At 44.6% G+C, this 71573-nt stretch overlaps 2 protein-coding genes and 1 non-coding gene across 4 annotated transcripts; 2 read left to right on the forward strand and 1 right to left on the reverse strand.

Moving 5' to 3' along the window:
• The first annotated feature begins 8593 nt into the window (after positions 1-8593).
• On the forward strand, positions 8594-13044 carry ASIP (agouti signaling protein). Of its 2 annotated transcripts, XM_004454805.4 has the most exons (3): positions 8594-8753; positions 10174-10235; positions 12186-13044. In XM_004454805.4, exons 1-3 carry the CDS (start codon positions 8594-8596, stop codon positions 12360-12362), a joined length of 399 nt encoding a protein of 132 aa, XP_004454862.1. In that variant the 3' UTR covers positions 12363-13044. The 2 variants fall into 2 exon arrangements, 1 of the variants encoding a protein (XP_004454862.1); XR_001118411.4 differs by lacking the exons at positions 8594-8753; positions 10174-10235 and adding an exon at positions 11775-11999 and having other exon boundaries at positions 12186-12321.
• An 884-nt stretch (positions 13045-13928) lies between these two features.
• On the forward strand, positions 13929-14034 carry LOC111763279 (U6 spliceosomal RNA). Its single transcript, XR_002796171.1, has one exon. It is a non-coding gene; the product is annotated as a U6 spliceosomal RNA (small nuclear RNA).
• Positions 14035-24439: 10405 nt separating this feature from the next.
• On the reverse strand, positions 24440-43830 carry AHCY (adenosylhomocysteinase). The gene is made up of 10 exons (XM_058286946.2): positions 43588-43830; positions 37718-37908; positions 33403-33478; positions 31756-31905; positions 30722-30834; positions 30122-30329; positions 29944-30031; positions 29728-29845; positions 28627-28821; positions 24440-25312 (listed from the first exon to the last, which is right to left on the reverse strand). Exons 1-10 carry the CDS (start codon positions 43613-43615, stop codon positions 25181-25183), a joined length of 1299 nt encoding a protein of 432 aa, XP_058142929.1. The 5' UTR covers positions 43616-43830; the 3' UTR covers positions 24440-25180.
• Positions 43831-71573: the final 27743 nt, after the last annotated feature.

A 71573-nucleotide genomic window follows, 5' to 3' on the forward strand; every position in this document is an offset into this window, starting at 1 on the left:
AGTCTTGAGAGAGAAATGTATAGCCCTAAATGCCTATATTAAAAAAGAAGAAAGAGCTAAATGCAAAGATTTAATTGAACAACTAGAGAAACTAGAAGAAAGAGGAGGAAAAAAAAAAAAGCAAACCATTCCCAAAGCAAGCAGAAGGAAAAAAATAATAAAGATTAGAGCAGAAATAAATGAAGTTGAGAATAAAAGAAAAAGAAAACCAACAAAACCAAAAGCTATTTCTTTGAGAGGATCAATAAAATTGACAAACCTCTAGCTAGACTAAGAAAGAAAAAAAGAGAGAAGAACCAAATAAATACAATCAGAAATGAAAAGGAAAAAGTTACAACTGACTCCACAGAAATAAAAGAATCTTAAGAGGATATTATGAGAAACTGTATGCCAACAAACTAGACAACCTAGATGAAATGGACAAATTCCTAGACATGCACAACCAACCTACATTGATGCTACAAAAAATACAAGAATTTAACAAACCAATACATTTAAGGATATTGAATCCATCATCAAAAATCTCCCAGCAAGAAAAGCCCAGGACCAGATGACTTCATAGGTGAATTCTACCAAACATTTCAAAAAGAATTAACATCAATCCTGTTTAAACTCTTCCAAAATATTGAAGAGGAAGGGAAATGACCCAACACATTTTATGAAGCCAAAATCCCAAAATTTGGTATTTGGTAACCCTAATACCAAAGCCAGATAAAGATAGTACAAGAAAAGAAAATTGCAGATCAATCTCTCTAAAGAGCATAGATGCAAAAATTCTCAACAAAATACTTGCAAATTAAATCCAACAGCATGTCAAAAGACTTATACATCATGACCAACTGGGACTTATTCCGGTATGCAAGGCTGGTTCAACATAAGAAAAATCAATCCACGTAAGACACCACATTAACAAATTGAAGGAAAAAACCCAAGATCATCTCAATTGGCGCAGAAAAGTCATTCAACAAAATCCAGCATCCTTTTTTGATAAAAATACTTCAAAAGATAAGAAAAGAAGGAAAATTCCTCAATATGATAAAAATCATTTATGAAAAACCCACAGTCAATGTCATACTCAATGGGAAAAGGTGGAAAGCTTTCCCTCTAAGATCCAGAACAAGACAAGGATGCCTAATGTCACCGTTATTATTCAATATTGTACTAGAAATTCTAGCTAGGGCAATGAGACAAGAAAAAAAGTTAAAGGCATCCAAATAGGAAAAGAGGAAGTAAAACTCTCACTGTTTGTGGATGACATGATCCTGTACTTAGAAAATCTGTAAGTATCCACAACAAAGCTACTTGAGCTAATGAATGAGTTCAGCAAAGTGGTAGGATACAAGATCAACACACAAAAATCAGTAATGTTTTTGTACAGTAGCACTAAACAATCTGAGGAGAAGATCAGGGGGGAAATTCCATTTTCAATAGCAACAAAAAGACTCAAATACCTAGGAATTAATTTAACCAAAGAAGTGCAGTACCTATATGCAGAAAACTACAAAACAATGCTAAAAGAAATTTTAAAAAAGACCTAAACAAATGGAAAAACATTCCATGTTCATGGATTGGAAGATAAATATCATGAAGATATCCATCTTACCCAACCTGATTTATAGATTCAATGCAATACCAATCAAAATCCCAACAGTTTACTTTACAGAAATAGAAAAGGCAATTACCAAAATCATTTGGAAGTGAAAGTGCACTCAAATAGCCAAAAGTATTCTAAAAATGAAAAGTGATGAGGGAGAAATTTCACTGCCTGACCTTGAAACATATTACAAAGCTATGGTGGTCAAAACAGCATGGTACTGGCATAAAGATAGACACATCTATCAGTGAAATAGACTTGAGAACCCAGAAATAAACCCTCACCTATACAGTCAACTGTTGTTTGACAAACTTACCAAGTTAATGTTAACAGAACAAAATAGTCTCTTCAATAAACTGTGCTGGGACAACTGGATATCTATAACCAAAAGAATGAAAGAGGACCCTTATCTCACTCCCTATACAAGAATCAACTCAAAATGGACCAAAGACCTAAATATAAAAGCCAGGACCACAAAACTAGTAGAAGAAAATGTAGGGAAACATCTTCAATACCTTGTAGTAGGTGGTGGTTTCTTGGACCTTACATTCAAAGCACATGCAACAAAAGAAAAACTAGATAAATGGGACCTGCTTAAAATTAAACACTTTTGCACCTCACAAGACTTTGTTAAATGGGTAAAAAGGCAGCCAATTCATTAGTAGAAAATATTTGAAAATCATATATCTGATAAGAGTTTAATATCTAGTATATATAAAGAGATGTTACAACTCAACAATAAAAAGACAAATGACCCAATTTAAAAATGGGCAAAGACTTGAATAGACATTTGTCCAAAGAAGAAATACAAATGGCAAAAAACAACAACGACAACAACAACACATATGAAGAAATGTTTAACATCACTAATAATTAGGGAAATGCAAATCAAAACTACAGTGAGATATCATTTCATACCTATCAGATATGGAGAGATAGGAATAATTATTCACTTTTGGTGGGAATGCAGAACGGACAGCCACTGTGGAGGACTGTTTGGCAGTTCCTAAAGAAGTTGAATATAGACTTGCCATGTGACCTGGCAATACCACTACTGGGTATATATCCAGAAGAACTGAGAGCAGTGACACAAACAGACATCTGCACACAAATTATTCACAATTGCCAAAAGTTGGAAATAACCCAGGTGTCCATCAACAGATGAATGAATAAACAAACTGTGGTCTATTCACTTGAAGGAATATTATACACCTGTAAGAAGAAATGAAGTCATAAAGATACGACAACACAGATTAACGTGGAAGACATTATGTTGCACAAAGCAAGCCAGACATCAAAGGACAAATACTGTATGATTGCAATACTATGAATCAAATATATTTTGTAACATATTGTATAATTTTTAAAAAATTTATGTGTATCCCATACATTTAATTGAGAATGTATGTTTTTATTCAACTGTGCTTTCTTTTTAGTTTTTAATTGTCTATATTTTCTATTACTAAATGTACAAAATAGAGTTAAAAAAATTAATTCCACTGAGACTCCACCCTTCCCAGAATCAGTCCAATTTTATAGTTCCACCACATCATGTAGGTTCCAGGAAATTTTATTTTACGTTTATTCCATAAGAGCTGTTTGTACAACAAAGAAGCACTCTTTCTTTCTTTCTTTCTTTCTTTTTCTTTCTTTCTTTCTTTCTTTCTTTCTTTCTTTCTTTCTTTCTTTCTTTCTTTCTTTCTTTCTTTCTTTCTTTCTTTCTTTCTTTCTTTCTTTTCTTCTTTTTCTTTCTTTTCTTTCTTTTCTTCCTTCCTTTCTTCCTCTCTCTTTTTCTCACTTTCTCTCCCTCCTTCCCTCTCTCCCTTCCTTCCTTCCTATTTATTTTATTTTATTTTATTAAATCCTGGGGTTCTCTGCATCCTGAGCTAGCCTTTGGATGTTACCTGGTGAGATCTCCTCCTCTGCTTGCTGTGAAGGGGATAAAATGTATGTTTGACTTGCTGGCTGCTCTGATGGTGACGTGATCTTCTTCCTTCCTTGTCAGGTGTTCAGAGCAAGTGATGAACCTGGACTTTGGCCACCCCAAGAATGTCCAGCCCCACAGATATTGTCACCTGCCTTATAGGTTACAAGCTGTCCCACTGCCTTTAGATTTGTGATCTTTCCTTTCCTTGTGTGTTTGTCTCTCTGAATCTCCATTTATATCAGACCCAGCAAGAGGGCAGAGATCTTCAAACTGTCACTGTGGGTTTCAGACAAGTTTGGTCTAGTGGCTTCATTATGTTTCCAGTGTCCTCTTTTACCACCTGTCCAATCTGCTTTCCATTGTGTCAGCTTTTCACCCTAAGGCTGACTTCCCTTATGGTTATAAGATAGCCGCCAGCACTAACCAGGACTGTGGACTTTTTATGACACCTCCAGTAGGGAAAAGAGCATCTCCCTGAAAAATCAGGAAAAGTCCTTGGCTTCCTCTGGTTAGACCATCGTCAATCATATGCCTATGCCTGAATCAACAATGGGGAGAATGGGATAAGCTCATTATCATCAGTAAATCAAGGCCCCATCCTGAAGCTGGGATCATGTCACTGTCACCCAAAATATATAGCTGGAAATGCAGGATCCTCTTAGAAAGGGGAAGATCATAGTTGATGCTAAGAAGACAACTAACAATGTTCTTTACAGAAACCCAAGTGGCTAACAATCATTGTGTCAGGTTCTGATACATAGAAAGGATTAAGACATGGCTTCTCTCTTTCCTCTTCTTCTTTTAATTATCTTTTTTTTAAAGATACATAAATAACACAAAATGTTACAATAAAAAAGATAAGAGGTTCCCATATACCACACTCCCCACACTCCCCACTCCTCCCATATCGACTTCTTTCATTAGTGTGGTACATTCAATGCTTTTGATGAGTATATTTTGGAGCACTGCTCTACAGCAAGGATTATAGTTTATGTTGTAGTTTACACTCTCTCCCAGTCCATTCAGTGGGTTATGGCAGGATATATAACGTCCTGCATCTGTCCCTGTAATATCATTCAGGCCAACACCAAGTCCCAAAAATGCCCCAATATCATACCTCTTTTTCCCTCTCCCGGCCTTCCACAACTCCCACAGCCACGGTCTCCATATCAATGATATAATTTCTTCCATTGCTAGAGTCACAATAATTCTGTATTGAATACCAGTAAGTCCACTCTAATCCATATCTTATACCTCCATCCTGTGGACCCTGGGATGGTGATGTCTACTCCACCTCAAAATCGAGAGGTGCCTTAGATCCCACATGGCTGATGGATGGAATTCTCCTGCTTGCAGCTGTAGATTCTCTTGGTTCCCTGGTGTGGTGGTTGACCATCATCACCTCCCTGTTCGCTGACCTGAGTAAGTCCAATGAACCGGAGAGTATGTTTTGCAAGTCTGCTGAGGCTCAGGGCCCAGCTGGCACATAGACAGTCCAGAGATTCAAGTCTCCTGACCTATTACAGTGATGAAAGGCAAAACATTTAAAAAATTTATGATATTTTTCATTTTTTAATGCCCCAATTTATTTTTTAATTTATTTTAGTTTTTCTAATCTTTAAACTTATCATTACTATTTCGTTTTCCTATTAATTGAATTTGGCAATATATTAGACTTCAATTTTGAAGAAGTTTTGGATCACAGAGGGGTTCAATCATGGTAGGGGAGGAGCACTGATGTGGGGTGTCATTGACAGGGGATGCATGGGTGGGAGGGAGTTCTCCAGGGCATGCATATAGGGCATATAGATATGTTTGGATATTTGTTGGGTATAGACATAGAGGGTAGAGTATCACACGACAACTGAGGGAGTGCTGAGTTCCCATTCTAAAAAAACTCTGTCACACTCCCCAATGGTGCAGCAACAACCGCCCAAATACAAGGGCAAAGACCAGACAAGAAGGATGGGCCAATGATGGCCCCTTGATACTAATGACTATGCTTATGAGCCTGTGTGCTTGAAATTTCAACTCGGCCTAGAGCTATAGGGTACCTAAGAGTTACCTCCTGAGAACCTCCATGTTGCTCAAATGTGGCCACTGTCTAAGCCAAACTCAGCATGTAGATGCATCATCTTCCCCCCAGCATGGAACATAACTCCCAGGGATGAGCCTCCCTGGCACCAAGGGAGTACTGCCAAACACCAGCTCGTGATGCACTAGAAAAAAAATCTTGAATAAAAGGTGGAAATAGTTTAAGACAAATGAGTTTATATGGCTAAGAGACCAAAACAAGTCAGGAGGTCATCAGATGAGTCATGCTATGCACATCTCAGGAGGATCTCAGAGACAGTCAAAGTAGATACAAACTCAGGTGGTAATTCTCCTGAGGACTATGGAGACACCTAGGCCATATGGTCACGACAGATGGCTCTGGTGTTCGGTATCTTGCCAGTGGGCCCTACTTGGGAATTTGTGCTACTGAGTGTGATGGAGTCAGACTCAGATGTGACCTCTCTATGCATGCCTCTTTTGTCGCTTTTACTGAACCTGTGGTTGGCACTGGGGTTGGTGTATGGCTTCTCTCTTTTTATATCAAGTGGGAGAGACAAACACATAAAAAGGTGCTAAGCCCTTTGACAGAGGACAGTGAAGAAACAAGGAAGAAGAAGAGACACAGCAAGTGCTAACAATGAGGGGGTGGGGAGAAATAAATAAAATAAATCTTTCAAAAAAAGTTCTGAGAAGCAGAGAATGGCATAAACAGCAATACCTCAGTCCCCAGACTTTTCTGATACAGGTTTGTTTGGTTCAACTATAACCAACAGAAGCTAGGCGCTCCAGACATCAAACTGCACTGAGATGGGAAACCTTAGGACCTGAGGAGATGCTTTAAATTCCTCCCACCACACAACAAAGACATGGACTACCTGAAAAACCTCTCTATTGCCACTTTCTGTTTTATATATTGGGATTTTTCAAGTCAGGGTTTATTTGAAGAAAGAGTTTTCTAGCTAAATGTATGCAAACCGCTGACCCAGTCCACCCTCATTTTATCAAGAATGCAATTGGAGTTCAGAAAAAAAGAATGGGTTTGCCCAAAGTCATGCATCTTACTAATGCCTGAATCAAGACAAGAACTCCCAGTCCAGTGCTCATTTCAGTGATTCACTACCAGGCTTTTTTTTTTTTTAATGTTTTTCATATAAAATGACCTCATGGAGTCTTTTTTTTTTCCTCCCCACCCACTTGTTGTTTGCACTTGTTGCGTCTTTCTTCTCTGTTTCTTTAGGCAGCACCAGGGACTGAACCCAGGACCTCCAATGTGGGAGGGAGGCACCTAATTGCTTGAGATACCTCCATTCCCTGCTTTGTTGTGTTTCTCATTATGTTCTTCCTCCTGTCTCTTATTGCCTCACCTTGTTGTGTCAATTTACCACACCTGCCCTTCACGCCAGCTCGCTGACTTCTTTAGGGGGCGCTGGGAAACAAACCAGGGACTTCCCATGTGGTAGGTGGAAACTCAATTGTATGAGTCATATCTGTTTCCCACTGGTGGCCAGTCTATGATAGACAAATTCCCAAATGATGGAAAGATCTAAAGAAATAAGCTTTAGGGCTGAGAAGAACAGAGGATGGACTTCAGAAGGAAGGGACTGTCCCTTCCAGCTTCAGGAAGCTTAGAATGAGGGTGGGGGCAGGTTGTTAGAGTTGCCTCTTCCTGGAATGAAGATGACATGCAGAAATTTTTCTCCCAACCAAGCTGAGGGCTGGGAGGAGCAGGCTAGACATTGGCCAGACTGCAGTAAGGGGAAACCAGGGATGGGCAGGACCAACATAAGCAGACGTTTTTCCCTCTTCTCGCCTGCTGTACCTTATGGCGAAGGTGGAAGCAGAGTATTCTAGTTATTAAGAACATTGGAAAAGCAGCCTCATTCTTTTCCAAACCAGACAGAATAGGGACATGGTGGGTAAGGGGTAGGTGTGAGAAGATGAAGGTGTGGCTATAGCTCTGAACCATAATTGAGTCAAACCCAGGCATTCAAGGAAAGAAATCAGCTCTGGGATCTGGATCCAGTAAGCAATAAATAAATAAATTAATTAATTAAATCCAATTATCCTACTTTAGCAGGTCTGTCCTCCGGACACAAACCATACCTGCCATTCATTCTCTCTGGGCCTGGAAATAGAGCATGCGAGATGACTTACTGGGATTGTCTAAAGGATCTATCCTTCTCATTGAGTCTTATTAACTTATTAGACTAATTCTCTGTACCTTAGTAACCTCTGCCACATTGAAAAGCCATCTGAAGCCACTACTTGAGGCTTCTCACCAATTCTGCCCATGCCTAGGGACTCCTGGGCCCACCGACTTTTAAAAAACTAAAGTCACTATCCACCCTCTGGATGGCAGAGACTAATGTAGGTGTATTCCTTTTTGTTTTTCTTCAATCTTCCTTCTTTCCTTGTCTTTTTTTTTTTTTTTTTTAAAGATTTATTTATTTATTTAATTCCCCCCCTCCCCTGGTTGTCTGTTCTTGGTCTCTATTTGCTGTGTCTTGTTTCTTTGTCCGCTTCTGTTGTCGTCAGCGGCACGGGAAGTGTGGGTGGCGCCATTCCTGGGCAGGCTGCTCTTTCTTTTCACGCTGGGCGGCTTTCCTCACGGGCGCACTCCTTGCGTGGGGGAGCCCCACGCGGGGGACACCCTTGCGTGGCACGGCACTCCTTGCGCGCATCAGCGCTGCTCATGGCCAGCTCCACACGGGTCAAGGAGGCCCGGGGTTTGAACCACGGACCTCCCATATGGTAGACGGACGCCCTAACCACTGGGCCAAAGTCCGTTTCCCTCTTTCCTTGTCTTTTTCTTCTTCCCACCTCACCTTTTCTCTCTTCTCCTTCATTAATTTCCCTTTACTAGCCTTGCTAGTCCTTTAGCTCTGGTGGGATGCTTGTTGATTGGGGTCAGAGCACCAGCTCAAAGAAACACAAGGAAAGCAGGAGAGCACCTCCTCTTGCCACTACCCGGGCCCACCTGCCTGACTGCCTTCCCTGTTCCACTCAGGCCGCCCAGAATGGATGTCACCCGCCTGCTCCTGGCCAGCCTACTGCTCTCCCTGTGCTTCCTTGCTGCCTGCAGCCACCTGGCACCCGAGGATGAGTCCAGAGATGATAGGAGCCTGAGGAGCAACTCCTCCATGAACCTGCTGGATTTCCCTTCTATCTCTATCGTGGGTAAGTAGCCAGCCCTGGGGCACAGCCCATGGGAAGGGGCTGCAAGATATGAAACCTGCTCCCCAGTCTGATACCGGGACCCACCGTCATGGGGTCAGGGTTTCCTCTTACTCCATGTCGTAATCCTGAGGGAATCAAATGTCCCTTGGCTCCTTTGTTTTGGAGAAGCCGCCAATCTAATATGCAGATTAGTCTGTTAGAGGCTCTGAGAAAACCTGAAGTCAAGACACTTCATGCACTTGGTTTAACTTAACCATTTTGGAATCTTATTGGCTAACAACCCCTGTGGATAGTAACAGACTTTAGGAAATACTGCAGAATATCACCAAATCTGGATGAGTCAGTCTTGTCATGCCAGGGTTGAGAATAAATGCTCGGGAGAAATTATTAGTGGCATTAGAGCCTGGCATTGGAAATCTTCTGGTTTGATCTCACCTGGTACTAGGAATAATAGCACACATTCTATGTGCTAGGCACTGTGCTTATTATTTATTTCATTTATTCTTTATTTACTCTTGAAGTGCTCCTGTGAGGTGAGTATTATTTTTAATTCATATTTCATAGTTGAGGAAATTGAGGCTTAGGAAAGTTAAGCAACATAAAATCACAGTTCTTAAGTGGCAGAGTGGAATTCAAAACTAGATGCTTAACTCCAAAACGTAAGCTCAAAACTAAAATCCCTTACGGCCTTGCTTCTCACTAGGAAAAGGGGATATTCTAGACATTTCCAGGGAAGCAAGGGCAGGGAAAGGGGGTATCCACATTCATCAACGACTTTGATGTGCCAGACTTCGCTTTATGAACATGCCTTGTATACCCTCAAGACAACCCCGTAAGGTAGGTACTACCATCCCCTTTATGCAGAGGAGAACGCAGAGTCTCAAGGAGGTTAAGTATGTTGTTACCCAAGGGTACCCAAGCTGTTATATGTGGCAGATTCAAATCAGGTCTGCCTGCCTTCAAAACACTTGAAAATGGAAGTAGAAATACAGGAAACTCAGGTCCATTCATGTTCTAAACACTGAGTCCATTTTTAGGGTATCATAATGCTCTTTCCCCTGCCAGACTGGAGTCTAAAGAACGAACTTCTGGGGTGGCTCTGAGTGACCCAGAGCCAGCTAGCTCAAGGGACCAGGCCCCTCATAGATGCCAGGCCCCTCATAGACAGATCTCAGGGCCTCCTTGCACTTCCCACTTGTCTTCCCTCGGGGGCCACTTAGCTCTCAGTCCCTGGCTCCAGGTCAACAGTCAGGCTAAGAACCTGCTGGCCTGAGTCCCAAGATGTGATTCATCCAGCCAACTCTCTTCCCTTCTCCCTTTCTCCTTGGACTTCCCAGAGCCCGCACCCTATCTCCCACTGTGCTGCAGCACAGGACCCCTAGAAACATCTTGCTTTGCTCCTTCTGTCTTCTCTTTGAAGCAGTGAACAAGAAATCCGAAAGGATCAGCAGAAAAGAAGCCGAAAAGAAGAAATCTTCCAAGGTAGGCCTAGGAGTTTTCATTGTCGGGGTGAAAAGGGGAGGATCCCAAGATTTTTCAGGCCTACATTAGCAACAGAAAGCTGAAAGTTACCTAACGGGTTCCTGTTCTAGAGTCCTGAGCCAGACCCTCAAAGAAGCACAAGGCGCTGAGGCTCACTGAGCAAAATAGTTTAGCTGCTAAAAAGTATCTTCCTATACTTCACTATTTCTTGTTCTTCTGGATTAATACAATGTTTCCCAAACCTCAGTCATTTCAGAAACACTTTCACAACTTTTGCCATGTCTGCGTTTCACCTATTTTTTGGAATAGTTTTATTTAAAATTGTATGTAACTATGATCTAGTATCTAATTTTGGAATTCATAAACAATATCAAACTGCTACAGACACACTGGCAACAAATTCAAGGAGAATGAAAAAAGAAGCTTTTTCACTCTGAGTCAGCCACACAATATTCATATGCCACCTAAAATCATACCACCATGGTACATGCTCCCACAATTTGGAAAATCCTGGATTAAGGCATTGCTGAAATGCACACATTAGTCCTGTTTTAGTGGGCTTCAGTTTACCAGATGTACTGTAACCAGAGCAGTTAGCACTGGGCTGGGTATTGGGAGGTGGGATCTGGCAATGTGACACCTTGATAAAGTCCCTGCTCCCTCCTGGACCTGTTGCTCTAGTGAATTAGCAGATCAGATGACTGACAATATAAGAATATATAATTGGCACATATATATTACATGCTATACACAGTGAACAAAAGAAAGATATTCCTACTCTTGTGGAATTTACATCCCTATGGGGGAACAGGTGAACAAGTAGAAGATGAATTCAGACAATGATAACCACTGAGAAGGAGTTAAAGCATGGTGATGAGATAGCAAAAGGACGTGGTCAGGGGAAAGCCTCTAAGGAAGCAGCACATAGGCTGGAAAACTCAGGAGAATCTAGAGCAGCAATATCCAAAAGAAAAATAACATGAACTACATATAATTAACAATTTTTCTAGTAGCCACATTTTAAGAAGAAACAGAGGCAATTAATTTTAATAATATATTTTATTTAACCCAATATAGCAAAATATTCTCATTTCAACATATAACCAATATAAAAATGTATTAATGAGATTTTTTTACATTTTTTTTTTACTGACTTTGAACTCTGGTGTGTATTTTACACTTATATCCCAGCAATTCTGACGCTAAATTTTCAGCGAGGTATAAACAGTAAAGTTACCTTTAACAGGAAAAAAAATATTTTATACTGCTTGAGGTCTCGCTTTCTAAATTAAAATTAAAACTAAAATGAAACAAAACTTGAAATTTCAGCTCCTCAGTTGCTTTAGGCATTTCAAGTATTCAGTAGACAGACGGCTAGCGACTACCTGTTTTGGAGACTGTCCCCAGAAGGGGGCGCAGCAAGCTCGAAGGCCGCGGCACTCGTTGGCTGTTTTCCATGCACAGAAAGGCAGCCAATGGGGCAGTGTGGGAGAGACACGTGGCAAGGTGGGCAGGGACCAAATAAAGTTTAGGTGTCATTCGGAGGTGAAAAGGAACCAGTGGGGCGGGGTGTCTTTGAGCAGGGGTGGGTGCAACCATAGGTCGGAGGGGTGCTTTCGAGGATGGATGTGAGGCCCGGGAGACGGTGGCCCGGCCCAGGGAAAGGGCGGTGGAGGATGGTGTGGACTTCGATCTACTGTGAAGGCAGAGCCTAGTTAATAGTTGTAGGACTGGGTAGGTGCCCCAGCGCGAGGCAGGAGCCAGGTAAGTTTTGAGGGAGGGGGTGGGCATGACTGTGGGGGCAGGCAAGGACCCGCTGGCGCGCCCTCTGGGCCTGAGTCGAGAGGGCGCGGCAGCCGGGAGGGGTGTCCGGCCCGGGGTCTGCGTAGCCTGCGGAGCTCCCAGTCGGTGGTGGGGACGGCTCCGACAGTCCTGGCCTCTCCCCCGCAGAAAAAGGCTCCGGTGAAGAAGGCGGCGCCGCCCCCGTCGCCGCCGCCCGGGCCCTGCGTGGCCACCCGCCGCAGCTGCAGGCCGCCGGCGCCCGCCTGCTGCGACCCGTGCGCCTCGTGCCAGTGCCGCCTCTTTGGCAGCGCCTGCTCCTGCCGCGTGCTCAGCCCCCACTGCTGAGTGCACCTGGGGCCCCGCGGGTGCTTCCGGGGTGGGGGCGGCTGCCTGCGCGCGGGCGCGGGCTGGGATGCGGGAGGAGCTGTCCGGAGGCGGGACCTCAAGGAGAGGGCTTGGGCTCACATCTAAATACACGCAGTCTGTTCGAAGGTCTGTGGCTGTTTCTTCAAAGGACCCCAAAGGTCCCTGCGCCGCGTGAAATCCCGCGAACGGTGGCTGCGCTCGCTGTCGCCACTTCCCCGCATCCAGCCGCCGGGGACGCTGCTCCCTCCTTTTGAAGCTGGGAACACCCGAGGTTGCCTCCAAAACCAGAGTGCAGACCAGCTGAGCAAAAGAGCCCATGAAGGAACCTTTCGGTCTTTCACTTTGATGCCCCTTCTAAGAAGTCCTACCCCCGACGGAAAAAAAGTTTAAAAAAAAAGGAAGAAAGAAACGTTCCAAGTCCACACGCAGTCTCTTTGGGCCTGCGCTCTGAGGATAAAGGCTAAGGTGGTGGGTTAGAGGGGGCTCAGCCGTGGGTCTCTACAGCCAGGAGGGTCTGGGCGGAGGAGACTAATGCCTTAGTCTCTCCCAAAGGTGTCACTGTGCTCACTCCTCTCTCCCCCAGAGATTCACAGAGGTGCTGAGGCCTGGGAGGAGTTCCTCCCACTCCAGGCTAAGTCAACACTGACTGTCCGTCCCTGGCTCTTTTAAAACTCTGATAGCCTGAAGTTTGGGCCTTCAACAGGAAGTGAGGACTCAGGGGTCCTTCCTCACCTCCAGCCCAGCTCTGCCAGTCAGCACTGAGGCAGTGGTCCTGGGCTTGGTGTGCGTAGGCATCTGCCTTTGTATGTAGATTATGACGAATCTGTCACCAAAAATGTCCCAAGCAGTTGCCTGACATTCTACCTTTAGAGATGCTCTGAATCTGTGGGAAGCTGAGGTGCAGAATTATATCTTTGGAAGGATTTTGGGAGCGGGATCACCTGATGTTCTGCTTTGGAGAGTGAGAAGGAAGAGCTGGGAGCAGGGTCTGTGAAGAAGGGCCAGAAAGGACGGGAGGTCACAGGGAAACACCAAGTGCCTTTAGGGGGAAGGGCTCCAAATGACCTCATCTACTTCCCCCACTTGGCTGGGAGATCCCTGCTAGTAGGGAGAAAAGCTAAGATGCCACCTGTTGGTGACACCAACACTGTCCAATCACTGTCCAGTCAAGAGGGAGGAAACAGCACAGGTGGTACCAGAAGAGAATCTAAAAGGCCTGTGCACAGGAGAGAGTCTAGAGAGAGGCTACAAGGCAGAAGAATGTGGAGCAGTTACCTCAGCCCCGGTAACCCGGACCTCTGTTCCTTAGGGGTGAGGACAAAGGGGCTTTGGGATCAGCACAGGTGAGTCCGCCTCCCCTGACCCACTTGCCCACGAGGCAACCTTTCCTCTTTCAAATCCCTTTAAACTCCCTCCTTTCCAAGCACATTTTCCCAAATGGAGACCCAGCTTGTACCTGTAGTAACACTGTCAGTGTGGAATAAAGGGGCCAAGCACAGGACTGGATAGAGTGGGAACCATAAAAGAGTACTAGAAGAGAAGATGGTAATCACTTCGGCAGCACATATACCTACCTGGAGCAATACAGAGACGATTAGCATGGCCTCTGCCCAAGGGTGACAGGCAAATCCGTGAAATGTTCCATATTTTAATTTTTCTGTAAATTTAAAACTTCTCTGAAAATAAAAAATATATACTCAGTCCCCCCCCAAAAAAAGATGAGAAAATGGCTATCGACACAATTTTGCACACTAGGCAAGTCCCTGTGTTACTCTGAGCTGCTTCCATTTACTTGTTTATAAAACGCAAAATAATCATTCATGCTATTCTTGTTATAAATACAAGATAGTGTTGCTTCTCTGTGCCTTAGCACAATTAGAAAAATACATACACAGAGAGAGAGAGAGAAACTGCCAGTTGTTTATTTTCTGCCATTTAGGCTGAAAGCCCATAGGGCAAGAACCTTTTGTTCCTTGTACCACAGCTGCTGCTGAGTAAATATTATCAGTAAAGAGAATATTGGGAACATATTGCAACCACCGTTCCCATGTTTTCCAGACACTGCTCACCAAACAAGCACTATTTGGCTCCTGAGGGATACAAAACCTAGTGACAACGCTACCCGGTTGCTGGGTACAGACAACCGAATGGAAGAACAACTCATTCATTCAGCAAATATGTATTGAGCACTACTATGTGCCAGCCATTGTGCTGGGTACTAGAAATACTGTGGTGAACAAGTCCAACATGGCTCCCCTCCTGATGAAGCTTATAGTCCAGTGGGCCATGACCTTGGTCTTTGTTAGAGGCTAGAGTCATTGTTAGCTAACAATATGTGGTCTACGCCCTTGGACTCTCAGTCCTTGCTTCTGTTGACTCAAATCTCTGGCTAGGTATTTACCCGTCCAAGATCCCCTTCAGCTTGAAGATCCTGAAATTTCTCTACCTTCTCATCCCAAACTCCAGGATATTTAGAGCATGGTTCTGGGTCTCTGCAAAATTCTGCCCAAGTGACCAGAATTGAAATTCACATTTATGGCTCAAAGTTATGTTTCCATTCTTATGAAGATCTGGACATCCCCCACACACACACTTCCACCACCATTATTCATTTCTTTCTCTCCCTCTCTCTTTTTGTCACACAGGGAATGGGGTGAACTCTGTCTCAGAAAGACTTGTCCTACTTTTTTACACCACAACCAATAAACCTTTCCATATGTGAAATGAGAAATAAGCCAGCAAGTCTCCCTACTTCCCACAGTGGCTAATGATTCAGGATCAAGTCTTTCAATAGGGCATGGCCTTAAACTAATCAGAATTTTTTGGATGTGTGAAAAACAACTCTGACTAGCAAAAAAAAAAAAAAAAAAAAAGTGGTGGTGGTGTATGTCTACTAGAGAGATCTGGAAACACCACAGAATCACAGGAAGGGCTACACAATAGGTATTAAAAAAGAGAGGACCTGCAGGTTACCAGAGGAGTCAGGTCACAGAAGCCGATAATCACTAGTCACTATTAGGCCATGGGACTAAATAGCTCCCAACACCTCAGTCCCTGCTTTAGGCCCTTCAAATTTCAAATTCCCAAAGAATTTGAATGACCTCACTTGGTACCCGGGAAAGGGTGTGCCATCTTGACTGACAATTCCACAAAGTCTGTTGGTAATGTAGGAGGGGTAATTCTCCAAGAGAAAATCAAGGAACTGTTACCAGAAGAAGGGATACAGTTTACAGTTGCCAAAGGGGGCCAAAATCCATAGCCAGCCACTATGAGAGGGCTGGACACTAGTTTTACTCTTAGGTTCCTTCCAGCCCTGGAAATTCTGCAAGAGAATCTGAGTCAATTATTTTTAACCCTTTTCCTCAGCTGAAATTTTAAGGGGTGACCTCATTACATAATGCATGATAAAGCAGTTTTAAATTAGTATAATTTTATGATATGCATAAAAATTTAAAATCAAGGATTAAATTGTTATAGCTCCCTCTATCAGCCTCTGCAACCAGTTTAATTAGTTTTTTTAGTTGGTTTTTTTTTTTTAATTTTGTTAGGTTTGTTTCTTCTTTACAAGTTTTTTTTTGTCTTTTATTTTGGTTTTACAGTACTGAGAAAGGCCTAACTCACAAAGAGAAGTTGTTCCAGAAAGGTTTTAACAGCTTGTCCTGTGACCTCAGAACAGTCTTCTAGTAAGCAGAAACAGCAAGGGGTTTATTTCAAAATTTGGTCCAGATGGTGTCCAATGTGTTAAAATGATTGGTGTGTAGCACATTTAATGTTCATGTTTTTTTATTACACCCTTGTAAAGGCTTCAATGTTTTTAAAACAATTTAAGGCCTGTAGTTCCACAGAAGGGAATATACTTCAAAAACCACTACCCTAAGGGGTAGCAGTTCTCAGGATCTCAAACCCCTCTTCTTGGATTATGGCCCATAGGTCAACTGGATGGCTATCATTAGCACCTTGTTCTAATTATGCCATCTGTTTGAACAATCAGAGCTCTACCATCACCACTTGCTGTGCGGAAATTAGCCATCATACGATATAAGCTTTTATTTTATTTTATTTTATTTTTTAAAGATTTATCTTTATTTATTTCTCTCCCCTTCCCCCTCCCCCCCCCCCCCCCCCCCGCCCATTGTCTACTCTCTTGTGTCCATTCACTGTGTGTTCTTCTGTGTCCGCTTACATTCTCGGCAGAACTGGGAATCTGTGTCTCTTTTTGTTGTGTCATCTTGCTGCATCAGCTCTCCGTGTGTGCTACGCCACTACTGAGCGGGCTGTACATTTTTCACATAGAGTGGCTCTCCTTGCGGGGCACACTTCTTTAGCGTGGGGCTCCCCTACACAGGGGACACCCCTGTGTGGCAGGGCACTCCTTGCACACATCAGCATTGCACGTGGACCAGCTTACCGCACGGGTCAGGAGGTCCTGTGTTTGAACCCTGGACCTCCTATATGGTAGGTGGATGCTCTATCAGCTGATCCACATCCGCTTCCCATAAGCTTTTAAAAATTTATTTCCAAGGACCTGATTTCCATGCTGAAGGGGACATGATAGGTGAAGAAAAGAATTTGGAATTGAATTAGCCAAACTATCTGTAGTAAATTTCAGATTAGTCGAGTAGTCTTGTTGCCCTTGAAGGGTGCCTGAGGTTATTTCCTATCTGATGCCAGGGTCTCCAAGGGCTGCTGCTCACAGCCTGAGGCCTGTGTAACCTGTAATTATCATAATATCATACCAACAGTGACTATTGAGCAGTTACTTCATGGCAGGCAAGATACATAGGCTACCTCATTTGCTTCTCACAACAAACCCTTGAAGTAAGTATTATAAATAAGGGAACCTGGGATCAAAGAGGCTAAGAAAAGCCTAGAGCTTACTTCTCAGTGCTGGGCTTTGGATCCAGCCCTTCCCACTTCAAAGCCCGTGCCGTTGACCAGTAGACCACTGAAAACCAGGCATGGAGGACTGTCTTCCTAGAGTCAACACCTTCTAAGACTTGGCCCAAGAGGTGCCCCCAGCGGAGGATTCACTTTTGACTCCATGCCCACTAATGGAAGACCTTATCAATGCCACTCCCCAGGAAGAAAACTTTCCAGCAAAGCTCCTGAAGGGTGGAGGCTGCTCCTTCTTCTCTTGGCTCAGGACTTGTTCAAGAGGTCACAAGGGCATGGATTACGGTCAGGAGGTCCAAATTCCTGTCCCTGACTTGCTGTGTGACTTTAGGCATGTCCCCCCTCCCCCCTCATCTGAACAAGGAAAGGACTGGATTAGCCCTATATTCAGGGTTTATTCCCATTCTTTTATTTTTCCTACAACTTGGTGCCATCTCTGTCTTCTCCATCACAGCAGGACTTTTGAAATTGCCAGACAGCAACCAATTCAAACTGGCCCAAGCAAAAAAGGATTTTTGTTGTTGTTGTTGTTCATATCACTAAAAGTCCAAAGGGTAGATCTAACTAGTATCAAACATGGCTGGAGTCAGGAACTCCAATGATGTCACTCTCCGTCTCTCAACTGTGTTGGCTTTATTCTCAGGCAGGCCTCCATTCATGGGGACAAAGAAGTCGCTCCAGACTCACATTCCTGCCAACCTGGCAACTTCATTGAAAAGGGTTTCTTTGCTCCATTTTCAGGACAGGTGGGTTTCCTTTACAGCCAGAACCTGCCATGCAATTAAACAGGGGGAAATTCTACAATACTTGGTATCTTCCAGCATCACCTGGGAACTTGTTAGAAATGCAAATTCTCACACATACCCAGACCTACTGAATCAGAAACTCTGGGGTTGGGGCCCAGCAATCTGGTTTAACAAGTTCTCCAGGTGATTGTGATACTCAAGCTTAAGAACCAATTAAAGTAAGCACATGTGGCTGAGGCCATTGCAGTCCCACCTACCATATGGGAGGTCTAGGGTTCAATTCTTGGGGCCTGCTGGTGAAGGCAAGCTGGCTTACATGGCAAGCTGACCCGAGCAGAGAGTTGGCCCAAGTGGAGTGCTGGCTCGCACGGGAGTGCTGGTGCATGCAGCAAGCTGGCCTGAGCAGAGCGGAGAGCTGGCACAGCAAGATGATGCAACAAAAGACACAGGAGAGACAATAAGAGACACAGCAGACCAGGGAGCTGAGGTGCTGCAAGAGATTGAGCACCTCTCTCCCACTCAAGTGGGACCAGAGTCGGTTCCCAGTACCACCTAAAGAGAAGACAAGCAGACACAGAATGGACAGCAAATGGACACAGAGAGCAGACGACAAGGAGAGGAGGGGAGATAAACAAATCTTACAAAAAGAAAACCACTGTTAAGAAACAGACTTTAGTGGGGATACATACAAGTCAGCCGTTATTAGGAAGAGCAGACACAGGTCCCCACGGAGACATGCGGAGGCAGGGTGTTCTGTAGGACATTGTGTGAATGTTCCAGGGAAGGCACCCCACCTGTTTCTCTCCCTTGTAATAGGGCAAGTATGTGAACAGGTAGTGGGGTTAATCAAACTATTAGAGTGCCAAGCAGTATGAATTTAGGTACTATTTATTGGAGACCTTTTGAACCCTTGGTGGGTTGTAACTGCTCCAGCCAGGGAGAACAAGCCACTGGGAGGAATCTAAGTCCAAGTGCAGCTCCCACTGGGTCTAGGCAGTCTAGTGTAAGCTCCTCGGGTCACTGGACAATTCTGTATATTGCACCATACCAAATATCTAGTAAAAGCCCTAGATTGAGCCTGGACCAACTTGACCACATCCTTGAGCCAGTTTGGGGAGTGGGGGTAGAGGAGGCAGGGGATGGAATAAGCTGATTAATTGGGCCTGGATCACACAAGCACTGCGGGCTGACCTGTAGGTAACTTTCCTAGACTTGTTCTCCGAGGCAGTCTTGTGAGGGTCTCAGGGATGAGATACCATGCTCCTGAGTTTTCCTCAGACCCTCAGAGTTGACCCCTGCCTGTTACCTCCTGCAGTTCTCATTTGCATAAACAGGCCCCCATGCCTTCCTCCTGGCTTTGTCTATGATACCTTCAAACTCTTTGAGGCCCCATTACTTCTGTCCATGATCTCAAGGCCTCTAGTCTAGCAGAAATCTCCCACCACAGCCTGCCACATGGAAGTGGGTGGCCATGGGGGCTTGGAGTTGACTTGGAGCAACTGGCAGAACATCTCCAAAGAGGAAAGGAAAAGTCTGGAATAACAGAAACCAGAATTCACAGGAAAGAACATCTGGAAAGGTATTTCTCGGAAGGAGGAAGCAGGACACCCGGATCTGCCACTGCTTTGCAAGGTGACTTGGATAAGTCACTTAAGTTCCCTGGGCCTTCATTTTCTCCTATACAAATGCTGGATTCTGGGAAGCAGATGTGGCTCAAGTGATAGAGCTTCCGCCTACCATATGGGAGGACCTGGGTTCAATCCCTGGGGCCTCCTGGTGAAAAAGAAGAGAAAGTGTGCCCACACAGCAAGCCAGTGCCCGTGTGAGTGCCTGCGTGGTGGGCCAGTGCCTGCACGAGTGCCCACATGGTGAGCCAGTGTCCCGCACAAGTGAGTCACGCAGCAAGATGATGATACATCAAAAAAGAGACAAGGGGAGAGAGTCAAGGTGGAGCACAGCAGAAACCAGGAACTGAGGTGGCACAACTGGCAGGGAGCCTCTCTCCCCATCAGAGGTCTCCAGGATCAAATCCCAGTGAATCCTAGAGAAAATGAGAAGGGAAGACAACACAGACAGCAAAAACAGCAAGGTGGGAGGAGGGGAGGGGGGAGGAATAAATCTTAAAAAAAAAAAAAAAATGCTGGATTCTGCTCCATAGATGCTCTAACTCATAAGTCCTTACTAAGATCCTGTGATTTTTTTAAGTATTCTAAGTTCTCTGCCTACAAAATGTTTCCTTTCCATCCTCTAGTACCTGACATAGCCTTAATACTGACATAAAACTCTTTGTTACTTCATTCGAAACTTCAAAACCACCACCTTAGTACTTTTCCCTCCCTACCCAGTCATATGGTGACAAATGCCCATTCACTGCTCCACCCCCTCCCACCATGACAGCCACCACCAGGGCTTATCCTCTCCTTTTTCTAGAAAAAATTCCAGCCAGTACCAGGCCAGATACTGCAGGGCTTTTGACAATTCCTTCTTTTGCTATGAAGGTTTGATGTGGGGGGCTCAGGCACAAGGACTGGAGGGGAGCAGAAGACATCATCTTTCATTGTGGATACCTGGCCAGGGGCACATATGTCACAGACAAGCAAATCTGAGATCTGAGATAACTTTGAGAACAGATGTGAAAGGAAGAAGTGGGTTTTTGTTGTTTTTTTTTTTTAAAGAAAATGTTTTGAGAACTGGAGGACATCTTCGAAGATGAAAGGAAAAGGCTGAGAATAAGAGAAAACAGAATTCCTGGAGGAACAGGGACTACATGTAATCTCACAGGCAAGAACATCTGGAAAAGTATTTCCTGGGTCTGGAAGAACAGTTTAAAGGGAAGGGAGACATGCTTACACAGGAGCAAGGGCCCCTGGGAGGGAAGGGCACGGCTGCTGTGCAACCTAAGACATTTAACGTCTCTGGCTCAGATGGAATTGCAGCCTCCCCTCCTTTCTGCTGAGAAGTCATTGTCTCAAAGGCCGCCATGGCGGAAGAACGGAGGAGGCGCTGTGAGCAGCCCTCTCTTGTGGCAGCCTTGCCCCAAAAGGACCTGGGTTACTGTTCCAGACCTGTTGGTCCAAGCATTGAGGACTTTGAAACCAGGCTCCCACCCCACCCCACCCTCCTACATCTGAGTCTGTAGTGTGGACGGTGGTTGGAGTTTGGTCTGACAGTCCTACCTAGGACAAAAGCCAGCGTACATGGCCCCTGCCCTTCTCAAGGCCTGTTTCTTCATCTATAAAATGAGAAATTAAGTCTCTACAAGACTGTCCTAAGGAATAAATAACATCATGCTAACTTAGCACAATGCCTGGGCACACAGCAGCTGTACAAGAAATGGCAAAGATATGGTACTAGATCTTGGTCTTTTTTGTTTTGTTTTTTTACATTTTATTTTTATTTCTCACCATCCCATCGTTTGCACTTGCTGTATGCTGTGTCTTTAGAAGGCACCAGGAACTGAACCCAGGACCTCTGATGAGGGAGGGAGGTGCCCAATTGCTTGAGCCACCTCCATTCCCTGCTTTATTGACTCTCATTATGTTTTTCCTTCTTGTGTCTTTTGTTGTGTTATCTTCTTGTGCCTGCCCATTGAGTCAGCTCACTGTCTTGCTCGTTTTTCTTTAGGAGACAGCAGGAACCTCTGCTCCCTGCTTTGTTGTGTCTTTTTTTTTTTTTAAGATTTAATTATTTATTTATCCCCCCCCCCCCCCCCCCCCCCCCCCCGCCTCCCCCGGCTGTCTGTTCTCTGTGTCTATTTGCTGCATCTTGTTTCTGCGTCAGCACGGGAAGTGTGGGCGGCACCATTCCTGGGCAGGCTGCACTTTCTTTGCACTGGGCGGCTCTCCTTACGGGTGCACTCCTTGTACGTGGGGGTCCCCTGCCCGGGGGACACCCCTGCGTGGGGCGGCACTCCTTGCGCACATCAGCACTGTGCATGGGCCAGCTCCACACGGGTCAAGGAGGCCCGGGGTTTGAACTGCGGACCTCCCATGTGGTAGACGGACGCCCTAACCACTGGGCCAAGTCCGTTCCCCTCATTATGTTTTTCTTCTTGTTGCACCATCTTGTTGTGTCACCTTGTGGCTCCTACCCATCATACCAGCTCACTGTCTTTTTTAGGAGGCACCAGAACCAAACATAGGCCTCCCATGTGGTAGGTGGGAGCTCAGTTGCCTGAGCCACATCCACTTCCTAATTTTGGTCTGTTTTGACCCAGTGGTGTGTCACGATCAACTAAAAAGTGGTTCCCATGTCATTTGTTACTAATAATAGTTGAAGTTCTAACATTTGTAAAATATATACATGTAACTTATATAACTTCAACTATAAGCACACAGGAAAAAAAAAAGGGGAATTAATTGTCCAAGGGCAGGACATCCCAGGGAACACCTAAAGCTGAATGAGCATGGGGAAGATCTGTTGATCCTCCAGTTTTCAGCCTGTTATCTCTTTCTCAGACCTTAGGCCACTGAGTATGACAAGGATTTCACTGACACTGTGTCTTGAGACCTAAATGTGAGCCTCTAGAGACAGTGTACTTAAAAAGTAGTAATTAAAGCAAATGCCATCCTTATATCAAGCAGATACATAGGTACTCGAATAGAAGAGGTAGAGATACAACCAGGGGAGTGCCGAGCACAAGGCTAAGGACTTAAGCCTGGGAAAGATGATCTCTAAGGAAGGGTCTACCTCATCTCCAGCACCTTGTGCTCACTTATTTATTCAACTCACAAGTAGAGGAAATGAACAGAAGGAAGGAATACTAAAGGGAGTCCCCAGCTGCAGCAAGCTACCTTCCACAGTGGGACAGCTCTGTCAAAACACAGCTTAAGTGGAGCAGTCTTCATATAATCATTCTCCATTTGTCTCACATGAGAGCGTGACCTTGGACTCAGACCAGAGTTGGAATCCAAGTGTCACCATTACTATGTGACTTTGGGTCAGCCCGGTTGGCCTCTCTGGGCCTGTTTACTTACTATCACTTCACGTCAGAGGCTGAGAATACAATAATGAACAAGCCACAGTCATGGAATGTACTGTCAAGTGGAGACATTCCAGGAGTCTGTACTGCTCAAGGATTAAACCCAAAGGCCTCGCCCTGGCGTTCGAGGCCTCTCTTTCTTGTCACGTAGGCCACCTTTCCAACCCTCTGTTCTCGTGGCTCCTCTACACCACAGCTAAATAACTCTTCCCCACCTCCACCCCTTTCACTCATACACTCGTTTAAATCGTTCCTGTGGCCTGGAACGTCCCTGCCGTCAGTTTATCCAGTAAAAACCTTCAGGTCTTTCAAAACCCAGTTCAAGTGCCACCTCTTCCCTATGCCTTTTTCCCACTGCTGCCAGGCACTGGACTTTGAAGCTGGGAAGAGAAAGGGAAATCCGAAGAAATGGCAAAGCTATTCGTAGGCTTGCCTTCTCCTCAGATCTCAAACATCCCAGCCTTCCCCATCAGGCCTACTGTTCAGTGGATGGCCTTTAGGATGGTCTTCAGCGACCCTTCCCAGGTGGGTTCTTGACTTTCCCTGACTCCTAAGACCAGAACAAGGGCTTAGTAAACGCCCATTTGGGTGGGATGTTGGAGGGAGCCCAACGTCCCATGCACCTTCCTGTGATTCAAATCATGGTGAAGCTGCTTACAAAAACTGTTAACCTTAACCTCTATGAGTCTCCATCCTCATTTATTTAAACTAGGATAACATTATTAAGATTGTTTTAAGAATCGATTGAAGTCAATCAATTACAGAATCCTAGTGCCTGGCAAGTAGGTGCTCAATAAACAACAGCCCTCCGGAATTTTTCCTTTTAAAGTAATGAAACTGTTCTAAAATTTTTTTGTGGTGATGAATGCATAACACTGTGATTATATTAAAAGCCATTGGTTGTAAAAAAAACCAAAAAACCAAGGAACACTGTGTTAATCCAGAGAAAAGTAGAAAGGGGGAGAAAAAATATGTAAGTAGGCCACAAAAAATAACGTAGAGGGAAAAAATATAAATAGCAATTATGACAAATAAAAATGGGTTTAAATCACCTAGAAAATGACAGGCTCAGATTAGATTAAAAAACAGTTTGGGGAGCGGGGGTAGCTCAGTGGTTGAGTGCCTACTTCATGTGTACAAGGCCCAAGGTTGTACACATGGACCTTGTACAATTCCCATTACCTCCTTAAGAACAAAACAAAGACAACAACAACAACAAAAACCAGTTCTTACAATAGATGAAGCTGAAGGAAAGAGTTCCCTCTTCACTTTACCCATCCTCCCAAGTCCTAGGGGTTATCTGCAGCCCGTAAAATACACACTGCAGACAACCCCTTCTGGACCAATCTCCTTGCTGTTTATCAGCACGTGACTATAACTCCTTGCTCATACCATACACTGATGGTAGTGAATTAACTATATAATAAAGGCTCAAATTTCTTTTAGGCACCAAAATTTTTATTTACCCACCTTCCTGTTCTCTTTTAACACATTATAAAACAAATTAATTTCTTTTTGACCCAGTGTTGTGATAGGAACCATCATGTCACAAAATAGTGGCAATCCTATGCCTGTCTTTTACATTTTTCTGGCCCCTGTCAACCTCTGGCTGTCACTTCTCTTATCCCCTTAACAATCTATTCTAACCACTGTAAAATGGGGGTTCAAAGTACCATCCTCATTGTTCTGAGGTTTAAGAGAACGCCCAGTGCTAAAGTACTTTCTTAGGAACATTCAAACTCCTACAATTCCTTGCTGCCCTTTAAGACTGCTTTTACTTATCTGTCATGGGCTGAAGGACCAGTAAGCCAAGCACATGGGTATAAAGTCCAAAAGGCTGGGTGAAGACCTAGATGGGAAAGTGACCATCTGCTGCTGACTTCGAGCATAAGGATTGACTAAACAAGCAGCTCCAAGACTCCTGAGCTCATGGTTTCCTGTAGGGTCTCCGTTGTGCCTCTATTGTGACCAGAACTTGAAGATGTCTCAATATACTTGCCACACTTGAAACAGTATGAGGGATACAGCAGAGGCCAAAGACTGAGTGACCAGCCCCAGGGAGTCAATGGGGGGCGACAATGACCAACCAATTACAAAGGTGGTGCCATTTGTTCTTGGATGGAGAGGTAGGTACTGGACAGGAACACCAGCTGGAAGGCAGAGGGCAGGCCTGGCTCTCAGTAGCGGTAGTGATCAGGCTTGAAGGGGCCATCACGGGACATGCCCAGGTACTGGGCTTGCTTCTCAGTCAGCTTGGTCAGCTTCACATTCAGCTTGCCCAGATGGGCTTCAGCTACTGCCTCATCCAGCTGGGGAAAAACACAGGAAGGCCTGAGGTCAGTGCTATGCTTTGAGACCTCTTACCCGCCTGCTGCCACCGAAAGAGGCAAACTGTCTACTGGTGTATGGGACATATGCATTACTCATATTACCTCCTTCTTTCCTCACAGCCAGCATGAAGTTGATGTATTACTTTTGGCAGCCCAGCTCCCTTTTCTTGAGGGGGAACCAAGTCATATTTCCTTTCTAAGTGGTCCTGGTGAGGCCATCAGTTATATCCCTTCCCAGTCCCCTAACAGACCCAAGTGGCTAACTAAAATACTTCTCTGGAATTTTTCTATGGACAGGTAGAGAAAGCGAAACTCTAATTCCATTGAAATTCTTAAACAGAGAGCGTATCAGTCTCAGCTCACCAGTGGCAAGTCTATCTGATAAGTGAAGTAAATGAAGAGGAAATAGAGCTCTGATGAGAGTGAATCCCTGGATCCAGGGTCTGAGTCTTAGCTATCTCCAATACAGAGCCAAAAATTCCTTTTTGATTAAACCAGTTGTGGTTATTTTAAAGTTATCCCACAAATTCTTGATAATTCTTCCTTCAAGAGGTAAAGCTTACTTCCCTTCCCCTTGAGTGACCCACTTCTACTGAACAGAATAAAGCAGAAGTGATGGTGTGCCACCCTGGAGATGAGGTCAAAAAAGGCACTGCAGTCTTTCTCTCCCATGGATCTCTTTCTCTGGAGAATAACCACCCATTTAAGCTGTTCTCAAATTCCTGGCCCACAGAAACTAAAATAATAATTTTTTTATTGTTTTAACTACTAAGTTTTGGAGTTAAATTGCTATATATCAATTTACTGTTTACAGAACGAATATATTATTCTGAACAGGGTTTCTCTACTTACCACCAAAAGGATCCTAACTAATAAAAAGAGTTATCATCCTCTTCATGATTTTTGTGTAAACTTACATCTTACCACCCCCTTTTACAAATGAGGATATCAAGGCATAAAAGCTGGAATGACTTGCCCAAAGTCATACAGCTAATAAGTGAAAGAGCTGGGATTCAAACCCAGAACCCTCTGCCTCCAAAGCCCCAGAACTTGGTCCTAATCATCCTAACCTATGGTCTCCAGGGCAGCTTTGAAAAGACTGAGTGGATACCTAGAAGGACAGAGGCTAGGGTCAGATAAGGCAAATCTCTAACTCTGACAGGGCTGAAATGCATAAAAGGGGCTGAAAAGGGCAAATAGTTGCATTTAGAGAAGGGTCAGTCATAAGTGTGGCTCTTGCTTTCTCAGCTTCTAGCTCTGAGTAGATCTCTTCCTGCCCTTATGGTCCCAATTCCCATCCCACGAAGGCATGGTAACATTTGACCACAGGCCAGCTTTGACATTCCCATCTGGTTTCACATCCACTGTCTCATAAGATCCTCACAAACACTCCTGAGAGGTAGATAGGGCAGGGTTATTCTTGTATTTAATAGATGAAGAACTGGAGCCCAGATAAGGGAGTTCTGTGCTCAAAGGACAGCAAAGACAAGAGCAGAGTCCAGCCCTGAGTCCATATCAGTTCTGGTGGTAGAATGAAGCCCTCTAAAACCCTTCCAAATCATCCCTTCTCCTGGCCCAGCCTAGCCCAGACTAGAATGACCTTCCTTCTCCCTGTACCCAACCCTAGAAGGCAGTGTGTCATAGTGGTTAACAATATGGACTGACAGAGCTGGGTTCCACTCTTTTCCGAGTACTTGACAACTGTAAAAAGAAGTCAATCTCTGAACCTTAGTTTCCTCATTTGTAGATAGATATAGATCAGTGATATGCGAGGTGCGTGGTGTGAGTACGTACTTTAATAAATGGTGGCTGCTCTCTGTGTCATCGCTGTTCACCAAGGCACCTAATCCTTTGCCCACACACGGCCTATGAAGTATGAGGCAGACGATGTCCTATCCCTGACTCATGCCTTGGCAGTAATGAGGGAAGGAGATAAGGATGGCACCAGGTGCTAGGACAGGAGGCAAGATCTTTGCCTCTTTTGCTTCCAACTCTGGCCTCACTTTAAATGTCAACCTTGCTCAACATCTTACCAAATTCAGCCATATTTCCCCCAACTGGGATTAGATGGAGATCAGTGGGGAATCTTTCTTACCCCACAACAAGCCTGAGGACCTAGCAGGCTGCACAGAACAGAGTAGCCCTTGAGGCCCTTATGGGCAAAGCATTTAGTCTGGTAAGACAGGGTCTCAAGGAGACTTGGGGGAAAGGAGTTGGCTGGGCCTGGGGGCAGATACTTCAGGTCTTGAATAGATACCTCAGGTCTCTCCCTACTTCTACCTCAATTGGCAGAACCAGCCTGAAAAGAGTGGAAGGGATGGTATGGGGACCCATACCATCTCAAACCTCTTCAGCAGCCAAAGGTTAGAGGAGAAAAAGCTACTCTCACCATTTAACTGATACAGAAACTGAGGCCTAGAAGGGCAAGTGGCAAAGTCAAGTTCATCAGTGACACTTGCAAAAAGAATCAGAACTTAAGTGTAACAATTCTGACACCTTAGGTGGGCAGGCTACATGAGTTGTTAGGATGAGCACTAGATTTGATGTCTGAGCACCGAATCATTATGGTTACCCTAACCCTCATACCCATGTGTCAGGTGCCATACTCAGTGGTTACCTGCATCATCTCATTCCAAGGCCACAAATCTGCAGCCTGTGGTCTACATTCAGCTTACAGATATGTCTTGTTTGACCCACTCAATGATTCTTAAAAACTGTAATGAGTTGCCTATATTTAAAAATTGAAAAAGTTACAAAGATCTTGAAATCTGGCTTCTTTTGAAAGGTTAAAGGCCAGTAGGCTTGCATTCCAGGGCAATGACAACTGAATGGCAGCCACCCCGTTTAGGTGAAACATGTCCTTTTCAGTTCATCAGTTCCCAACCAACTCACTTCACTCATTTACCTGCCCAATCCCCATGAGCCTGTGATCTATGATCTAAAGAAATCCTCTATCCTTAAGGGAGGAACAATTACCTTCCTTTTACAGATGAGGAAAAGGAGGCACAGGGAAGTTACATAGCCTCCAAGTGGTGAAGCTGAGATTCAAACCTGGATGTCTTACTCCAAAGCCCATGTTCTTCCCACCACCTAGCCTTGCCACTCTGGGCGTGCTCCAGGGTAGTCATTCCCCACTTGGGGTCTCAGTGTCCTCCTCTGTCAAATGGGGGGGATGATTCCTGCCCTGAAGGACCCTGTGAAGATATCTAAGAGGGTAGACAGACAAGTATTTTGTAAATTCTAATGAGCCCTGTGTAGGAAGTCCTTGGCCTGGGGAGGAGGTGGGAACTCACCTTCTTGGGCAGGAAGTGGACCCCAACAGGGTACTTGTCTGGGTGGGTCCATAACTCAATCTGTGCCAGCACCTGGTTGGTGAAAGAGTTGCTCATCACGAAGCTAGGATGGCCCATGGCACAACCCAGGTTGACCAGCCTGCCCTCAGCCAGTAGGATGATGCGGCGACCATTCTTCAGCCAATAGCGGTCTACCTACAAATGGGCAGAAGAGCGGTGAGGCCTGCCAGGGAACTGCTCCCATCATCTACACCCTACCAACTTGCCTAGCATGCCTCCCTGCCCCCAACTGTGACCACAAGAGGCCGGAACTGCCCCAAACAACCTTTGGGCACACACAATCAACTGCCAAAATGGGAACGCCTTGGCCTCCCTCCCAGAGATTCTAATTTAATTGGTCTGGTATGATTCTGCCAAAGTTGAGAACCCCTGGCTTACTGGAAGAACAAGAAGTGACAATCACCAGCCTCAATTCCCCAATTCTCCATCTCCTCCAGCTGCCTTAACAGGCAGAATTAAGCTTTTCTCCCCCTCCACATCCCTTCACTTGTAATCCTTCACCCCTCAGTGCCTCCCACACATTTCCTCAAAAGCCTAGATTTCCAGGCTACTCCAAGAGGCCTATTATAGGTCTAAAGAGGTCTTTGATGCCCATCAAGCATTCACTCAGTCATTCACACATTCAATAACCATTCACGGACACGCATCAGAACCAGGCTCCTTTCAGGGATACGTTAACCTAGCCTCTACCCTCATGGTTCAAAAGGGGAGGCAAAGATTAAAGGGACATCCTCTAAAAGCCTCCCTGCCTCTTCCTCCCCACCCATTGTTTTCATTTACCACACAGTACCAAGGTTGCTCTTTCTAAAACAGCAACCTTATCGTGTGCATCTCACCTGCCTAAAACCTTCAGGGACTTCTGCTGCCCTCAGGATAAAGTCCAACAATTCGAGCCTGGCTCTGATACCAGGCCCTCCTTCTCCTCACCCCACTGCCCAGCTTGCAAAAGTCTCATCTGCCCTCCAGGGTGTGCAGCCCAAGAGCATATCCCTCTTTGGCCCTCCATCTGCCCATTCGGCTGGCAGGGCTAGAGTTTCTCACCTGGGGCTTGATGTTCACCTTCTCCACAGCATGCTCATTGAGCCACTTGACATCAATCTCCACATCAAAGTGTCCGATGTTACACACTACGGCATCATCTTTCATCTGCTCAAAGTGCCTACGAGGAAGCCCAAGCCCATGGGTGACCAGCAAGAACAAAGAGCAGACCAATCCTGTCCCCTCCCTTGCTCCCCAGGACCCCCACCTGGCACCTACCGGCCAAGGATGATGTCAATACAGCCTGTGGTGGTAACAAAGATATTGCCCTCCTGGCAGGCCTCATCCATGGTGGTCACCTCATAGCCTGTACAGAGATGGTGGCGGTGGTTACTGGAGGTGGCCTAGCTCCCCCTTTGGCCCCAATCGCTGGTAGCCAACCCTCACCCTATCATACCCTCCATGGCGGCCTGAAGCGCGTTGATGGGGTCAATCTCAGTGATGATGACACGGGCCCCAAAACCCCTGAGGGCCTGGGCACAGCCCTTGCCCACATCGCCATAACCGGCTACCACCGCCACTTTGCCTGCAATCATCACATCTGTGGCCCGCTTGATGCCATCTATGAGGGACTCCCGGCAGCCATAGAGGTTGTCAAACTTGCTCTGAAAGGAGAGGTCAAGAGGATAATGGGAACAGGCAAGGCCCTGGGGCCAGGTCCACTTGAGCCAAGGAGTCTTCCACAGGGCCCAGGAGCTGCAGATCCATTCTCAGCATCTCAGCCTAGTGGACCCTGGTCCGAGCCCCGACCTGTCCCTTCTGTGACTCTTCCCCAACAGTAATTCTCCCCTCAAGCTCCTCACCTTAATCAGCTACAAGACCTTTTCCCTAGCCTCTCTTCTGGGTCAAAGGCCTTCGGAGCAAGCCAGCCCTGTGGTCATTTTGTATGTCTTCCCCAACTACTTTCCCCCCTCAAATGAGGGTTTCATGTCCCCAGCCTGCAGCCTTCCCAGGAGCCTTTCTTCAGGGGCCTACTCCTGAGCTGTGCTGGGCTCACCTTGGTGACAGAGTCATTGACATTGATGGCAGGCACCTTCAGGATCCCGTTGGCCATCATCTTGTAGAGGTTGTGGACCCCAGTCGTGGTCTCTTCAGAGATACCTCGGATGCCTGATCAAGAGGGAAGGAGATGAAGCTCACTCAGGCTAGGAGGGGCTGCCTGAGGGAAGGGGAGGCCTCTGGGATGAGGCCTTGAGAGCCTTAGAGAGATCACATATGGACTCACCCAAATTGCTCTTTTTTTGCTGCTGAATACCACTCCGTCTCCTGGGTCCCCATCTCCGTGACACAGTCCACCCATCACCCAGACAGCATGAGGGCAGAGTCATCCCTGATATCCCCAATAGTGAATCAATCACTGGCCTTAACAATTCTACCATTCCCATGGCCAAAGCTCTATGGCTGCTTCCATCGTCTCTCACCTGGTCTACCTGCCACAATCCATCCTCCACACAGCAGCCTTTTCTTTTTTTCCTAGCAGCCATTTTTAACATGGAAATTTTTCAGAGAAATCTTTTTAAAAACTCCAATTACTTCCCCTTGTTCTTAGGATAAAGCCAAACTCTTTTCTCTATTAAGTCCTCACACAATCTGGCCTTCACTAAAGCTCCAACCTCATCCTGTAATACTCCCCTGCTCCCTTCATTCACAGCTGCCATGCTGGCCTCCTTTCAGTTTTCTCAAGAGAATCCTTTCCTGCCCCAGGACTTTTGTACTCGGCTCCCTTCCTGCTCCACTCCCTCACCCACCTCTCCTTCTACAAAGCTGGCTCCTTCTGAGCTGTTTGACCAGGCCCTGTCCTTGCCCTTGGGCTGTCATCTCATCCAGGTCTGCCCCAGCTGTTCTAGCCCCATACCATTAGAAGCCAGGAGGCCAGGTTCCAGCACACTTGCAGGCACCTGCCATTCTCCCATCCTCCATGGAATCTCCTGCTTGAGGAACTGGGAATCCTGCCAGGTCTGCTGCCTTCATGTGGGTGAGCAGGCCCCATCCGGGCTGCCAGCCCCCAGCCTGTCTGCCCACCCTGCTCACCTGACAGAAGCTGTGGGTACTTGGTGTGGATGAGGTTAGTGAGGTCACCGCCATCATCCAGAATCATGTTGAGGGGCCCGTCCTTGAAGTACAGAGTCTGCTCGATGCACCACAGGTACTCCTCGTCTGTTTCACCCTTCCATGCGTACACTGGTGGGCGAGTGGCACATTAAGGCCTGGCCCTGCCCACTAGCTCCTTCCAGGAAGCCACGGGCAGAGCCAATACTATCTCCTCCCTAATTCCCATCCGCAGCATCTCCAGCCCCTCTGTGGACTCAGCAGTGATAAGAACACAACTCCACAACTTGGAGCCAGAGAGACCTGAGTTCAAAGCCTGGCTCTGTTACTCATGCCAACTGTGGGATCTTGGGCAAAGCACTTCACTTCCCTCAGCCTCAGTTTCCTCATCTGTAAATAGGGTTCACAATACTATGGTTTAAGTAAAATGGAGGCCAAGTAGAGAGCATCAGATAAGGGTATCTGGAAAGAATTATTTCCTTTTCACCTCTTTCTGCCAGGGCCCCAGGGACTGTATCATCAACCACAGTGACCAGGGCACTTACCCATCATGTCTATTGCCAGGATGGGGATGCTGTAGGCAGAGGGACCATGCTAGGCAGGACCTATGAGTCCGGATCCAGGACTTAAGGGCCCAGTGCCTCTGTGGTGGGTGGTCCTAGGCAAAATCTGGCCAAAAAATTACTAATAGCTATTATGATGGAGCACTTCCCTGTGACAGACATCACAGTAAGTGCTTCATTCCCTAACTCATTCTTCCTCAAAGAAACCCTGTGAGGCAGGCATTATCATCATCATCGTTTATAGATGCCCAGAGAGGAGCTAAGAGTTGCCTGGGTCACTCAGCATGGTATTCCAGAGTGGATACCAGGAGCCAGGGCTGCTGACCTCCAGCCCAGGCTCCTCCCATCACATGGTATGACTGGGACACAGGTGTGGGGCTCCCATGAGCTGTCTATGGGAAAAGGATGCCAGCCAAGCAGGGCCAGCTGCCCTTCCCCCACCTGAGCCAGACAATGGTCCTGAGAGCTAGGCTTTGGAGCCCACCAAGGCTGGGGGAGATCCTGTTCAGCCCTGGTCAGTCTCTTGAGGTGTCTTCACCCCTCTCCCTTCAACCTTCACCTGTGGCTGGTTAGTAGGAATCTGAAAAATCCTATAAACTATTCCCCTCCCCAAACCCAGGCAGACATGTATCCATTTCTCCAGCAGCTTGGGAGGATGTCCTTCCTTTTTAGTGGTTCCACTGACTCCCCCAGGGCTCCAGACCTTTGGCAATGGATCTGTGGCATTTTTTTTTCTGCCCAAATCTCTCCCAGATTTTTCTGGAAACAGACCCATATCCTTCCTTTAAGGAAATCCCCCTCCCCTCTACATCATGTGGTTCCCAAACAAAAGATCCCATCCTTCCTGGTCACATGAATTGAGTTGGGCCAATAAACAAATTCCATAGGACTTTAAATGACAGTGGGACAAAGCAATTCTTCCTTTTGGGTCACTAGGCTGCGATTTTGTGGCCATGACTCCTCTCCCCACCATAGGGGAATCTGTTGCCATGAGTCAGTGAAGCAAACAGGGAGAAGCAGAGCTCCTTCATGCATCCCTACGTCCCTGGCAGCAAGCAGGACTCACCTGGAATGCCAGCCTTGGCAATGGCCGCTGCAGCATGGTCTTGGGTAGAGAAGATGTTACAGCTGGACCACTGTACCTGGAAGAGCCAGCAAGATGGAGCTGCTGGTCACCGATGGCTCAGAAGCACTAGGGCAGCTGAGAAGAAATCAGGAAAGCCCTGGAGACATTTGAGATCTAGGCCCAGCCAGCTCTCAACCATAGGCTGGTGACCTGGGTGAGTGGATGGGAGCCAGAGCAGTAATAAGTTCTGACTTAAGTTTCAAAACACCACTCTGGAGAGCAGATGTGGCTCAAGCAGTTTGGTGCCCGCCTCCCATATGGGAGCTCCTGGGTTTGGTTCCCCGTGCCTCCTAAAGAAGACACACAACGAGTAGACAACAAGCAAGGGAGGGTTGAGGGAGGGAGCAGGTGAACACTGGGAATTGGCAAGTACGTGGTCAAAACTACAATGTTGAGAAAGCTCTTTTGGCTTTGACAAGGAAGGGTAACTGGTTTAGGGTGTTGGTTGGTGGGGCATTTGGGACAGGGTGCACCAGGGACAATCTTCTAGAGAATGTGTGAGTGAACATTTTGTCATAGTGTTGTATCAGTGCAGGGAGACCCACATAATGAGTGGAAAGGAGTTGGACTCACATCCTGGGGAGGCCCGATATGTTCTCAGAGGGGAGGGTGTCTCTCAAGAGCATGGGTGGGTCCTAATAGGGAGGGACAGATTAGTGTGTCAAGCCCTCAGTGTTGTTGCAAGTATCTATGAATCTTGTCCTTCAAGGAGTGGAGCCTGGTAGTCGCCATGGGTCCTGAGGGGAGGAGGAGGGAGGAATTGAATAGATGGAAGAGGGGGTATTTAGGGGGCAATGGAAGTGCTCTGCATGATCTTGCAATGATGGATACAGGCCACGTTAAATTTCATCAAAAATTTATAAAAGTGTATGGTCTAAAATGTAAAGCATAGTGTAAACCATGATTTACATTGACCATGGTTAGTAGCTATGTTTCAATATTTGCTCATCAGTTATAACAAATGTACCATCGACATGTAAAAAGGTTATTAATAGGGAAGGGGGAAAAGGGGGAGGATGGTGGGTATATGGGAGTCCCCTATATTCTGTATGTGACCTTATGGTGACCTAAAATTTCTTTGAAGACAAACTAAAAAAAGTAAGACGCTGGGGAAGAAATGGAAGAAAACGCCACTGGACAAGACAACAGATATTACAGTGATAGAAGGCAAAATGTCAAAAAAAAATTTTTTTTTTAATATCCCACTTTTTTAACTTTACTTTAGTTTTTGTTTTCCTAAATTATTATGTATTTTATTTCTTATTTTTTAACTTATCATTATTATTTCATTTTCCTATTAATTGTATTTGGCAATATTCTTGGCTTCATTTTTGAAGAAGTTTTGGATCACAGAAGGGTTACAACTATGGCAGGGGAGGATCTTGGTGTAAGGTGTCAGTGATGGGGGATACATGGAAGTTCACCTGGGCAAACATATAATAAGGTATATAAATATGTTTAAATAGTCATGGGGCATTGCCACAGTGGGTGGAGATTCACACAACAACAGAAAGAATATTGGATTCCCATCCTGGGGAGCTCTGTTCCATTTTCCAATGGAACAGCAACAATCCCTCAAGTACAGGGACAATGACTAGTGAAGAAGGATGGTCCAGTGATGGGCCCTTGATATTGACAACTATGTTTAGGAGCCTTTGCTCTTGAAATTGCAACTTAGCATAGCATTGTAGGGTGCCTAAGAGTTACCTCCTGAGAGCCTCCATAAGGCCTTTCTCTAAGCCAAACTCAGCATATAAATACATTACCTTCCCCCCAGTGTGGGACATGACTCCCAGGGATGATACTCCCTGGCACCAATGGGTTACTACCAAGCACTGGCTGGTGATGCAACTGGAAAAAAGACCTTGAATAAAAGGGGCAAAAGGTAAAGACAAATGAGTTCATATGGCTAAGAGACTTCAAAGTAAGTCAGGAGGTCATCAGAGAGGTAACACTTATGCCTGTCTCAGCAGGATCTCATAGACAGCCAAAGTAGATACTACCCCAAATAGTGGGGCTCCTGAGGGCTCCAGAAACACCCAGGTCCTAAAGTCATGACAGATAGCTCCAGAGTTTGGTACCTTGCCAGTGTTCCCTACTTTGGAGTTTGGAGTACTTTGGAGTGCTCCCAAGTGTGACAGAGTTGGACTCAAATGTGACTTCTCTACACATGCCTCTTCTGTCCCTTTTATTTGAACCTATAGTTGGTGCTGCAGTTGGTAGGTTCCTAAGTCCAAGAGTCTTGAATCTCTGGGCTGACCATGTGCCAGCTGGGCTGACCATGTGCCAGCTGCGCCCTGAATCTCAGCGGAGATGCAACACCTACTCTCCAGTTCATTGGACTCACCCAGGAGAACTAACAAGAAGGTGAGGATGGACAACCACCACACCAAGGAACTGAGAGGGTCTACAACTGCAAGCAAGAGAGTCCCATCCATTAGCCATATGGGATCGAAGCCCCCTCTCAATTAGAGGTGGAGTGGGCATCACCATCCCAGAATCTTAAGGACTAGGGAATAAAATATGCCCTAGTGGATTTACTGGTATTCTACTATAGACTTCTTGTGATTCTAGCAATGGAAGAAATTATATCATTGATATGGAGACAGTGACCACTGGAGGTACTGAAGTCAGGGAAAGGGAAAAAAAGGTGTAATATGGGGTATTTTCAGGACTTGGAATGTCCTGAATGACACTGAAATGATAGATACAGGCCATTATATAACCTGCCATAACACAGAATTGAGTGGGAGAGAGTGCAAACTATAACGCATGCTTAGTGGCAATGTTCCAAAATGTGTTCATCAATTGCAAGGAATGTACCACACTAATGAAAGATGTTAATGTGGGGAAAAGTGGGATGTGTGGGGTATGGGGCATATGGGAATCCCGTATATTTTTTTATGTAACATTTTATGTAATCTAAGTTATCTTTTAAAAATAAATTAGAAGCATATTTTTAAAAAGCAGCAACAACAACAAAGAGCAAGACAATGAGCAGACAATGTGCAAAAACAAAAACCAAGCAGGGAGTGGATGTGGCTCAAGCAGTTAAGCACCTGCCTCCCACATGGGAGGTCCTGGGTTAGGTTTCTAGTGCCTCCTAAAGGAAAAAGAAAAAAACAACAACGAGCAGACAACAAGTGCAAACAATGAGCAAAAACAAAGAGCCAAACAGATGAGGGAGTCATCTTAGGGTGGGGGGCAGGGGACATCACTCTCGTGCCATGTGGAGCAAAAACCATAGAGAGGAAAGGGTAGAAGCAGGAGAAGTAAAGCTATCCCCAAGGTTCCAGATGAGAAATGTGGCCATAGCAGTGTAGATGATGAGAAGCTGCCAAATTCCTGGTATATTATGAAGGTGGAACTTAAAGAATTTGCTATGGAATTAGTTGAGGGTTAAGAGAGAAACAAGGGTCAAAGATGACTTTCAGGTTCTTGAACTGAGAGAACCTGGAAGGTTGGAGTTTCCATTTAATGATGCAGGAAAGACTGAAGGAAGAGGAGGGGGTAAGGAAATCATAAGTTTGTTTGCACATGTTCATTTAAGATGTCCAAGTGAAGATGACAGAGTGACAAATAGATATACACATCTAGAGTTCTGGGCAGAGCTGCAGGCTAGTATATACATTTGGGAGTCATCACCATGACTACTATAAAGTATTATAAAGGATAGAATTAGCCTACCAAGAGAATGAATATTGAAAAGAAAGTCCAAGGACTGAGGCTGGAGTACTCTGTTGTTTCTGGTCGCCCCCCACCATGCTCCCTCTACCGCTCCTTGAGGATCTCTCTTGACTCCCTGAGGCTTGGAAAAGCTGTCAGTCATTGGTACACATGACCCAGACTGAATCAACCAGAACACCCCACCCTCTGGCAACCATGATGGGTCTAGGGCAGGCACATGATACAAGAGAGCCAAGGTAAGCCAGTCCTTAGATGGCTTAATGGGACAAGGGGGTTGACTTTCTCCTCCTGGGCCTCCTCAGTCAGGAGGATGTGAACTAGGGCCAGTCAGAAGCCATCTTTCCTGTTAGAGAGAAAACCTTTTTTCAGACAGTCACCACAAAGGGTGGCAGTCTTGAGAGATGGAGAAAAAACCCAAGTAACAAGACTGGAGTCCCTGCATCCAGCTGGGCCCAAGGTCACCACCACGCTTGAACTTCTTTCCATTCTCTCACAGTCTTCTACCCTGGCTGAACCTAGTGGAGGCAAGAGACTCGCCTGGAGTATGTCACACAACTGTGGGCCTCACCTCAGCACCCAGGGCGACAAGGGTCTCAATGAGCACGGCTGTCTCCACAGTCATGTGCAGGCAGCCAGCGATGCGGGCACCCTTCAGCGGCTTGGAGGCCGAGTACATCTCTCGCATGTGCATCAGGCCCGGCATCTCGTTCTCCGCAATGTCCAGGGCCTTGCGTCCCCAAGAAGCCAGGCTGATGTCAGCTGCAGGGCAAGATGGATGGGAGTTCTGTGAGCAGCTTCATCCCACTACCAGGAAGCACTGTCACTTTGAGCACCCTGACCCTTTGTGGACTCAAAACACAAGGGCTAAGCAGCCTGGTCACTGCATTCTTTCACTCATTCAACAAGTATTTATGGAGCCGGGGCCCTGGTGTTAGAGCAATCAAAAACGACAAGGCCCCTGCCTAACTGCACCTCACAGCATGAGGGAAAACATATCTAATCAAATTACCACACAGGTACATGAACATTACAGCCCAGACAAGTGTTCCTTTGAAAAAGGGCTATCAGATTGTACCTCCTATAACCCTTTTTGCTAACACCTACTAATCACCAGGTCACTCTTCCTTGTTCCCCAAAGGTTGTAGCTCCTGGCTCTCCATCTTCCTCTTACTCATCCTCAAGTCATCACTCTTGAGGATGTCAACACTCAGAGATGCTATCACACTCTAGACAACCCAGTTCCTTGACCTCTCTAAAGATGTGAAAATGCTTCTTTCCCACTCTTGATATTTCTTTCCACAGAAGGAACTCAATAGTGTAAGACTTTGGTCTCGCTGACCCAGGGACAGTGGAGTGATTTGTCTGACTATAATCTTGGGAGGAACATGCTAAGCTCAGCAACTTCTTCTTTGCAAGCAAGTGCCCACCTACCTGCAGGAAATGGGTATTCTCTGCTCTTCCACAGAGAGGCCTGCCCAGGCCAGCGCTTGCCTGTAACTAATGGTTAATACCGAATTTGAGGGTTATTTGGCTTTCACACTAATCTACCTCCTCTGGCTTAGATGTTACTAGTAATAAAGGTTATATTTGGGCCTCTGACACTCCAAATGTCTCAAATTTGTTCAATTCTCAGGCAGGAACAAAGGATACTTTGATGGGCTCTCTCACTATTGCAACATTCTTCTCTCCAATGATATTGACCTCCTCTCTCCCCTACCACAGTAGCCCACTCCTAAGATAATTCCTTAAGTCAGGGTTTGCAGACTTCTCTGAGGATAGGAGTCACCTGGCATGCTTGGAAATCTTCCCTGGAAAATCTGTTTTAATCAGTCTGGGATAGGGCCTAGAGCTCCTGGTGATTTTGATCTTTAGGGAAGTTTAGATCCTGCCAGTTTCCCAAGGGGGAAAGGGGAGGGAGAGAGGAGTCTCTGTAGAGAATTTTAAAAGGATATTAAAACTGATTAAGCCGGTTTGCTTTCTACTATCACCATGCACCTAAACCATTTCAGAAATGAAATACTCCTCACCATACAGCAGGGACCATTCTGTCCCCACTGCTGCCTCCACACCCTGACCCTCTTGGTAGGTCATTGCAGTGATGATGACTAGTCACTGGAAATCTTGATTTCAAGTACCCCCACTCTGGTTTTGTCTCAGCCTTTCAATTATCTCCTTCTGCAGTTCCAGCTCCCACAATGCTGTGGCCTCTCAGAACCTCTAATTCATTAATCCTACCAGTTCCACTATCCCACTCCCAGCCCCATGTTCTCACCACCTTCCTTCCACAGTTTAAAATTCCACAAATTCTCCTGCTAAAATCAAGCCTTCACAAACCACTCTGCCCTTTCCCTCTGAGAACTCACTTTGTAAAACTCCCTCCCTGGTTGAACCCAACTGTCAGTGCACCAAAGCCACTGAGGCCAGGAGGAAAATCACAACCACAACAACAAGTCTCATTTTAAATTTAAGACCACAAATCTCAAGGGACACTCAACACACCCCAGCAATCCTACAGCAACTTCCTAGAAAATTAACTCTTCTTTCATCCTCTCCAGTCTTCCAACACTTGTCTCCATTGACTGACAACATCACTACACAATTCATTAAGAATTGAGAATTGTGCCACTCTCCTTCCATGGAAACCACTAGTCCTCCTCATCTGTAGCTACAATAGATGAATCATTCTTGCTCTAAGACCAATCCTCTGCTGGGCCTTGATTCCATAACCTCTCACTTCCTCAAAGACTTCACTATTCCCCTGAAATGGCTCTTCTCAAGGCCTCCAAAGACCAGTCTGATGGCCAAATGTAATGATCAGTTCTCTAAGCTCATGTCTCTTGCAGCAGCACTGATCTCATTCATTACTCCCTTTTTGAAACCCTTTCTCTATTTGGCTTCTACAACTCTGTCCTCATGTGGTTTTCCTCCTACCTCCCTGGCTCCTCTTCCTTTAGCAGATTTAGATGTTTGAACATCCTCCAGACTCCATTATGTCCCTTTTCTCTTTTCTTTTACCAGATGAGCTCATCCAGTCTCACAGATTAAATACCTTCTATCCAGTGATGACTCCCAAATTTTATCTCCAGTCCAAACTTCTCCCCTAAACTTGAGATTTATATAATCCAACTGTCTATACAGCATCTCCACTTGGAAATCCAACTAGCATCTATTATGGTTGTGTCAAGTTTGAGTCCTTGTGATTCCCTGCCCTCCTGCCTCATCTGTTACTCCCCCAATGCTCCCATTTTAGGAAATGAAACCACCATTCAGCTGCTCTGGTCAAAAACTTGAGTTAACATTTCTTGGTTCCTCTTCTCCCCTTCACCCCCTCCCAACCCTGTTAGCATACTGTTGGTTCAACATTAAACTATAAGCGATCCAACCACCTCTCACTACCATTGTCCAAACTGTCACTTCTAGATGGACCACTGAAGCAGCTTCCTCACTGGTCTCCCTGTTTTCACATACCATTCCCCAGAGCAGCCAGGGGAAGAAAGTGTTTTTTGTTTTGTTTTGTTTTTAGGAAGTACTGGGGATTGAATCCGGGACCTCAAACATGCGAAGTAGGCACTCAACCACTGAGCGGCACCCACTCCCATTTTTAAATTCAAGTTATATCACCACCACTACTCTATTTTAAAAAATCATCACTTAGGCCTTCAGGAACCTACGTAATTCACCCAATACTCCTTGCACCTCTCCACCTTCATCACCTCCTACTTAGCTGCTCAGCCATAGATCTCTTTTCTGTTCTGCAGACAAGTCAAGCTCATTCCCACCTCAGAGCTTTTACCCAAGCAGTTCCCTTAGCCATTACCCAAGCACCTGATACAGGACCTGGCACTGTTAAGTGCTCAACAAAAACCTGGAAACAGGAAGAACTTGGTTTATTCCTTCAGAAGAACAGAAAATGTGCCAGTAGAGAGAGTAGGAAAATGAGTCAGGATTATATTCCCAAAGAGGTGGGAAGGACCATGACCAGATTCATCTTTTGAAAAGAGCCCTCTGTCTCCTGAATGGATCTAAGGAGATGGAAAGAAGTGGGCCCAACTCCTCACTCATAAAATGGAGACTGTAATGCTACACTGTCATAGGTAAGTCTGTCTCACTACATTCCTAGGGTCACTTTTGTATCTCCAGTGGCCAGTAGAGCCTATCACAGAGGAGGGGTCAGCAAATGTTTACTGACCCTGTCTGTTGTTAGAACGAGGAGAGAATGAAAGGGGCTGGCACAGGATAAGGGTGGCAAAAAAAAATGAAACAAATCTGAGCCTACTCCAATCTCCAGCATCTAACAATTACAAGTGGCCTGGAAAGGGGTTTGCTCCACATCCCATAGTTGGTCAATGGGACTGGCAGCCAGGTGGGGCTTGAGCCAGAGACCCATTTCCAGGCTCCTGGGAAGGGCGTAGCTGTCTGCTGTTGGGGACAATGAATTTAGTACAGTCTTCTATCAGCGTCTGTCCCTCCAGCTAAAAATAACTGCGTCACTGCTCTCATGGCAGCTGTGCCAGCCCCAGAGCTTTCTGTGGTACCCTCAGCTCCAGGGGCACAGGAGGGGCTGGCACCTCAAGATCTGGAGTTCTTGGTACCCAGGAGAAATGAGGACTTGAGGAGGTCACAAGAAATGAGGACTTGAGGAGGTCACAAGAACACCTGTCCCAGGACAAGCCAAAGGAGCAGCAAGACTCTCTCTCTGAGCCTCAGTTTCTTCATCTGTGAAGTGGGGATACCTTGCTATGCGCTGAGGATTAAAGAAGATGCCATATGGGCAAAGTCTGGTACATAGTATACGCTCTTAGTGAGTTTCCTTCTTCCAACCCTACCCAGTCAAGCTCCCCTACTTCCAACCACAGCCTTGTCTCCTTGTCCCTGTAGTCCAGTGGGACCTTCTCCCATATAACCCAATGCCCCCAACCCTGACCCACTTGTCACTCCACAGTATAACAAACCCCCATTCCAGCCACTGATGTGACCTTGACTTAACCTTTCTAGGCCTATTTCATCATCTCCAGTATAGGAACAACAGTCTACTCTATTCAAATGCAATGAATGTACCACAAAGATGGGGGGGGGGGAAAAAGTCTACTCCAGGGGCTACTTGATGAGCTAACATTTCTACAGAATTTTAGTATCACCCTAGGCAAGTCAGTTCCTCTTAGAGCCCTGGGCAAGTTTCTTCCTCTGCATAACGTGATAATAACAACCACCTCTAAGGATGATCCTGTAAACATAAGCAAATCACCAGACACACAAGTGCTCCATAAATGTTGGTGCCCTTCTCAAAGTTTAAGGGTGTTTTCAACTTACTTTAAAAACTGCTAGCCAAACCAGACCTCAAATGTTCAGAAAATAAGAATGATACAGCAAAATATGCAAAAGGTTAAAACTGGTGGATCTGGGTATGGGGTGAGGGAATTATGTTGGACTTCTCCGTCTGGGGTTTCTATTATTTTTGCAAATTTGAAATTATTTTAAAATGAAAAATTAAACAACAGCAACAACAACACAAGAGCTGCTAGCCAGCCTGAAATGTTTTTTGCTGAAAATTCATTAGGGTTATTCCAAGTGTGTATATGTCTATTTAGTGGTGAAAAGGGTGAGCTAAGTGGTTAAATGGCCTAGGTTCACCTCCTGCTCCACTTTCCAGCTGTTAAGATCATGGGCAAGTTACCTTTATTCCTCTGTGTCGCTGTATTCTCATCTGTAAAATGTTGAAAATAGTCGTCCCTACCCTAAAAGAGCCGTGTGAATAAAATGATTTAATCTAGAATAAAGCTAGAAGGCAGCGCCGATTCCAGAGCAAACGCTCAATAAATGTAAACTATCAGTATATCAGCCTTCAATCCGTGGGACAGCAGGAAGGCTTTTCATAACCACTCCAAATGTTTTTCGAGATTTTCTGCACGACTGCCCCTTTGGCCAGGTGTGTGACCCCAGAGGTTGAGTAACTAGCCCAAAGTCCTCGGCATGTTAACCAGTGCGGGCCTCGGGCTCTCTCAAGGCCTCTCTCCTCAGGCATCCTTCGGGGTTCCGGGACCCTCATCTTCCCAGCCGGAGGCCCAGAGAGGGGTAGGCACTGGTCCTGCACCACACTGACCAGGAACCGATGCCAGGCCCAAGAGGCAGGACCCGGGCCCACCAGCCCCGGCCAGGTCCGAGTGGAACACGCTGCCACTCTAGAACCCCGGAGCCCGCGCGGAGACACCGGCCTCGCGGGGCACGCCGGGACACGTAGTTCGCAGCCGCCTCGAGCGAACGGCTCGCTGCCGCGCCAAGACTCCAACCCCCAGGCGGCTTCGCGCGGCCAAGATTCCGCCGGGACAGCGATTCCAGAGGGTACCTGTGCGCCCGGGTCCGACCCCCGCTGCCGCCTTCCGAGAGAGACCCCCGGCGGATGCCGAGCGGACCCGGCCGGCGGCATTTCCTGTCACTCACCGACTTTGTAGGGCAGTTTGTCCGACATGCTGGCGGCGCTTCCGCACGGAGTGATGGGTACGGACGTAGGGGGCCGAGCCTCTGACTGGGGACGGGGAACGGGCGGGCGGCGCTGGGCAGGGATCTGCGCGTGGTGGCGGCGCCTTTAAATATCTCCCTCTTAATCGCATATTCATGAGCCCCACTGAGGCCGAGCCGCCCGGGGCGGGGCCCAACCCTCCGGGGCGGGGCGGGGCCGGAACTGACTTGGATCCTGGCGGAGAAGCCTAGTCGGATTTTACCCCGAGTTCTCCATCTACCCCAGGTGCGAGGTCCCGGACGGGCTGGTGGTGAGGAGCAGAGAGACCGAGACTGGGGCCGTTCTTTCATTCATTCCGCTACTGCACGTGATGGCGAATGCTAGCGGAACCGGTATTCTAGCCAGTTCACTTCTCCAAATTTCAATTTCCTCATCTGTAAAATGGGCCAAACGATACCCACCACACAGACTCTAAGTAAAGTGGTGGTATGTCAGGTACCTAACACATCTCAGACCTTCTCTCTTCCCCCAAGTAACTCCTATCCTGAGTTTAGGTAAATTTGCATGCCTTTCTTTGTACTTTTCCTACATATGTATAAATTGCTAAACAATTCATAATATCTTTTTTGTGTTAAAATCTTTATAGAAAAGGTATCATACTGTACTTATCTTTGTGCAACTTGCTTTTTTCCTCACCATTATATTGGTAAAAGTCATACACTTAGCTCGTGTATTCATTTTTTGCTGCTGAATAGTATGATTTATTTATCTGTCCTCCTGTTGACTGATATTCAGGTTGAATACTGTCACTATTAAATACCTGGAACAATGAAAATTTCTGTACTTGACTATTGGTGCCCTTGAGTGGGCTTCTCTGGTCATAAGCATCCCTAGGGGTGGAGTTTCTAGGCTGAAGGCACACCTTTAACTTTCCTTGATATTGCCAAATTGCTCTTCAGGGTACTTTTTTCCATTTACCCTCCCACCAGCAGTATCTGAAAGGTGACCGTTCCACATCTCCATCACCATTTGGCATTGTCGAACCTAAATCCTTGCTGAATTTGGGTGTGAAATGTGGTTTTATTTGGGCACCTGTTATTAAATTTAATTGGAACCCTTTAGCATTTCTTAGCTGGGGATTCCCCCAGCTGCTGTCCCATGTCTTCCCTCCTCTTCTCAAACTTTTTCAGAGTTTTCTCCATCCTCAGTCTGCCCTTCTTCACCTCCTACTCAGTCTTTGGCTGAGTGGCTGGCCTCCACCCCCAGGTGTCCACTGAAACTGCTCCAGCCAAAGGTGTCAGGGAACCTGGCTGATTCCAACGGATGTGCCTCAATCTGCATCTCACTGAACCTACTCACTGCAGCACACCACGGCCTTGGCCATGCCCTTGCCCTCCACTTACCTGACTCTCCTCCCACTGTTCACATGGTTCCTTCTCCAGCCTTAGCAACATCCTTTTCCTCTAGTGCCTTCAGGAGATGATGTTCCTATTTCTTCTTCCTCTGCTCCCTCTTCCAGGGCCATCTCACCCACACTTGTGGCTGTAGTGACCACTTGTATCCATTTGGTCTGTGTGTCCATGGGATAAGGCCCTGCCTTAACCCAGAAGCCCCTGCTTCCCTTCTCAGTCACATACCCCTTCTCCCCACCCCCAGTTACATCTATAGTAAATTTTATCATAATCATTCCTTTGCTATTTGAGTAGCCCTACACAATACATTGCTTAGTTTTGACAGTTTTTCCCTTTGTATAAATGGAATCATACTGCATATATTCTTCTGAAACTTGCTTTTCTCTGTCAACCTTGCTTTGGGGATTCATTCATATAGGTATGGTAGCCATGGTTCATTTATTTTCATTCCTGTATAATATTCCATTGTATGAATATACCCCAATTTGATCTATTTATTCTGTTATTGATGGGGATTGTCTTGTTCTAGTTTTTTTCTGGGTCATACAGTAATTCTATGTTTAACTCTGAGGAACCTTCAAACTGTTTTCCATAGTGGCTATATCATTTTACATTCCCACCAGCATACTCAAGGGTTCCCATTTCTCCACATCCTCACCAGCACTTGTTTCCTTTTTTTCCCCCTAAAAATATCCATCCTAGTGGAGGTGAAAGTGGTATTTACTAGCTTCATGCAGGTGCATCCCAGCAATACCTGCTCAGGCCTGCCCACACTTTTGTGTCCCCTCCAAAGACTTCTTGCTCAGTGCATTCTTGTGCATTTCCTGGAAGCTCAGGGGAGTTAATGCCTTGTGGAGAGACGTTGGACCAGTGGGTTTCAGGAGCTGATGGGTAAATACTCCCCGCCTTTCTTCCTTCAGAGGAATGTACAGACAGGGCCATCTTCATGGATGTGCCACCTGTGCACACATAGAGCCTTCATGATGCCCCAGGAGCACACAAGTCCACTGGGCCCATGATGTGTGGGAGCTCAGCAAGACCCAAAGTGAGTACAACATAAGCTTGTACATCGACAGCTGGGTAAATAGGACTTCTGACAGCCCCAACCATTCAAACCACAACGTCACTGTGCACAGAAAAGGGCAGTGGGGTCTGAGAAATGCTAACCATGAAGGAACCCTATCATGTACTTTCTTACTCATGTCACGTCTCTGTATGATACTGAAATGATTACATAGAAGAACAGCTAGACAATCCATAGTTCCTTGACTTTTCAATCCTTCCTTACTCATCAGTAAGCTGAAAGAAGAGAGTGTTGATAAAAATGGACATATCAGAAAGGTTTTGTGCAGCATTTCTTCTCTCTGGTAAGAACAAAATAAATACATATGCATATACAAGCTACAAAATACAAACTGTGTGATTTTGGTGATTCCATATGTGATTCCATATATGAATTAAATTTAAAACTGGCATTATACATATAAAGATACTGGGAATATGGTGTTGGAGTAAGCAGGCAATGCTCAACTCTCACAAAAACAACCGAGAAAGAGCCAAAAGCTGTCCAAGGGACCTACTTTGAAGGTCAGCAGACCAGGACAGTGTTATACAACTCCCAGGAGATTGAGTGACAGAGAGGAAGAACCCAAAACAACATATGAGCTACCAAATCCCCGTGGTTCCTGTCCCTCATTCCCAGGTTATTAAGCCAGGATAAAACCCCTGGCTCACTGCAGCCAACTGAGATGGGAACAGACGGCTTACTCCCTGTCAGCTGTTATAAGGGAAAAGGGGGGAAGGGGAATTGGGGGGCTTCTGTTCATTGAATTTGGCCATCAGAGCCCGCTTTGAATCTCGGTTTTGGGCAGATCAAAACACGGGAAAGCAGAGATAGAAACCTGCGGTCACCCCTCGGGCTGAAGCGTGGTTTGCTGGCCTGGCGGGGGAGCGGCCGCGGTAGGCCAAGCCGCTGCCCCCATAATAGGGTGGCTGGTCGAACTCACCGCCACCCCTGAAGGAAGCTCGGCATGGGCGCAGAGTGCCCTCGGGTCTCCCCTTCTCGGCAGCCATGCTTCCGCGGCCGCCCCTCCTCCCGGATGGCGCCACACGATGCCTTCTTTCTCCCTGTGCAGGCGCAGGGCGGAAAATTCCAGTCTGCCCTTTTCCCCTCCCCCGACAGCAGCAACAGCCAGGTGTGGGCGGAAAAATCCAGCCCGCCCTTTTCCCCTCCCCCGACAGCAGCAACAGCCAGGTGTGGGCGGAAAAATCCAGCCCGCCCTTTTCCCTTCCCCCGACAGCAGCAACAGCCAGGCGTGGGCGGGAAACTCAAGTCTGCCCTCCACCCCAGCAACAGCAGCCACCAATCCCTAAACCCTGCCCCTTCCCCCAGCAACAGCGACAGCCAATCCCTAACCACCACCCCTCCCCCATCCAGTACCGCCCACTGACCTTTCGCCGGCAACCAATCAGAACAGGGCATGGCTTCGACCAATCAGCCTTCCCCAGCCCCTATAAAACTGTTGCCTCTCCCCCAGTAAAGTGGACTTGCGTGTTTACCTTGTCTCCGCGGTGGTTCTTCTGCCGTGCGCCCTCCAGTCCTGAGAGCCCCCGACAAGGGCCTGGCCTCCCTTGTCCCCAGTTCGTCGCCTGCTTCTCCGGGCGACCCCTTCGTCGCCGGCTTCGCCGGGCGACCCCTTCGTCGCCGGCTTCTCCGGGCGACCCCTTCGTCGCCGGCTTCGCCGGGCGACCCCTTCGTCGCCGGCTTCGCCGGGCGACCCCGTCAGCCGAACCGCGCCACCCCTTGTGAGACCGATCCCTCGTCTGCTGCCGGACCGACCCCTCGTCCCAAGTGGGACCGACCCCTCGTCTCAAGCGGGACCGACCCCTCGTCCAGAGCTGGACCGACCCCTCGTCCGCAGCCAGACCCCACCTCTACCGACCGAGCAAGCCGCAGCAGTTGGCGCCCAACGTGGGGCAAAGCAACCCCACCACAGCCCAACGTGGGGCAAAGCAACCCCACCACAGCACAACGTGGGGCAAGGTAACTCCACCACAGCCTCACTCTATAACCTGGCGGCCCCCCCCTCCTCTCTTCTCACTGTGGGACTTCTCTCGTGCAACATTGCTGCTACCTGAGCCTTGGCTACCTCATATGATCCACGGCGGTCTGGGAGAATCGCTGGATGGCTTTCTCCTTCCATGTTGGGGGCTTATACCGACCCGCTATGATTAAGAGGAGCCTTGGATTTCTCGGGAGCGCGCGCTTGCACGTCTGAAGTAATCCTACCACAGCCCTACGCCCTCCTCTCTTCTCACCTTGGGACTTCTCTCGTGCAACATTGCTGCTACCTGAGCCTTGGCTACCTCATATGATCCACGGCGGTCTGGGAGAATCGCTGGATGGCTTTCTCCTTCCATGTCGGGGGCTTATACCGACCTGCTATGATTAAGAGGAGCCTTGGATTTCTCGGGAGCGTGCGCTTGCACGTCTGAAGTAATCCTACCATAGCCCTACGCTCTCCTCTCTTCTCACCCCTATCTTTTCACTCTGCATTGCTGCTCCTGAACCTTGGTGACCTCATATGATCCACGGCGGTCTGGGAGAATCGCTGGATGGCTTTCTCCTTCCATGTCGGGGGCTTATACCGACCCGCTATGATTAAGAGGCGCCAATAAAACTCTCAGGAGCACGTGCCTGAGCACCTCCACCCCTGCCTTCACCTCTGCCTCCTCCCTTCTGCGCTTGCTCCCCTTTGCCTTGCTCCACTGCTCGTCGTCCCGCCCTCCCCTCGTCGGGGCCTTCTCTTGGCCCGCGACCACCGTCAGAGCCCCACCGGCTCCGACCCCTCGTCTCACCGCGCACCTCGGCTCCCATCGCCGCGCTCTCAAGGTAAGGGCCCCTTTTCTTATCGGCTCCAAAAGGCCATTAGCAATGGGTAACATCCTATCTGCTAAGCAAGCCCCACAAGTTCGGGCCCTCGCCGGTCTCCTAGACACTCACCGGTGTAAGATCTCTTTCAAACAGCTTATAATCTATGATATGCTATATAAAAAAGGATTTAAAAGCAGCTATACCAAGAAAGTAAGAGTTATGAGTCAACTGTAAATAAATTATATATTTCTGTTAATGTGTTGTAATTGTTCTGTGTTTGTCTGTCTGTTCGTTCAATGTCAATGTATATTGTGATACCTCCGGATGGTAAATATAAATTACTGGAAATCTTTAAAAGAGCTCTATTCAAATGGCCAAAAATTAAATAAGCGCTTATATTAATACTTAAGTTTATTATATTAATATATAAGTTTAAATGTTAATAAGATATCTACAATTTAAAAAAAAATTGTAAGTCTTAATTAACAAAATTAACTATACGTCTTCATAAAAAGTTGTTCTTGCCTAGATTAAAATGAATAACTTATTTTTCTTCACAGGATAATATAAAGAATGTAAAACTTATATGAATATTAAAAAGGTTAAAAGTTTGTAAAAATGCTAACGGAAATGTAATAAGTTTTGCAAAAAGACGTATTTTGTCCTAAAGTAAGATGGCTAATTTTTCATAAACTCTTGAAATTTAATTTGCATGCGGCAAGTGTAAAAGGTATTGTGATAACTTTACGTAAGGGAATGTGTTCTGTAAAGATAAAATTTATCTTCAATAGTTTACATTAAGGTATTAAATGGCTAATTCCAAAAGGTCATTCTTAAATATATATATATAAAACTAAATTGATGATAATAATAATAAAAGGTAATTTTATAACAGGAAAGATTAACAGCAACCAAGCTCCCCTACCAACTTGCTTTTAGGAAACGGTTTCTAATATTGCATGCTACTAAGTATTTAAAGAAAAGTTATTCTTAAGGAAACAGAAGATGATTTTGTCTTTGCAGCCATTGTCTATTTAGCAACACCCCTCGCTATAGGCCTAGCCACTGTTGCGCTGGACGATTGGAACCTTAAACAAAGACTCCTCCTCACTGTCATCTTCCTATCTATCGTTACTATATTTACTGCCCTCATTCTCCTTCGTTTATAAAGCAGTCTCCTACAAACCACAAAGCTTCTGTCTTAAACATACCATTCTCAACCCTATCCTCTAAATGATCTTCTCACTTCCCCCACAGCCTTTAATACTCTATTTCTTCCTCATAACCTTTGCTTTCTTGATAATATTTTCCGCCATCTGTCTAGCCACTACCACCCCAGAAGATTGTAACCACGGCCCCCCATGCCGCCATCGCTCTCAAGCAGCTCCAGCCCTGCTAAACGGCCCGCAACCCGCTTTCCCCGGCCCGCGGCCTGCTTCCTAGCATCCAATAATGCTTCTGCTCTTGCCTCCCCATACTTCTGCGGAGCTTCCTCCTGTCTCGACCTCACTCCTCTTCTCAGCCATCCAAAGCGTCCTTTCTCGTCCCCCGCCCCCCTCCTTTTTTCGCTTGAACCCCTACTGCGTTGCAGATTGGGCCACCCCATGTCGGCCTGCCCCATTAACATCGGCCTCTCTCGCGCCCGTGAAGACTTTGGCCTTCTTATTGTCCTCGCCTTCGTCTCCACCACTCCCGACGCTGCCGCCACCACCGTCACTGGTGCCCTGACGCGACTTGTCCTCACCGCTGCGATCCTCCAGACCATCACACAGTCTGCCTCTACTGCTCTTCGCCGCCAAGAAGAGATCAACTACCTGTAACGCGCTGTCATTCGGGGCTTTTAACAACAGATAGATCTTATAGCCGCCGAGATCAACAAGAATTGGACATTGGCCACCCTTGCTTGCAACGGCAAGATACTGCCCCTCAAATTGTACATTTGTATTCCCGTCATACTCACCTCCCTCTTCAGCCCCGCTTCCCTCATTGCTTACTGCCTCTTGGGCCTCAGCTACTTGTTGCTGCTGCCATCCTGGTCCTTATTTGAAAAGAAGGGGGAAATGCGGTCACCCCTCGGGCTGAAGCGTGGTTTGCTGGCCTGGCGGGGGAGCGGCCGCGGTAGGCCAAGCCGCTGCCCCCATAATAGGGTGGCTGGTCGAACTCACCGCCACCCCTGAAGGAAGCTCGGCATGGGCGCAGAGTGCCCTCGGGTCTCCCCTTCTCGGCAGCCATGCTTCCGCGGCCGCCCCTCCTCCCGGATGGCGCCACACGATGCCTTCTTTCTCCCTGTGCAGGCGCAGGGCGGAAAATTCCAGTCTGCCCTTTTCCCCTCCCCCGACAGCAGCAACAGCCAGGTGTGGGCGGAAAAATCCAGCCCGCCCTTTTCCCCTCCCCCGACAGCAGCAACAGCCAGGTGTGGGCGGAAAAATCCAGCCCGCCCTTTTCCCTTCCCCCGACAGCAGCAACAGCCAGGCGTGGGCGGGAAACTCAAGTCTGCCCTCCACCCCAGCAACAGCAGCCACCAATCCCTAAACCCTGCCCCTTCCCCCAGCAACAGCGACAGCCAATCCCTAACCACCACCCCTCCCCCATCCAGTACCGCCCACTGACCTTTCGCCGGCAACCAATCAGAACAGGGCATGGCTTCGACCAATCAGCCTTCCCCAGCCCCTATAAAACTGTTGCCTCTCCCCCAGTAAAGTGGACTTGCGTGTTTACCTTGTCTCCGCGGTGGTTCTTCTGCCGTGCGCCCTCCAGTCCTGAGAGCCCCCGACAAGGGCCTGGCCTCCCTTGTCCCCAGTTCGTCGCCTGCTTCTCCGGGCGACCCCTTCGTCGCCGGCTTCGCCGGGCGACCCCTTCGTCGCCGGCTTCTCCGGGCGACCCCTTCGTCGCCGGCTTCGCCGGGCGACCCCTTCGTCGCCGGCTTCGCCGGGCGACCCCGTCAGCCGAACCGCGCCACCCCTTGTGAGACCGATCCCTCGTCTGCTGCCGGACCGACCCCTCGTCCCAAGTGGGACCGACCCCTCGTCTCAAGCGGGACCGACCCCTCGTCCAGAGCTGGACCGACCCCTCGTCCGCAGCCAGACCCCACCTCTACCGACCGAGCAAGCCGCAGCAGAAACCTTCTTGAAAAGGTGCGTTGACAAGTGCCATCTGTTGGCCAGTCTGGAAATTACACAGACAAAAATTGTTTTGGGTTCTCTCTGTACATTAACTCCTGGGAGAAAATCTGCATCCCATTAGGGATTCCCAGGCCCAATTTTGATAAATTAAGCTAGGCAATTTTCCCCCTCCCCTACTCCCACCCTGCTGTTTTTGCTCTCTGTGTCCATTCGCTGTGTGAGCTTCTGTATCTATTTCACTTTTTTGTCTTCTCATCTTTCTCCTCTAGGATTCTGAGGGATTTGATCCTGGGGACCTCTGATGTAGAGATAGGTTCCTCCTCAATTGCACCACCTCAGTTCCTGGTTTCTACTGTGCTTCACCTTGACTCTTCCCTTCATCTCTCTTTTGTTGCATCATCATCTTGTTGTGTGACTCACTTGCGTGGGCACTGGCTCACCATGCGGGCACTGGCTTACCATGTGGACACTGGCTCACAACACAGGCACTCACATGGGCACTTGGCTCACCACTCGGGCACTCGCGCAGGCACTTAGCTCATGGCGTGGGCACTGGGTCACCATGCAGGCACACTTCCTCTTCTTTTGTTTTCACCAGGAGGTCCCAGGGATTGAACCTGGGTCCTCCCAAATGGTAGGCAGAGGCCTTATCACTTGAGCTTCCTGGGCAATTTTAAAGACTTAGAATAAGTTGAAGCAAATATCAAATATCAAAGAAAAGCTATAGGGAAGCAGATTTGGCTCAATGGATAGAGCATCTGCCTACCACATGGGAGGTCCAGGGTTCAAACCCAGGACCTCCTGACCTATGTGATGAGCTGGCCCATGTGCAGTGATGATGCATGCAAGGAGTGCCGTGCCATGCAGGGGTGTCCTCTGCATGGGGTACCCCACACTCAAGGAGTGCACCCCATAAGGAGAGCCACCCTGTGCGAAAAAGTGCAGCCTACCCAGGAGTGGCACCGCACACATGGAGAGCTGACACAGCAAGATGACACAACAAAAAGACACAGATTCCCAGTGTCTCTGAAAAGAATGTAACCGGACACAGAAGAACACACAGTGAATGGACACAGAGAGCAGACAACTTGGGGGGGGGGGATAAATAAAAAATAAATCTTAAAAAAAAAAAAGCTATAAAAAAGCAAACAATGGGCAAGAGAGAAAAATTGGCCATCAGCGTAAATTCACCAATATATTCACATGCTTAGATATCAGCAAGAAATTAGAAGCCATACTAGGAAACAGGGAGAGACCAAAGGAACAAACCAAATATCCCAATGAGATACAGGATTTAAGACAATCAATTCTCCTAAATCAATTCAAAGAATTGAAAGAAATTATGACTAAAGAGATGAAGGCTATTAAGAAGACACAGGGTGAGCATAAAGTACAATTTGGGGAAGTAGATGAGGCTCAAGCAAATGGGCTCCTGTCTACCATATGGGAGGGCTCAGTTTTGATTCCCGGGGCCCTTTGGTGAAGGCAACCTGGCCCATGCCATGGAGAGCTGACGGCCCATTAGCACAGCAAGATGATGCAACAAAGGGAGATACAGAGGAGAGAAGATGCAAATAAAATAAAAACTGAGGGGGTACATTACTACTGACCCAGCAAAAATAAGAGAGATCATAAGAGGATACTATGAACAACTGTATGCCAAAAAACTAGACAATGTAGACAAGATGGACAAATTCCTAGGAACACAAAAACCAACTACACTGATCCTAGAAGAAATAGAAGACCTCAACAAACCAATCACAAATGAAGAGATTGAAACAGTCATCAAAAACCTCCCAAAGATGAAAAGCCCATGACCAGATGACTTCACAGGTGAATTCTACCAATCATTCAAAGACGATCTAACTAATCTTCCTTAAGCTCTTCATAAAAATTGAATAGGAAAGAATGCTACCAAATGCATTTATGAAGCCAGTATCACCCTAATACCAAAATCAGATAAAGAAACTATGAAGGAAGAAAATTACAGGGAAGTGGATGTGGCTCAAGTGATAGGGCTTCTGTCTACCGTATGGGAGAACCTGGGCTCGATCTCTGGGGCCTCCTGGTGAAAAAGAAGAAGAGGAAGTGTGCCTGCATGGCGAGCCAGTGCCCATGTGAGTGCCCACATGGTGAGCCAGTGCCCTGCGCAGGTGAGTCATGCAGCAAGATGATGACACATCAAAAGAGAGACAAGGGGATAGTCGAAGTAAAGCACAGCAGAAACCAGGAACTGAGGTGGTGCAATTGACAGGGAACCTCTCTCCCTATCAGAGGTCTCCAGGATCAAATCCCGGTGAATCCTAGAGGAGAGAAAATGAGAAAAGAAGACAACACAGCAAAAACAGCAAGGGGGGAGGAGAGGAAGTGGGGGGGGGGAAATAAATACGTAAATAAATCTTTAAAAAAGAAAATTACAGGCCAATATCTCTAATATTTCTAATGTATATAGATGCAAAAATCCTCAACAAAATATTTGCAGACCAAATCCAAAAGCACATTAAAAGAATTATACACTACAATCAAGTGGGTTTTATCCCAGGTATGCAAGGTTCACCACAACAAAATCAACTAGTGTAATAAACAACATTGATAAATTAAAAAAGAAAAATCACATCATCCTCTCAATTGCTGCAGAAAGGGCATTTGACAATATACAGCAAACTTTTGATAAAAACACTCCAAAAGATAGGAATAGAAGAAAGCTTTCTTAATACAGTAAAGTGTATATATGAAATACCTAAAGCTAGCATAGTTCTCAATGGTGAAAGACAAAGCTTTCCCACTGAGAACAAGAACAAGAGAAGGATGTGCAATGTTGCTGCTGTTATATTCAATATTCTGCTGTAAGTTCTAGCTAGATAAATTAGGCTAGCTAAAGAAATTAAAGGCACCCAAATAAGAAAGGAAGTACAACTTTCACTATTTGCTAATGATATGATCCTATATCTAGAAAATCCTGAAAAATCCACAGCAAAGCTACTAGAACAAATAGGTAAGTTCAGCAAAGTAGTGGGATAGAAGATTAATACACAAAAATCAATAGTGTTTCTATACACTACTGATGTGCAATCTGAGGAGGAAATCAGAAAAAAATTCCATTTATAATAGCGACAAAAAACATCAAATATTTAAGAATAAACTTAACCAAGGACATAAAGGACCTTTATTCAGAAAACTACAAATCATTGCCAAAAGAAACAGAAGACTTAAAAAGTAGAAGGACATTCCATGTTCATAGATTGGAAGACTAAATATTGTTAAGATGTCGGTTCTACACAAACTGATTTACAGATTCAATGTAAGCCCAATAAAAATCCCAACAGCCTCTTTTGTTGTTGTTGTTGTTGCAGGAATGGAAAAGCTAATTACCAAATTTATTTGGAAGAGTAAGGGAACCCAAATAGCCAAAAATGTCTTTAAAAAGAAGAACAAAGTTGCAAGACTCTCACTTCCTGACTTTAAAGCATATTACTTAGCTACAGTGGTAGAAACAGCATGGTATACTAGCATAAAGACAGACAGATTGACCAGTGGAACCAAACTGAGAACTCAGAAGTAGTGATTTAGTCGTGATTTTTGACAAGGCTGTCAGGCCCTCCCAAGTGGGCCAGAACAGTCTGTTCAACAAATGGTGCCGGGAAAACTATATACCCATATCCAAAAGAAAGAAAGAATACCCCTATCTCACACCTTATACAATAATTAACTCAAAATGGATCAAGGACCTAAATATAAAAGCAACAACCATAAAACTCCTAGAAGAAAATGCAGAAAAACATCTTCAAGATCTCGTGATAGGTGGTAGTTTCTTCAACCTTACACCCAAAGCACGAGCAACAAAGGAAATATAGATAAATGGGACCTCCTCAAAATTAAACACTTTTGCACCTCAAAGGACTTTGTCAAAAGGGTGGAAAGGCAGCCAACAGAACAGAAGAAAATATTTGGAAATCACATATCCCATAAGAGTTTAATACTCACAATATATAAAGAGATCATACAACTCAACAATAAAAAGACAAACTACCCAATTAAAAAACGGACAAAAGGTAGCAGAAGTGCTCAAGCAGTTGAGCACCTGCTTCCCACATGGGAGGTCCTGGGTTCAGTTTCTGGTGCCTCCCAAAAACAAAACAAAACAAAACAAACCCATTCAGGGAAGACAATGTGGCTCGGTTCAGTGTTGGCAGAGACAGATTTCATACAATTCCTCAGGTGGTTCCACTGTGGGACTAAGCAACCCACAGGGGTGCCAGCTCCACAGTGCACCTTCGAATTGGCTCTCCTTCCATCCCACCCCACCTTCAGTCTGGCTCCATGCCTTGCACACCCCAAAGGACTTAAACCTTTGTCTCAAGCTCTGTCTTCTGTAAACCTCGGGCCAAGACTTATTTTTTTTCTTATCTCTCTTTTCCAACTTTTCTATATTAGAATGAAAAATGTTTGGTTCAATAAGTCAAAAAGCTAGAATGTAATTATATTCATTCAATCAATAATTCAACAAATTAAACATCTGCCTTGTGCCAGGATTATTTTCCTAAGAACCCAGGGTCCAAAGTGGGACTGACAGTATTACTGCAACTGGAAACATAGCATCTCAGTTTAGAAGGGACATCAGAGGCAGTGAAACCCCACTGAGTTACACAAAATAATAACAATAAAGAAAGCTACAATTTTGGACTTCTGTACTCACTATAGGAAAAGAAGTGAGGTCATGGGAGGAGTCAGAGGAAAAACTTTGCAAGTAAAGAGAACAGCATGTGCAAAAGCCCTTAGCTACCAAGATTACAGGCGTGGAGGAAAGATGCCTCCAAAAGATGATATAAAGCAACGTGGAGAGTACAGTGATAGCGCTACACTTGGGGTTTAATGAGAACACAGCTCAAATCCACATTCAGCCTTGAGGGTCAAAGAAGCATATTAAAAGATGAACGGGACTTTGACAGAAAGGGGTGAGGAACATCCCAGGCAGATGAGGGGAGAGCATCAAGGCTGGAAAGCGTCTAGTGGACATGGGAGATCTACCTTGGAAATTTTAAGTTGGCTCTAATATTAACTGTGACACTATGGGGCAAAGAGCCAAGGCAAAGTGGGTAAGCAAGGGTCACATAGGAGAGGGCTGTAAAGGCCAAACTAAGATGCTTGGACCCTCTCTTGAGACCCACAATCTCCAAACGTTTTTGTCATATGTGGTTAATATATGAATATTAGCAAATATATCATTAGCCGATATCTCAGAGCACAGTACACACTTGAGAGTCATCATTAATGATAAGGCATGTAAATTCATATTTCAAAGTTCCTTTTTGATCAATTTCTTCTCAATTTTTTTTTTTTTTGAACCTGGGACCTCATGCATCCCGCTCACTTCTTCTCAAATTTTATTACACTTCTGACAACATGGCTGACACGGACAAGTGTTCTTAGGAGGAGGAGGAGACTAGACAGCTTGCTCTTTTCTATTTGTTTGCTGTGCTTGTAATTTTAGCATTATCTGGAACCTGCCATTTTTTGCAGAAATATTTTAAGCCACTTGTCTGTCATGTGGGGTTAATATAGTTTCACTTCAAATTTCATAGAGGTAAACTACAAATTTCATAGAGAAAGATAATAAATTACAGTTTACCAGGGATGAGGGCAGGAGGAGAAAGGGGAGTTATTGCTTAATGGATAAAGAGTTTCTGTTTGGGGTGATAAAAACTTTTGGTAATGGATGTGATGGAAGCACAACACTGTAAATGTAATTAATGCCACTCAATCATACACTTTAAAATGGTTAATATTTTGTAGAATGCTGAAAGGGGTGAATGAGGACCCCACTGTCTACCCCTCCCAGATATAGAACCCCCTTCTCTCAGCAAGTTCTGTTACCTCACATGACACTGCCCTTCGGGCTTAGGTCATGAACACAGACCAAGTGAAGGTGCCAATGTGAATCCATTTAATAAATATTAGAGGAGTTTAATTCCTTTTTCATTTTTAGGGAAAAAAATGAACAGAAATAGAAGTTCTAAATGGATATTCTGGGAAGCGGACTCGGCCCAATGGATAGGGCATCTGCCTACCACATGGGAGGTCCGTGGTTCAAACCCCGGGCTTCCTTGACCCGTGTGGAGCTGGCCCATGTGCAGTGCTGATGCGTGCAAGGAGTGCTGTGCCACGCAGCGGTGTCCCCCGCGTAGGGGAGCCCCATGTGCAAGGAGTGAGCCCCATAAGGAGAGCCGCCCAGTGCGAAAGAAAGTGCAGCCTGCCCAGGAAGGGTGCTGCACACATGGAGAACTGACACAACAAGATGACGCAATAAAAGGAAACACAGATTCCCGGTGCCGCTGATAAGGATAGAAGTGGTCACAGAAGAACACACAGCAAATAGATACAGAGAACAGACAACTGGGGGAGGGAGGAGAAATAAATAAAAAATAAATCTTAAAAAAAAAAAAGGATATTCTTATGATGCCACTGGCAGGTGTACACCCCACTTTGGAAACCACTGCTTTAGGCAACAGGAAGCCACGTAATGGCTTTAAGCAGGGGAAAGATTGGTCAGATTTGTGATTTCAGAAATTCACTCTCCCCGGCAATCCCACTTCTTGGTATGTACCCAAAAGAATTGAAAGCAGGGACTCAGACAGATCCTTGTACACCCATGTTCATAACAGCATTATGTACAATAGCCAAAAGGTAGAAGCAACCCAAGTACTCATCATTTGATGAGTAGATGAACAAAATGCGGTATATCCATACAATGGAATATTATTATCCATAAAAAGGAATGACATTCTAATGTATGCTAAAACATAGATAAGCCTGGAAGACATCATGTTGAGTGAAATAAGCCAGACACAAAAATACAAATATCTTATGGTTTCACTTATATGAAATATCTAGAATAAACAAATTTCATAGAGTCAAATAATAGATTACAGTTTACCAGGTGTATGGGTGGGAGGGGAAGGAGGAGTTATTGTTTAATGGGTGAAAAGTTTCTATTTAGGGTAATGAAAACTTTTAGTAATGGATGGTGTTGAAAGCACAATGTTGTAAATGTAACTTATGCCACTCAACCGTACACTTAAAAATGGCAAATTTTATTATATACATATGTATATAATGTTACCACATTTTTTTAATTACAAGGGGAAAAAGGAAACTGCCAAACTGTTTTCGAGTGGCTGTACCATTTTGCATTCCACCAGCACTTTATGAGTGATCCAGTTTCTCCACAGCCTTGCCAGCATTTATTTTAACCTTTCTGTTAAGTGTGTAGTGATAGCTCATTGTGATTTGGTTAGAGCAGTCATCCTTGCCTTGTCCTGATCCTTGGGAGGGAATTCAATCTTTTACTATTACGTTTTTTTGTGTAGGTTTTTTGTAGATGCTCTTTAATCAAGTTAAGGAAGTTCCCCTCTGTTCCTGTTTTTCTGAGAGGTGTTTTTTTTTTTTAAATCATGAATGAATATTGAATTTTGTCATATACTTTTCCTCAATCAATTTATATGATCATGTAATTTTTTTCCCTTTAGCCTGTTAATATGGTTAGTTACACTAATTTTAGTATATTAAACCGGCTTTGCATCTTTGAAATAAACCCCCGTTGTTCATGTCATACAATTCTTGTTATTATTACTGAATCCTATTTACTAATATTTTATTAAGAATTTTTACATCTATATTCAGGGAGGGATATTGGTCTATAGCTTTCTTTCTTTTTTCCCCATGTAATGTCTTTATCTGGTTTTGTCATCAGAGTAATACTAGCTAGTATCATAAAATGCATTAGAAAATGTTCCCTCCTCTTCTATTTTCTGGAAGACGTTATGTAGCATTGGCATTACTTCTCCTTTGAACATTTTGTAGAATTCCCCAACAAAACCATCTGGGCCTGTAATTTTCCGTCTTGAAGATTTTTAAATTATGAATTAAATTTCCTTAATAGTACAGGACTATTCAAATGATGTATTTTACATTAGGTGAGTTGTGGTAGTTTGCGTTTTTCAAGGAAGTGGTCCATTTTGTCAGAGTTGCCCAAGGTATGCGTGTAGAGATGTTCAGTGTTCCTTTATTGTGCACAGTCTGTAGTGACAGCCCTTGTTTTATTCCTGATATTGGTCATTTGTATCTTATCTTTTTCTTTGTCTGTCTTGCTAGAAATTTGTTAGTTTTATGATTCTATGCAAAGAACTTTCTTCTCTGTGTCATTGAATTCTTTGTTTTTTTTCTGTATACAACTTCACTGATTTCTGCTCTTATCTTTATTTCCTTCCTTTGGCTTGTTTTGCTCTGCATATTCTGTGTTCTTGAGGTGGGAGCTTAGATTATTGAATTGAGACTTTCCTCTTCTAATGTGTACATTTTTAAAAAACTTACAACCTAATGAATTTGTAATGAATATAGTACTTCACATCAAAGGATGGTAGTCAGTTAAACAATGTAAAGATTTTTTTTCACTATGTCTTTTCCTCATCAGTGTTCAATATAACGTTTTTTTACATTAAATCTTTTCCCCAATGTAATATTAGATACACTGAATACATTTTTCTATTTTTTCCCCAAAGAAATAAAGGTTTCAATTTTCTACCAAATTTAGTATCTAAGTACACTATTAACTTGGGAGAAAAGAAAACAAAAAAGGAAGAAAAATATGGAGAAAAGACTCCTCAACAATTCAGGAAGGAGGCACAGATGTAGTGGTTGAGTGCCTGCTTCCCATGGAGGAGGTCTTGGGTTCAATCCCCGGTACCACCTTAAAAATAAACAATTCAGGAGGCAGTGATTATAAGTGAACATTGGCTATTTCCTAAGATTCTGAGCAAGAGCTTCCTCCTACTATTTCGTGAGCTTCAAGACTTCTGAAACTATGGAATGTTATTTATGCAAATTTCAGTTATATTATTTATTCCACTCCCTTTATAACCAGCAAATGCAAATTAGAGTCTGCTTTTTTTTTTTCCATTTAACATAAGTCAGTTTGTTCCTATTTATAGGGAAACATCTAGGAATATGAAGTTACATCATTTACTTTCTGTTTCTTGAGCAGTTTAAGACACCAAAGCCTAGCTTTAACTCTGTGGCACAAAGGTTTTCAGGATGAGGTTTGATTTAGGAGGCTCTTCGAGATCCCACCTGACCATTTCTCTTTCATGCTTATACCCTCAAACAAGCACAAATGCCAGTACCACTGAGAACCACACCTAAAAAGACAGAGATGGCTCTCTGGCAATACCAACCAAAAGCAATGAAATGAGGACTATCAACAATTGGGATTAAATCAAGGTGATGATGCTGGAATCTTGAGGTGATTGGATCTTGAAGGCTGAAGTTTACAAAGAAACCGGATAGATATATATACTATTGTATCTGACTTGAAATACTCCCTTCCTCGAGCTCCAGATGCTGAGGCTAAGAAGTTCCATGTGACACAGCCTTCTAGGAAGCAGCCATTAAAGGACTCTCTAATGAGTACATTTAATGCTATAAATTCCCTTCTCAGCACTACTGTGTCTCACAAATTTATTTTCAATTCAGTTCAATGTGTTTTTAAAAAATTTCCTTTAAAACTTCACAATTTTTTACTTATAGAATATTTTGAAGTATGTTGTTTGGTTTCCAAGAGCTTGGGTAGTTTCCTGTTATATTCTGTTATTAATTTCTAGTTTGATTCTATCGGGATCATAGAACACATTCTGTATGATTTCAGTTCTTTTAAATTTGTTGGGATTTCTTTCATGAGCCAGGATATGGTCTATCTTGGTATATGTTCTGTGGGCATTTGAAAAGAAAGTGTATTTTGCTGTTGTTGGGTGTAGTGTTCTATAAAAGTCAGTTAAATCTTGTTGATTCATGGTGTAGGTGACTTCTTCGATATCCTTGCTGATTTTCCTTCTAGCTGTTCTATCAATTACTGAGAGGGTTGTAGAAGTTTTCAAAAACCTCATTGTGGGATTTGGATACTTGTCTGTTGTGGATTTTTCTGTTTCTCCTTTCAGTTCTGCCAGGTTTTACTTCACATATTTTGCAACTCTGTTGTTTAGTGCACACATGTCTAGAATTGCTATGTTTTCTTGGTAGATTGGCCTTTTTATCATTATATAATGTCCCTCTCTGTCTCTGATAAATTTCTTTACTCTGAAGTCTACTTTATCTGATATTAATATAGCCATCCTGCTTTGTTTTGATTAATGTTTGCATGATATCTTTTTCTATCCTTTTACTTTCATCCTGCCTATATCATTATATTTAAAGTAAGTTTTCTGTTTAAAGACAGCATATACTTGGGCCATGTTTTTAATCCAGTCTGTCAATCTCTGTTTTGTATTAGTTTGTTTGTTTTTTATTCCCTAGGAGCTACTTTCCTAACAGTCTCCATATGTACATGTTAGCAAGAAAGTTTGTGTTTTTTTAGATTTTTTTGTTAATAATTAGAGAAGTTGTGGGTTTACAGACCAATCATGCTTAAAATACCAGATAATAATATTATAATATAATATAATAATATTATAATATTATAATACCACCAACACCTTGCCTTGGTGTAGAACAATTGTTATAATTGATGATAGCACTTTTTTTGGTAATTGTACTTTTTTTTACAGTAGTTACCTTTCTTACAATTAATGAAGAATTATTAAAATAGTACTATCATCCATAGTTTACATTAGATGTATTTTTTCCATATACTACCCTATTATTGACGCTTTGTACTATTGTTATATATTTGTTATAATTCATGAAAGAACAATCTTATACTTGTGCTATTAGCTATAGTCCATCGTTTACAATAGGGTTCACTGTGTTATACAGTCCTATGTTTTATCTTTTAAATTTTAATCTAGTAACATATATGACTTAAAGTTTCACCTTTTAACCACATTTACCTATATAATTCAGTGCTGTTTATTACACTCCCAGTAATATGCTACCATCACCACCATCCATTTCCAAACATTTATAATCAACTTAAATAGGAATTCTGTACAAATTAAGCATCAGCTCCCCATTCTCTAACCCCAATCTATCCCCTGGTAACCTATATGCTACATTCTAACTCTATGAGTATGCCTATTATATCAGTGAGATCATGTAATATTTGTATTTTTGTCTTTTTGTCTTTTTGTGACTGGCTTATTTCACTCAGCATATTGTCCTCAGGATTCATCCATGTTGTTCCATGCACCAGAACTTCATTCCTTTTTACTGAATAATATTCCGTTATATGTATGTACCACATTTTGTTTATCCATTCATTGGTTGATGGACACTTGGATTACCTCCATCTTTTGGCAATTGTGAGTAAGGCCACTGTGAACACAGGTGTGCAAATATCTGTTTGAGTCCCTGCTTTCAATCCTTCTGGATATTTACTTAGTAGTGGGATTGCCAGATCATATGGCAATTCTATAGCTAGCTTCCTGAGGAATGGCCAAACTGTCTTCCTTAGCACCTGCGCCATTTTACATTCCCACCAACAATAAATATGTATTTCTACTTCTCCACATTCTCTCTGACACTTGTAGTTTTATTAATAGCAGTCTAGTGGATGTGAAATATCTTATTGTGGTTTTGATTTGTATTTCCCTAATAGCTAGTGGTGTTAAATATCTTTTCATGTGTATTTTAGCCATTTGTATATCCTCTTTGGAAGAATGTCTATTTGCCTTCTCTCCATTTTTAAAATGGGTTGTCTTTTTATTGTTGGGTTGTAGGATTTCTTTATATATTCTGGATATTAAACCCTTATTGTGTATATGGTTTCTAAATATTTTCCCCCATTGAATAGGTTGTTTTTTCACTTTTGTGACAGTCTTTTTTTTTAACTTTTTGTTATTTTCAAAGAAACTGCATACATTATCAAAGACAATAATTTAAATACCATGCAGTTTCTGAAGTACAAAACCTAGACCATAGAGATCCAGTTTAATTTGTTTTCTATTTATATTGTCTTCTCCATACAGTTGTCATCTGTTAAATTATAACACAGGAGAGCCACAGACTTGATGCACACCATATTCACTCCTATACAAGGACAAATTATGTACAGACACCCCGTTAGCAATGGTAAAAAGCAGGCAGGTTGAGCACTTAACAGACAAGTGGGAAGAAAAAGTAATTTATTGACCTCTGCTCACAAGCTGGGCACAGGGAGATCCTGAAATTCCATTCATCAAAGCAAACACCAGGGTTTCCATTTGGCAAATCTGGATCCTCTCAGCATCACTCTTCTAAGGTGTTTCCAGACCAGACACCACGTTTTGAAGCAAGCACATGTATCCAAGACAAGATGGCCACACCCACCACCCCAGCTTTCTTTGGACACAGGTGCAGGCACTTGAGAAGAAGTTCACTGGAGACTGTACACAGTGCCTGCCGGGCCTGGATGGAGAGAGCAGTGGCAGCTCCGCAGCCCAGAAGTCTTCAGTCAGGTCCTGGCCATTTTTGCCACGGGGCGGGATAGATCTCAGAGTCAGAAGTCCTGTTGGTGGCTCTGACCATGGAGTTGATGGCCACCATGTTTTCACAAATATATCCCGATTGTGTTTCCTTTTATTTTTCTTCTTCTTCTTAAAAAAAAAAAAGATTTACATTGTGATGGAGAAGTGAATAAATACCAACATGTATGATTCTTATAAAGTTATGTTTTGAATACAGAATAGCACTTAAGAGGAATTCGATGGTTAAAGTCTATGAAACCTTGTCAAATGTCTACTCAGTTCACAAACTTCCATTTCAGTGCTTTTAAACTCACTGAGCTCCTTGCGAATGGCAGTGGGTCCAAGGCTTGTCGGCCCTCCAGTCATTCATAGGTCACAGTCCTGTGCATCAGCTGTCTCCATGCAGTTGCTGAAGCGGATGAGGGTCTTCTTTTCCTGAAGTTCTTCCTCCGTGGGCTTTTGGCTGAGCTTTTGAGTTAGCCTCCTCCTTATCTCCCTTTTCTTCTCTTGTTCCTCTTGTTCATTCTGAGGTTTCTAGGTGTTCCAGTTCCTCTGCAGTTGACCTCTGGCTTAGCCACCTATGGAAAAAATCTAGGAAAAGTTTTTGAACCATATCATATCCTCCTTGGGTCATTGATCTTCCCAGCTTTTGTGGAAACCTGAGACAAGAGTCAAAGGCTGGCATTCTGTTCCAACCTGGATTCTAAAAGAGTGACTCTCACTATGTGACAAAGTCTTTTGATACACAAAAGTTTTTAATTTTGAGGAGGTCCCATTTATCTATTTGTTCTTTTCTTGCTATGCTCTGTGTGTAAAGTCCAAGAAACCATTGCCCAATGCAAGATCCCAAAGATGCTTCCCTACATTTGCTTCTAGGAGTTGAATAGTCCTGATTCTTACATTTAGATCTTTGATCAATTCTGAATGAATTATTTTTATATGGTGTGAGATAGGAGTCCTCTTTCATTCCTTTGAATAAGGATATCCAATTCTCTCAGCACCATTTATTGAAGAGACTATTCTTTCCCAAATGAGTGGACTTGGCAGCCTTGTCAAAAATCACCTGAGCATAGATGTGAGGGTCTATTTCTGAGTTCTTGATTCAGTTCCATTTGTCAATCTAATCTGTCTATCTTTATGTCAATACCTTACTACTGTAACTCAGTAATAACCATGCTTTAAAGTCAGGAAGCAAAAGTCTTCCAACTTTGCTGTTCTTTTTTAATTTATTTGGGGCCACTTACCCTTCCAAATAAATTTGATAATTGACATTTCTGCAAAAAAGGCTGTTAGAATTTTCACTGGGTTTGAGTTGAATCTGTAAATAATCATTTTGGGTAGAATTGACATCTTAATGTTATTTAGTCTTCCAATTCATGAACTTGGAATGTCTTTCCATTTATTTAGGCTTTCTCCAATTTATTTTATTTTATTCTTTATGTATATATATTTATATATATATGTTTGTCTTTTTTTTTAAGATTTATTTTATTTATTTCTCTCTCCTCTCCTTCTCCCTCCCCGCCCCCGCCGCCGTTGTCTGCTCTCTGTGTCCATTCACCCTGTGTTCTTCTGTGTTTGCTTGCATTATCAGGAGGCACTGGGAATCTGCATCTCTTTTGTTGCATCATCTTACTGTGTCAGCTTCCTTGTGTGTGGCGCCACTCCTGGGCAGGGTGTGCTTTTTTCACACAGGGTGGCTCCCCTTGTGGGGTGCACACCTTGCATGTGAGGCGCCCCTATGTGGGGACGCCCCTGTGTGGCACGGCACTCCTTGTGCGCGGCAGCACTGCGTATGGGCCAGTTTACCACACGGGTCAGGAGGCCCTGGGGATTGAACCCTGGACCCTCCATATGGTAAGAGGGACACTCTATCAGTTGAGCGACGTCCACGTCCCTCTTTGATTTATTTTAGCAATGTTTTGTAGTTTTCTGTGCACAAGTGCTTTACATTCTTGGTTACATTTATTCCTAGATATTTGATACTTTTAGTTGCTGTTGTAAACGGATTTTTTTTTCTTGATTTCTTCCTCAGATTGCTCATTACTAGTATATGGAAACATCACTTGATCTTGTACCCTGCCACTTTGCTGAATTCGTTTATTAGCTTTAGTAGCTTTGTTATGGATTTTTCAGGACTTCCTATATATAGGATCATGTCATCTGCAAATAGTGAAAGTTTTATGCCTTTTCTGTCTTTTTCTTGCCTAACTACTCTGACTAGAACTTCCAGTACAAGACTGAATAACAGCGATGACAGTGGGAATCATTGTCTTGTCCAAATTTTAGAGGGAAAGTTTTCATTATTGAGTATGATGTTAGCTGTGGGTCTGTCATAAATGCCCTTTATCATATTGAGGAAGATTTCTTCTATTCCTATATTTCAAAGTGTTTATATATGTATATATAAAGAAAGGATGCTTGATGTTGTCAAATGCCTGTTCTGTGTCAATGGTGACAATAATGTAGTTTCTGCCCTTTGTTTTATTAATGTGGTGTATTACATTAATTGATTTTCTTATGTTGAACCACCCTTGCACACCTGGGATAAAACTCACTTTATTATGGTGCATATTTCTTTTTTTTTTATTAATTAATTTATTTAATTCCCCCCCACCCCCGTTGTCTGTTCTCTGTGTCTATTTGCTGCCTCTTGTGTCTTGTTTCTTTGTCCGCTTTCTGTTGTCTCTGTGTCTATTTGCTGCCTCTTGTGTCTTGTTTCTTTGTCCGCTTCTGTTGTCGTCAGCGGCACGGGAAGTGTGGGCGGCACCATTCCTGGGCAGGCTGCACCCTCCTCCACGCTGGGCGGCTCTCCTTATGGGGCGCACTCCTTGCGGGGCGCACTCCTTGCAGGGCATGCTCCTTGCGCATGGGGCTCCCCTACGCGGGGGACACCCCGGCATGGCAGGGCACTCCTTGCGCGCATCAGCACTGCGCGTGGGCCAGCTCCACATGGGTCAAGGAGGCCCGGGGTTTGAACCGCGGACCTCCCATGTGGTAGACGGATGCCCTAACCACTGGGTCAAGTCCGTTTCCTGCATATTTCTTTTAATGTGCTATTAGATTTGATTTTCAGGTATTTTGTTGAGAAGTTTTGCATCTATATCCATAAAAGAAATTGGTCTGTAATTTTCTTTTCTTGTAATATCTTTATCTGGATTTGGTATGAGGGTGGTGTTGACCTCTTAGGGTGAGTTAGGTAGTGTTCACTCCCCTTCAATTTTTTAGAAGAGTTTGAGCAGGATTGGTATTAATTCCTCTTAGAATGATTGGTAGAATTGCCCTGTGCAGCTATCTGGTCCTGGACTTTTCTTTTTGGGGAGGTTTTTGATGACAGATTCAATCTGTATACTTGTAATTGGTCTGTTGAGTTCTTCAGTTTCTTCTAGAGACAGAATAGGTTGTTCTAGTGTTTCTAGGAATTTGTCCATTTCATCTAGGTGGTCTAATTTGTTGGCATACAGTTGGACATAATATCCTCTTGTGATCCTTATTATTTCTGTGGGGTCTGTTGTAATGTTCCTACTCTCTTCTCTGATTTATTTGCATCTTCTCTCTCTCTCTCTTTTTTTTTTTTTTTTTTTTTGGTTAATCTAGCTTGGGGCTTGTCGGTTTTTCAAACTACTTTTGGTTTTGTTAATTCTATATATTTTTTAAGGTACTGGGGCCAGGGATTGAACCTGGGACCTTGTATGTGAGAAACAGGCACTCAACCACTTGAGCAACATCCACTCCCTCTATTGTTTTTTTATTTTCAATTTCATTTATTTCTACTCTAATCTTTGTTATTTCTTTTTTAATGTAAGCATTTAGGGCTATAAATTTCCTCTCAATACTGCCTTCACTGCATCCCATAAGTTTTGATATGTTGTGTTCTCATTTTCTTTTCTCTCAAGATACTTAATGATTTCCCTTGAAATTTCTTCTTTAAACTACTGATTGATTGTGTTATTTAATATCCATATATTTATGGATTTTCTAGTTTTCCACCTTTTATTGATTTCCAGCTTAATTTCATTATGGTCAGAGAAGATGCTTTTATAATTTCAATCTTTTAAAAATTCATTGACACATGTTTTGTGACCCAGCATTTGGTCTATCCTGGAGATTGATCCATGTGCACTTAGCAGAATGCATATCCTGCAAGTTTGGGGTACAGTGTTCTATATATGTCTGATCTAGTTCATTTTATCATATTCAAATTTTCTATTTCCTTACTGTCTTCTTTCCAAATGTTCTAGATATTAATGAGAGCGGTATATTGATGTCTCCAACTATTGTTGTAGAGATATCTCTCTCTCCCTTCATCTTTGCCAGTGTTTGCCTCGTGTATTGGGGGGCTCTATGGTTAGATACATACAATTTATGATTGTTATTTCTTCTTGGTGGATTGCTCTTTTATTAATACGTAGTTTCTTTCTTTGTCTCTTATAACAGCTCTTGACTTAATATCTATTTTGTCTGATATTAGTATAGCTACCCTAGTTATTTTTTTATTACTATTTGCATGGAATACCTTTTTCCAGTTCTTTATTATTGACCTATTTGTGTCTTTGGGTCTAAGGTGAATCTCTTGTAAACAATATATAGTTGGGTCGTGCTTCTTTTATCCATTCTGCCACTATTTAAAAATTTTTTTTTTCTTGTTTGACTTTCTTTTTGGAGGTTTTGGATTACAGAAAAGTTACAGCTATGGCAAGGGAGGATCACTGGTGCAGGGTGTCAGTGGTGGGAGGATGTGTGAGGAAGGATGCACCTGGGGCATGCCTCTGTGGAATATGAATGTGTTCATGTGGTCATGGGGTTTTAGCTCAGTGGGTGGAGGCACACAATAACCAATGAGATACTAAATTCCCATCCCATTAGAGTGCTGCTATGTTCTTTAATAGAGTGAAAGAATTTCTAGAGTACTTAGGCAGTGCCAAGTGCAAGAGGACAAACCAATTTGCCACGTCCTTGATATTAATGCTTGTACTTATGAACCTCATACTTGTTAAATTGAAGCTTAGCCTAGTAATATCTATTGCTTAAGAGTTACTGCCTGATTAGTCAGCCAAAGAGGTACTGATACGAAGTACCAGAAATCTGTTGGCTTGTATAAAGCATATTTATTTGGGGTAGAAGCTTATACTCACAAGTTCATAAAGCATAAGTTACTTCCCTCATCAAAGTCTGTTGCCACGTGTTGAAGCAAGATGGTTACCAGTCTCTGTGAGCGTTCAGCCATCCTCTTCTTCCTAATGTTCCATGGTCCCAGCTCCTTCCTTTCTCAGCTGTAGGTTGATATAGATCTCCTCTCTCTCCCGGCGCTCATTTCTGTGTGGACTCAGGTGCTCTGAGTCCACAAGGTCAGCTGTAGACTGTCAGACTCTCTCTATATGGGGACTCTACTGTGTCTGTGGAGCCATCTCTCTTCCTCTGTGTTCTTCTCCTGTGTATTTACTTCCTGGGGCTCCAGCATCAAAATTCCAAACTCTCTCCTCTGCCATGCCACTTTCTCTGTGAGTCCCTACCCACCAAGGGGGCAGGGACTCAATGTCCTACTGATGTGGCCCAATCAAAGCCCTAATCATAACTTAAGTAAAAGTGAAACCTCTGAATTTACTACAAAGGGGAACACATGCAGAGGAACAGACCAGTTTACAAACATAATCCAATATCTATTTTTGGAATTCATAAGCAATATCAAACTGCCATACCTCCTGAAAACCTCCTTGTTACACAAATGTGACCTCTCTCTAAGCCAAGGTGTTTTTACCCTTCTTAGTCTTTCAAAGTGTTTTTATGAAGAAAGGATGCTGTGCCACTATGGAATATGAATATGTTCAAGTGGTCATGGGGTAAAGTCTTAGTGGGTGGAGACCCACACAATAGCCTAAAGAATATTGAATATTGAATCAGATTGTTTTTTGATTGTTGAGTTTTAAGTGTTCCTTGTATATTTTGTCTTCTCTTCTCTTCTCTTCTCTTCTCTTCTCTTCTCTTCTCTTCTCTTCTCTTCTCTTCTCTTCTCTTCTCTTCTCTTCATTTTCTCTCCTCTTCATTTTCTCTCCTCTAGGATTCACCAGGATTCAATCTTAGAAACCTCTGATGGGGAGAGAGGTTCCCTGTCAATTGCACCACCTCAGTTCCTGGTTTCTTCTGCACTACACCTTGACTCTCCCCTTGTCTCTCTTTTGATGCGTCATCATCTTGCTGCATGATTCATTTGCGTGGGGCACTGGCTCACCACGCGGGCACTCACGCGGCACTGGCTTGCCACACAGGCATGCTTTCTCTTCTTCTTTTTCACCAGAAGGCCCCAGGGATCAAGCCCAGGTCCTCTCATATGGTAGACAGAAGCTCTATCACTTGAGCCACATCCGCTTCCCTCATGGTATGTTTTGGAGACAGTTCCTTTATCAGATATGTGTTTTGCATGTATTTCCTCCCACTCTGTAGCTTATCTTCTCCTTTTCTTAATATTGTCTTTTGTAGAATATTTTTAAAACTTTTTTGAAGTATATCACTCATACATAAATATATATAAACAATAAGTGTATAGTATTAGTTGTGAACTTACGAAACAAACATACAAAACATCACACAGCTCCCACACCTCACCCTACCACCAATACCTTGCTTTATTGTGAAATATTTAACTAATGATGAAAGAGCATCCTCAAAATATCACTCCTGGGGAACAGATGTGGCTCAATTGATTGGGCTCCCATCTACCATATGGGAGGCCCTAAGTTCACTTCCCAGGGCCTCCTTGTGAAGGCAAGCTGGCCTGCACCCACGGAGGGCTGACAGCCCGCACCCCGTGGAGAGCTGGTACAGCAAGATGACACAACAAAAAGGGAGACAAGCAGACACAGAAGAACACACAGTGAATGGACACAGAGAGCAGACAGCAAGCAAGCAGCAAGGGTGGGAGATAAATAAATAAAAATAAATAAATCTTTTTAAAAAACATAAAAACAACCACTACTAATCAAAGTATCTTACGTTTAGTGTATTTTCCCCCAAACCCACCCTATTATTATTATATCATTTTATACATGAACTACATCAATAGTAAGTACATAGTAAAAGTTGTAAACTTACAAAGCAAACAAGAGTAACATCATATAGGGGTCCCATACA

Source organism: Dasypus novemcinctus, chromosome 24, assembly GCF_030445035.2.
Source record: "Dasypus novemcinctus isolate mDasNov1 chromosome 24, mDasNov1.1.hap2, whole genome shotgun sequence".
Classification (NCBI taxonomy): Eukaryota; Metazoa; Chordata; class Mammalia; order Cingulata; family Dasypodidae; genus Dasypus; species Dasypus novemcinctus.

Coding starts and splice junctions, on each gene's coding strand:
- ASIP (XM_004454805.4), top strand. CDS start 8,594: ATGGATGTCACCCGCCTGCTCCTGGCCAGCCTACTGCTCTCCCTGTGC. Junction 8,754..10,173: donor CCCTTCTATCTCTATCGTGG/GTAAGTAGCCAG, acceptor TTCTCTTTGAAG/CAGTGAACAAGAAATCCGAA. Junction 10,236..12,185: donor AAAAGAAGAAATCTTCCAAG/GTAGGCCTAGGA, acceptor TCTCCCCCGCAG/AAAAAGGCTCCGGTGAAGAA.
- AHCY (XM_058286946.2), bottom strand. CDS start 43,615: ATGTCGGACAAACTGCCCTACAAAGTCG. Junction 30,032..30,121: donor GCTTCAGGCCGCCATGGAGG/GTATGATAGGGT, acceptor ATCTCTGTACAG/GCTATGAGGTGACCACCATG. Junction 29,846..29,943: donor ATTGACATCATCCTTGGCCG/GTAGGTGCCAGG, acceptor GCTTCCTCGTAG/GCACTTTGAGCAGATGAAAG.